Raw genomic sequence first — 72089 nt, 5'->3', positions numbered from 1 at the left:
GATAAAGGCTATGTTAGAGAGAGCACAAGTCCTTGTTGTGTTCTTGTGATTTTGGTACCCAAGACAGATGGCACGTGGAGGATGTGTGTTGATTGTCAAGTCATCAACAAACTAACGGTAAAGTATCGACATCCTATTCATAGATTGGATGACATGTTAGATGAATTATACGGTGCTAATCTGTTTTCAAAAATAGTTCTTAAAAGTGGTTATCATCAAATGCGAATGCATGTGGGAGATGAGTGGAAAACGACTTTAAAAAAAAAAAAATTGGGCTTTATGAGTGACTCGTTATGTCATTTTGAGAGACTATATTCGAAAATTTGTTGTTATATACTTTGATGATATCCTTGTTTACTCAAAAAGCTTAAATGATCATATTTTGCAGGTTAAAGAAAAATTTGCTTAAACTTAGATAAGAGAAGTTTTAGCCAACTTAAAAAAATTGCAGCTTTTGTCTAGACCAAGTCAACTTCCTATGGTTTTTAGTTGGAAAGAATGGACTACAAGTTGATGTAAAAAAGGTAAAGCTATGGCCAACACCCACAAATGCAATCGAGGTAAGATCTTTTCATGGTTTGGCTAGTTTCTATAGGAGATTCATTAAGAATTTCAGTAGTGTAGCATCACACCACTAAATGAACTTGTTAAAAAGCATGTGAAATTTGAATGGAATAAAAAACAAGACAATGCATTCAATGAACTAAAAGATAAATTAACCAATGCAACTTGTCTTGTTTTACCTAACTTTGATAAATCTTTTGAAATTGAATGTGATTCTAGTGGGAGCTGTTTAGGAAAAAAGGTCAATCATGTTCTTTAGTGAAAACCTTAATGGAGCACAACTCAATTATCTAACTTATGACAAAGAGTTACCATCACTTGTGAGGGCTATGCAAGTTTGGCAACATTATTTGTGTCAAAAGAGTTTGTTATCCATACGGATCATGAAAGCTTAAAGCAAACAAAGCTAAATAGAAGAAGAGTTTGTTATCCATACATTTCATGAAAGCTTGAAGCTCCGTAAAATTCAAACAAAGCTAAATTGGAGGCATGCTAAATGGGTCGAATTCATTGAGACATTTCCTTATGTAATCCATTATAGAAAGGGAAAGGATAATGTGGTTGCAGATGCATTATGAAGAAGGTATGCTTTATTTCTTTCCCTTACTGCCAAAATTCTTGATTTTAAATACATGATTGAATTATACAAAGTTGAGAAATCTGAATTTTATGATGTGATATGCAATGTTTAGAAGGGTAACATGTACAAGATCATATTGTGTTCGATGTGCTTGTTAGGAAGAGTAAACTTTGTATTCCTAAGTGTTCTATTTGAGAGTTACTTGTGAAGAGGCTCATGGGGAGGACTTATGGGACATTTTGGAGGGGAGAACTTATGGGACATTTTGGAGAATTTTAAACCTATAGCAGATTGGGGAAACATTTTTATTGGCTTAAATGTAAGGAGACTAAGTCTAGACACAACCACATTGTTTTTACATAACACCACTCATTGTTCACCTTTTGAGGTTGGGTATGGATTTAATCCTTTAACTCCTTTAGATTTATCGCCTTTGCCACCTAATATGTTTGCTAATGATGCAACTTCTTCAAGAGCTGAATACATTAAAAAAAAATCACAAAAACAGAAAAGAAAGAATTGAAAATAAAAATAAAAAACTAGTCACTCGCAAGAACCGAGGAAGAAAGAAATTGATTTTTAAATAAGGTGATTGGGTTTGGGTTCACCTACGAAAGGAATAGAAGTCGTCCAATGTCCTGCCTTATCTCACAAACGCCGCCGCCCAACGTACAGAAGTCGGAGAGGACGTGAACTGGCACACTCTGGTGACAAAAAAGATATATCAGGACGTGTCAGAGGTAAATATTGGAGAGCACCAACGACACTTTGATAGCGAGTAGTATCCTCAGGCGAGAGCTTTTCACCACCATACAATAACAACTTCTCACTAGGAAGTATAGGTGTGAACACCTTTGGAGGTGAACATATTGGTTCTGGACAATAAATCTTGAATGTATTTATGTTGTGTCAGAACAAGTCCATTGGAAGTATGGCAAACCTCAATTCCAAGAAAATAACTCAAAGTGCCAAGATTCTTGACAACAAAATCATCCCGATGCTGTGTAATAAGTTTCTCAGTAGCCATAGAAGATGTCATCAACATAGATGAGGATATACATCTGAATGCCCGTCTTGTTAAAAATGAAAATAGGGACATCAACCTTTGAAGATGTAAAATCCAATTGTAATAGTTTTGAGCTAAAGCGAGAAAACCAGGCACGTGGAGCTTGTTTGAGGCCATAAAACTACTATTCCATCTTGTAGAGATAACCAGGATGTTGTATATCCACAAATCCAGGGGTCGCTTCATATAAACATATTCATTAAGAAAGTTATGAATAAAAGCATTTTGAATATCAATCTGTCGAATAGCCCAACAACGAGAAATAGCAAGAGATAATAAGAGCCGAATGGTAGTGGGCTTAGCAACTGGACTAAAGGTATCATCATAATCAACGTTATACTGTTGTTTAAACCCTTTAGCAACCAGGTGTGCTTTGTAGCGATCAATAGATCCATTGGGCTTTTGGATGAGTTTGAAAACTCATTTGCAATCAATAACGTTAAGGTCAATACGAGAAGAAACTAAATGTCATGTCTTATTTTTTAGAAGGGCCAGAAATTCATCATTCATTGCCTGATGCCAGACGGGATGCTCCATAGCAATAATATGTGAAGTAGGTTTAGAGGCAGAAAATCAAGCCACAAAAATATGTTATTGTTCCATCTATACACCTTGAGTTGCTTGATATTGTGCTTCATTCGAGTACCATATGGATGGGTAGTAGGTGGAGGATCTAAAATTGAGGGGATAGTCGTACCAGCCGTTGCAAGGGGAGCAATCGGTGCTACAACAGTCGGTCTACCAGCAACTGAGGATCCGACCGGGCATTGCGCAATATCATCTATTGGCGGAGGATCCGAGGCCCCAATCATTGGCAGAACAACCGATGTCAATTTGCGCGACAGCGACGTAGAGGATTGCGACGGCAATCCCGGAGCTAATGTAAGCACCAGATTTTCTGCATTCAAAGAGTTAGTAGGCACACATATATGCATATGATCATTCTCCAAATTAGTACTGCTGTTACCCAAATGAAAGGTGCACAAATTAGGGGTATTGTGCGTCGGCGGCAGGGTTGGGGAAGAACTGAGTGAGGCTTTTTTGAATGAAAAAACATTCGCGTCTCTAGAAATATAGACACGACCAGAATTGGTGTCAAGACACTTATACCCTTTATGTAAAGAATTGTAGCCTAGAAAGACACATTCCTTGGATCGAAAAAAGAGCTTTTGTTTGTTATAAGGGTGAAGATGAGGCCAACAAGCACACCCAAAAACTTTGACAAGCAATAATTTGGTGAGGTAAGAAAAAGACGCTCTAAGGGGCATTTGTTATTGATGAAACGAGTAGGGAAACGATTGATGAGATATGTGACTGTAAGAAACGCGTCATCCCAAAATTTAATAGGTACATTAGCATGAGCTAGAATGGCTAGACAAGTTTCAACAGTATGATGGTGCTTGCGTTCAACAGACCCATTTTGTTGATGCGTGTGAGGGCACGAAACACGATGAGAAATTCCAAGGAAACAAAAGAATGTGTTATGAATTTTTTGATATTCCCCACCCCAATCAGACTGGACACACTTGATTTTAGTATCTTGGAGGTGATCAACATGAGCTTGGAACTGCAAAAGTATATGAGGAGCTTTTGTACAATAATGCATCAAATAGATGCACAAAAATTTACTGAAATCATCAATGAAACTGATATAATATTTATAGTCCCCCAACCGATGGAGGTGTTGGACCCCAAACATAAATAAATAAATAAAAAAAAATCAATTTTAAAGGTGACGAAGACCTATGAAAAGAACTAGTGTATGATAACTTATGACTTTTTTGCTAACTGATACACATTACAAATTGGCAAAGGTGACTCACTACCACATGAAATATTATTGAGACGCAAAATTGACTTTACTACTTGAGATGAAAGATGTCCAAGACATGCATTTCATTAGGTGTGAGTAGTAAATTTGCTCACTAAGGCATACTTGAGATCATCGACATCAGATGGCTTAATAGAATAGAAACTAGACTCACACCTCCCGTATAGAAGACTTTTCTTCGATTGTCGATCTTTAATAGAAAAATGCCAAGGATGGTATTCAAAGAATACGTCATTATCACGAGAAAATTTATTGACGGAAAGAAGATGTTTGAAAATTTCAGGCACATGCAAAAGGACGAGCAGTAGTATTAAGTGAAGAATGACCCGTATGCAAAATACGCAAACCTGCTTCATTGCTAACTTCAACTTGTTCACCTCCATGATAGCATTCACTCACAGAGAGACGATCCAGGTCACTAATGATATGATTAGTGGTGTTTGTGTTGTTGTACCAATTTGGATCAATCTTGTAAGAGGAAGTAGCCACTAGTGCCGTAGAAGGAGGTTCATCTTGATAGGACTCATCCATCCTATGCAAGTAGCGAACGACAGTATGTCTCACTTTGCCACAGATCTGGCAGGAAGGACGAGCAGAAGGGTCACGACGATCATCAGCAAAACGAGAGGGCGTGCCACCTCGAGAACGGTCGCGACCACGATCCCTACGCCCACGATTCATCTGCTGACCACCACGATCGGCATAATTGACCGAAGATCAAGAATTTAACTACAGTTCAACCTGGTGTTGTAGCTAGCAAGCTTCGAACGCCATTAGATGTGCAGACACATCATCAAGTGTGAGGGCTTTCACTCTTGGTATTTATCGAGGTGACGAAGGGATTATAGTCAGCGCTAAGACCAACGAGGAGATACGCAATCACGTCATCATCCCGCAAGATAGAGCCGACGGCGGCCAGCTTGGTTGCTAGCCCTTTGATCTTGTGAAAATAATCTGCAGCGAGATCATATTTCTTGGACGTGGCGAGCTCAACACGAATCTGAACTGTGCGAGCACTAGTTGACGACGAAAACATCCGTTGAAGGGTATCCCACGCCTCCTTGGCCGTAGCAGCGACAACCACATGGCGAATAATCTCCTCAGACATGGAGGAAAGAAGGCCCCTATGTGTTGAGAAATAAACTTAAATGTAGGAGAGAGAAAAAAAAAAAGAAATTATGAATTTTGTTTGTTTGTTTTAAATTCAGTAAAAAAGACTACTTAATTTTAGAGAAATGGCTTATAGGAGAGAGAAAAGTGATGGGGAGCCTATAAAAAGGGCTTTACCTATGTTGTAACAGGCATAGACAAAAGAACTTGTTAAGTTAGTGTGTAATACAAAAAAAAAAAAACTTTTGAATACTTCTTTGTCTCCTTGTCTCTCTCCCCTTTCGACACCCTCTTTAAAGTTTCGTGAGAGTTATCTAAACGAGTTAGATTTTAAGCGAGTGTTATTTTCTCTCAAGTTGGTATCAAAGCGGCTTTGTTTTTCTACAAATTGGTATCAAAGCAATCTATTTTCTACAAATTGGTATCAGAGTAATCTATTTTCTACAAATTGGTATCAGAACCGATTGTGAACATGATGGGACAAATGTCGCTTCCACGATTAACGAAGACGAACTACGAGAATTGGAGCATCCAAATGAAAGCTCTTCTCGGTTCGCAAGACGCATGGGAGGTGGTCGAAGACGGTTTCAAAGAACCGATTGATAACATGGGTTATACGGTGGCGCAAAACAAGGCGTTAAAGAAATTATGATCAAAGGATAAAGCAGCATTATACATGCTGTTCCGGGCTGTTGACGAGTCGGGCTTTGAGAAGATTGCAAGGGCAACTACTTCAAAAGAAGCATGAGACACTCTAGAAAAGGTGTTCAAAGAAATCAACCGAGTCAAGCAGGTGCGTCTAGAGACTCTGCGTGGCGAGTTAAAGAGAATGAAGATGAAGGAGTCAGAAAATGTATCTGACTATATTACATGTGTACAGACCATGGTGAATCAACTAAATCGAAACGGAGAAATGTTACCCGAGACGTGGGTTGTGGAGAAAATCTTGAGGTTGTTAACAGACAACTTTGAGAATGTCGTGTGTGCCATAGAAGAGTCGGAAGACCTAGCGAAGTTCACAGTCGATGAGCTTGCCGGTTCTCTTGAGGCACACGAGCAACGTAAGAAAAAGAAGGAGGAGCCACTCGATCAAGCGCTTCAGACGAAGGCATCGATAAAGGATGGAAAAATACTCTACTCACAGAATTTTTGAGGTAGAGATAGTGGAAGTCGCGGGAATGGTCAAGCCTCTCAAGGCAATAGTCACGAAGAAAACTACCAGGAGAAGAGACTATCGAGCCAAGAAATTTGGCGTGGAAGAGGACGTATTCAAGGGTGCGGTCAAGGATACAATTCCAACATCCAGTGCTTTAAATGTCAAAAATATGGTCATTATGCGAATAAATGTAACTTCGAAAAATGTTACAATTGAGGCAGAATCGGGCACGTTGCAAAAGCATGTCGAGCTTGAAAAAGGGTGGAAGGAACAACCAACCTAGCCGTGGAAGACGTAACAGATGAAGGTCTTCTTTTGATGGCTCAAGATTAAGAGAACATCAACAACGACACTCTGTGGTACCTCGACTCAGGGGCAAGCAATCATATGTGCGGTCACGAGCACCTATTCAAAGAAATGCAAAAGATTGAAGATGGTCATGTGTCATTTGGAGATGCATCGAAGGTGGAAGTCAAAGGCCAAGGTACGATACACTTCTTGCAAAAGAATGGTGTGATGGGGTCAATCCAAGATGTCTATTACATACCAGACCTCAAAACCAACATATTGAGTATGGGGCAACTCATAGAGAAAGGTTACTCGATGTTCCTAAAGGACTGCCTGCTACACATGAGGGATAAGAAAGAGCGTTTGGTTGCTCGAGTCGAGATAGGAAGAAATTGAATGTTCAAATTGAACTTAAGAAGCATACGAGAAAAGTGTTTGAGAGTTGATATAGAAGACAAGGCATCACTCTGGCATCTCCGTTTTGGTCACCTACATCATGGCAGCCTAAAAGAGTTAGCAAAGAAGAATATGGTACATGGGCTACCAAACATAGACTTTGAAGGAAAATTTTGTGAAGAATGCATGCTCAACAAGCATGCGAGAATCTCAATTCAAAAGAAGGTTGAATTTTGGGCTAAACAACCCCTCGAGTTGATCCATATAGATATATATGGATCAATTAACCTCGAGTATTTCAGTGGAAAGAGATATTTTATTTCCTTTATCGATGATTACTCATGAAAAACTTGGGCTTATTTTCTGAAAGGATAATCTGAGGCGTTTGAGGTATTTAAAAAGTTCAAGGTAATGGTGGAGAAGGAAACTGGTAGACACATCAAAGTTGTACGATCCGATAGAAGTGGCGAGTATACGTCGACGGCTTTCATGGAGTACTGCGAGGAGCAAGGCATAAGGCGATTTCTAACCGCACCGTACACCCCTCAACAAAATGGTGTGACCGAGAGAAAGAACTGAACCATTCTTGACATGGTCCGCTCAATGCTTATTGCTAAAGGATGCCGAAGGAATTTTGGGTAGAAGCCGTGCAATGCGCCATCTATGTACAGAATCGATGTCCACATGCAAAGTTAGATGATCAAACACCACAAGAGGCTTGGAGCGAACAAAAGCCTACAATTTCTCATCTTAAGGTGTTCGATAGTGTGGTTTATGCTCACATACCGGACCAACAAAGAACGAAGCTCGAAGACAAAAGCAAAAAATATATTTTTATTGGATATGATGAGAAGACAAAAGGATACAAACTACTTGACCCTATCAGCAAGATGGTGATAATGAGTCGTGATGTACGAGTAAATGAAGCAAGCGAATGGGACTGGAACAATTCGATGGAAGTCAATATCGAAGTTGGAGAATCATCAGTCGCTGCACCAACAAGTGCACCAATAGACTCGGAAATTTTCAATGATGAAGATGAACCACGACAACCCAAAATGCGAAGTTTGCGAGATTTATATGACTCAACAGATGAGGTACACCTTGTATATCATCTGGCAGATGCTGAAAATATCTGCTTTGAAGAGGCGGTGCGAGACACGAATTGGTAAACTGCCATCGCAACAACACATGAGAAGTGATAGAATTACCAGAAGAACAAGCTTAGTTTGTCGCTCGAGGAAAAGAAAAGAAAACTGAAGAAACCACGACTGAGAACGAGAAAACAAAAACTGGGCAGGAGGAATCATTGAGCAGGAGCATTTAAGTTTATGGGGAAGTTTTGTTGAGAAATAAATTTAAATGTAGAGACGAAAAAAAAAAAGAAATTATGAATTTTTTTTTTTTGTTTTAAATTCAGAAAAAGAAAAAAAACTATTACATAATTTGAGAGAGAAATGGCTTTATGGGACAAAGAAAAGTGATAGGGGCAGTTATGGCTAAACTTAGCCTTATGAAAATCTATAAAAGGGCTTTACCTATTAAAAGGAAGAGAGAGAAAAGAACTTGTCTTAGTTAGTGTGTAATACAAAAAAAAAAATTCTTTGTCTCGTTGTCTCTCTCTCCTTTCGACTAACACCTCTCTAAAGTTTCATGAGAGTTATTTAAACGAGTTAGATTCAAAGTGAGTGTTTTTTTTTTTCTCTCAAGTTGGTATCGTAGAGGCTTTATTTTTCTACAAATTGGTATCAGAGTAATCTATTTTCTACACTATGGACCTGTTGATCCTAATCATACCCCGGATCATAGGCCGGACTAGAGATCAGGTTAGCACTAGCAATGGTTGAGGAAGGGACCAGCTTAGCAAGTGCGGCAATGGTGTCATCGAGGTAGCCCATAAGCTTCGTACTCCATACGTAGGGGAGGAGCTGGGCGCGCCATATGATGAAGTTTTTTTGGTAAGACGGATTGTGACAGCGTGGTGGAGAGGGATTGGGCCAAAGGTCGACGCCATGGTAGATGAGATCATGCTGGAGATGGTGAATGAGGAAGAGGAAGAAGATATAGTAGACATTGTTAATGAATAAATCTTGACTTTGATACCATGTTAGGTTGAATGACACTGTTGTTGGGTTTTATGTCCTAAAATTTATAGTTTGTAAACAAAAACATATTCTATTTTCAATAAAGTTATTATTGTTGTTTATTCCGTAAAGATTGTTAATGAATAAAGTGAGTTTTATGATCATTAATCTAAATCTAGTAAACTAAGAACACTCTGGCTATAGTATGATTACTTGAACTATATGTAGAGACATAAGAGTTGATCAAGTTCAAGTATATAGTCAAAATGATCTATAGTATAAGGATAAGATTGAGTACCTTATTCTGGGGACACTATGGATGCGGCCCACTTTTGTATATGATATAAATAATGTGATCACTAAAATTGTACATGTGGAGACATATAAGTGGGGGCGTCCTATGCAATGAGTATTGCATCAGATCGAACCATGAAGAAAATCACTCTCACTTTATAATGTCGTTTACTGTTGAGACTGATTTTCTTTTCATTCGATGACCTAGGTAACTCGATCTTAATCCTGAGCTAACAATGAACTCCTGTTTATTCGGAATTATCCTTAGATTTGCATGGGTGAGAGTGGCTCAAGTTCACCGACTCAATAGGCCTCCCATTTCAGGGGTAAGACTAGGTAAATAGCTGGGTACATGGGGTGCAAAATGAAATTCACTCCTACCCACTTTTAGGGATAGAAGAGAGGTAATTCCCTTAAGTACTAACTCCAGGTCTTGAACAAGGGGTCTCTCCCTCTCATTGGCGTGAGAGGGATTCAGTTTACTAGTTGGACCACAAACCAATTGTTCAGTAGAGGATCAGTGAGACATAAGAAACAAGAAGTAACTTCAAGGGTAAAACGGTAAATTTACCCAGCTCTAGTTATGAACAACCTGTGAAGATCGACTTACTAATCATGGTTATATCAAATGGACAGAAATATATCTATAGTGAGGGGAGTGCAACTACTATGCTATAGTGGAATGTTCTAGTAGTTAACGAATGTTGGTTAACAAGGTTAATGAGTTTAACCGGTTAATCTTGGATCGTTGGAGCCCATGATCTATAGGTCCATTAGATCCTTCTGCTATCTCATAACGGACTAAACCATAAAACAGTGTGACGAGTGAGTTCGAAGAGTTCGAATTAAAATTAGGGATAATGCGCTACATATATACGATATATTTAACCGCATTTTTGTTTTATTTACGAATTAAACATAAAGAGAGAATCTGAGATATTTAAATAAGATTTAAATATCTTAATCAAATCTGTGTCGAAATTAATTGAGATTGGCATTTGAATTACTATTAAATATTAATTAAATAGTTTAATTAATCATTTAATATTACTTTACTTTGAAATTAATAATTCAAATTGATTGTTGAATCAAAATGAAGAAAGTCAAAATGTTGACTTTATTTAATGGAAAAATCCATGTTAGTGAAACGTTGAGGTGTCAAAATTTGGTTTAACCAAACTTGCATGTTTGCCAAATAAACCCCACAAATTTGAGTGTAATTTTGTGTGTCAAAATTTGGCTAACTTAAGCATGCATGCTTGCCACATAATCCCAAACATTTGAGTGGAATTTTGAGTGTCAAAATTTGGTGATCTCAAATTTGCATGAACATCCAAATATGACTCTGTAAATAGAATGATCATGGTATGAAAGGTTGACTTTTGGAAAAAACCTTGAGAAAACCCTCTCACAAACTCTCTCTTCATATATACTAAATCCCTCCCAAGTTTACACTCACTGGATTTCACAATCCCGTTTAAGGCTGAAGAATAGTGGAGAAGACACTAGTGGTGGTTCAAAACCGGTTCGTGAGGAAAAAGAAACTTGAGCGACAAAAGGTTAGTATTCAAACTCATTGATGTACTTAGAGTGCCTAAGATCCAAATTGCTTCCGCATGTGTTATATTAACACCATCAAATGTCACCCTTTTAGCGGGACATAGTCCTAGGGGAGGGAGAGATGTCGGTCGAGGGAGAGGAAGAGGCAGAAGGAGTAGAGAAATTTTAGTACCAAAAAGAATTGAGAGAGAGGAGAAGAGAGAGGAGTCAGTGGAGTAAAGCTTAAAATTCCAACCTTCTATGGGAGATCTGATCTAGAGGAGTATTTGCAATATGAAAGCAAAATTGAGCATATTTTCGAGTGCAACAGTTTCACTAAAGAAGGAAAGAAAGTTGAAGCTTGATGTGTCTAAATTTTGTGTTTACACAATTATATGGTGGACATCTTCGAAATCAAAGTGGTGGAGAAATTATAAACAACCAATTGAAACGTGGGAAGAATTGAAGACATTAATGAGAAAAATGTACATTTCTAAGAATTATTCTCGAGTACTCAAGCAAAAACTCTATACTTTGCAACAGAGACCAAAAGTGTTGAAGATTATTATAAAGAAATGGAGGCCCTTATGAATAGAGCATGCATTGAGGAAGACAAAGAAGATACAACGGTTAGATTTCTTGGTGGGTTAAACCTATAACTTGCTCATCAAGTGGATATGCAAGTGTACTTTGATATGCAAGAATTGTTACACCAAGTAGCTAGATTGGGAGAAGGAGAACTCCAAAAGATATGTTGTTTCTAAGTCTACTACTTTCAACCCTTGGAAAAATAATCAAATACTGAAAAGATAATGCAAATACTAAAAAAATAGATTTCAGAGGCAAGTATGAACTTGACAAAAAGAACAAAGCTGAAACCTCCAAGGATAAAGAAAAAGTGGATGAATACAAGGAGGTTCGAGAAAACAATAGAGACATAAAATGTTGAAAATGTCAACGAATTGGTCACATTAGTCACGATTGTCCAAATAAAGAGAGTCATGATCATCAAGAATGGACAAATTGTCATAGATAGTGAGGAAAGTGACCAAGATGAGCTAGTTGAAGAAGAAGTCGAGGAGAATGAGAAATTGGAAGATGGGAGTCATTTAGCACTTATTACGAGAAGACTTCTTAAAACTCAAGTTATAGAAAACGATGTTGATGATAAAAAAGACAACCTATTTCTCGCCGATCATTTAATGAATTGACCTATTTCACACAAACTTAGAGATTCTCTCGTGACATACTATCCTCTCCCTCTTTCCCAATGAATTGATCTTTCAACATCTAATGGTAATGGAACTTCAACCGAGTTATGTTGTCCTCTTCTTTGCTGTCTTGAATATATTACTTAATTTTCTATGATGGTTTGTAAAGCAGCCATGTATTTTAAATACACATATACTAAAAAAACAGTTTATGATCTTTCGTAGATCTCTTAAATGGATTTGAACTCCAAAAACAGCTCAAGACAAGTAAGGATTGACAGCTGATAATTACTCTTAAGTTTTAATTCTACCAGTCTCACTTCTCTCTTGCAAGCATAACTCTCACTCCTTTTTCGGTACGAGAAAACAGTAATTGTACATGAATGTTATGTGGTGAGAATGAAAGTACGTGTATCATGTATACTAGGCAGTGTTTATGAATAAATACATTATATGTTACGTCAAATTAATTAAACTAGTGTTTTGTTCATGTATATGTAAGTTCATAAGAATCACGAACTATTGAAAATATTCACTTCTTTTTACGTAAGATTTGACTGCATCATAGATTAACAAATGTCAAGTCCTTTAATTTAACCAATTTAGGAGTCGAAACCCTATTTTCAATTCGTTGGATTTGAATAAGCAAATGGTAATTCGTCGATTGAATCTAATTTACGAATCGAATCCCTATTTTCAACATTATTTGATTTAAACTTAGATATCACAGATGAATTATTGATAAACCATTTGATGGAGCCAATTTAAGAGCCAAAACCTAGTTGACAATGCTATTAGATTTATATTTAGAGAGGCATCATGAATGACATACCAATAATTTACATTATAAATATTGGAATTTTGTAAGCCCTGTTAGGCAGGAGTATTTGATGTTAGTGTATAAGTCTATAAGCAGGAGTATTTGTTATAGTGTATAAGTCTACAAATATTTGAATTTTATTTTTTTTTTGTTTTGTATAAACCTATAAATATTGGAATATTGAAATATTTGTAACTATTTAAGCAAGTTATTGGAATTTTGTTAGTATATAAGCCTATAAATATTAACGATGCATGGCTGCCGCCGTGTAACGGCACAAGCCCACCGCTAGCAAATATTGTATTCTATGGACTTTTTCTTTTTGCTTCCCCTCAACATTTTTAAAACGAGTCTGCTCAAAAAAAGTTTCAACACCCTTATAAATAAAGGATGTTTCGTTCTCCTCTCCTATCAATATGGAATTGTGGGATCTCACACCCTGTCTCCTTCAGTCTTCCAGGGTTCATCAATTCCACGTTTGTCCATCATTGCAAATTAATTGCTTTGTCAATTTCACTATCCTTTAGAAATTCGGTGGAAATGCGGTAAAAAACAACGCATAGTTTCGAATTTCAATTTGAAATCCATCAATTAGACGTACGTCCGCCCTACATTCCTAATTGCATTCTTAACTCTTCATATGTTCTCATATTTGATACCACTCTCCACGACTGCGAGTAGTCGTGTGCTTCTGTAAGACCGAGTCTCGATCGAAAATTTAAAGTCTAATTCTTTTTTTAAAGTTGAAATTTTGAGATTTTATTATAGTCTTAAAAACCAAATCTAGAGGCACAAGAGAAAAATGATTAGAAATAAAAGAACTAGATAGGTTAGTAGCATATAGTTGAAACGAAACACTTAAAAAAACATAAATAAATAAAAACAAGGAAAAGAGGAGAAAAGAAAAGGGAAGAAAAGGAAATAGAGAGAAAGAAAGTTCTAGCGAGAGATAGAAGTAGGTGATTGTCACTCGGCCACACCTTCTTCATGAAATCTTCACAGAACCTAGAGGAGAAGCATTCTTGACTCTTGAATCATCCAAAACCGTCAAGAAACGAGAAAAATCTAAAGGTAAAGTTCTTGAATCTAGATTCTCGGATTTCCTTTAGATTTGCAAAAAATATTAAGAGTTAGGTTATGAAATTTGAGAATGTTAACTTAGAGATGATTGTGCTCATAATCCATGAAGGAAGTTGTAGTCGATTCAGACCAGAGATAGGAGTCTCGATGTCCGTCATGATTTGTGAGTTTACACTTTTAGCTAACTTTGGACTCCATTACAAGAAAATTGCCTACTTGTAGATGGATATAAACCCTACAAATATTGTGAAGGACTCTATAAGAACCAGGTTGACTCGATGACTGAAGACAGGTAAATTTTTTTCATAAAATGAAACAAACCAAATTTAAATCATAACATACCTTATATCAAAATAAAGTTTATACAAATTATTTTAAAACACAATACGATAGTTAAAACACAAATTAAGGGACGACACAAAAAGGTGAACGACGACGGGTGAGGTTTGTCTATGGCACCAGCTCCAGAGTCTGCTCCCGACCTTGACCAGCTTCTTATTACCTGAAAAAAAATGGAGAATAAGGAATGAGTACAAGATTCAGTAAGTAGGCTCTTAATCGTGTCCTTTTATGTTAGGGTACCACACTTTTTCTTTCCTTGTTCTTGTCGTGAGTTCTTGTTATGTTTCTTAATTGGTTCTCCAAGACACTCCCCTTAGGATTTATTGTACTAGACATAAACTTGTCAATTAGATTCCTTCTCTCATTGAGGACACTCATATCTAAGATATCCTAACTCATGACACTTATAATACTCAACTATACCTTTGTTGAATGAATGTCTACCTCTTCCTCGAAAAAATTCACAAGCTCGATCGCCTTTTATTTCACCGATTCTAGTGCTTGTTCATCACCTCCACGTTCATTCAATCTTTGCTCAGGTACCAGCAAACTGGTTTGCAATTCATCGATAGTTAAGATGTCTAAGTTATTAGACTGTTCAATCGAACATACAATGTAGTCAAACCTTGAGATCATTGATCTCAAGATTTTTTGAATGATCACCACTTGTTTATGTTTTCAACATGAATTTTCATCTTTTTTGCAATGGTGAGTGTTCGAACAAAATATGCATCACCACTCTTCTTTCATCTGTAAGAGCTATTAACTAGTGTACAAGACAAAAAAAAAAAAAAAATGGTTAGGGTTGGGTTTTAAAATATCTATCTATTTATTTTCAAACATTTAATTAAGATTAAAAACTCAATTTCAATATATATTTTGAAAAATTATCTTCCAAATAGTTAAAATTTATTATAGAAAAAAAAATGTAATTAAATAAAAACAATTTAGGTATGGATGAGTCTCTGGCCAATGGATTTGATCTCTAGCAAAGTTGACTCTGTGGCCCAATGAATAAGGCGCTGGTCTATGAAATCAGAGATTGATTATGGGTTTGATCCCCTGTAGACTGGTTTCTTAATAGTAGTTCGCTAAAAAAAAAGAAAAAAGAAAAAAGGTCAAATATATGTATGGATGACTCGGTGGCCCAATGGATAAAGAGATAGTCTACGAAATTAGAGATTTTGAGTTTGATCCTCAACAAGAGTCGTTACATGGCCCATAAAATTGGATTATTAGAGTAGTGTTAGCTCACACGTTTAAAAGTCGAGAGTAAGTAAAAATAATATATTTATTGATGACTTTGTGGCCCAATGGATAAGGCTTTGGTTAACAAAACTAGAGATTTTGGGTTCGATCCCCAGCATAGTCGGTACATGACCCTGACCCCATAAATAGTTTCGATCTTGCTTGTTTTCGTTCGACCGACGTAAGGGTACCATAAAGGTTTTTTCGCTTGCATTTTAGGGCAGATACAAAAACGTGTGCCTTCTCTTTCGAATATCTTAATATTCTCTCCCAGGAAACAAAACAGTATCTTAATAGTCACAGTCGATAATTTTTCAACAATTTGTGAGGAACGTTGAAATTCGACAATATCGACGCTTTAGATTGGCAGCCATAACCTAAAAATGGTTTCGCTCTCGACCTATATTTATTTAGCCAATGTCTGGGTACCATCGTAGTCTCTTCGCTCATCGAGAGCCTATAGCATTGTACGTACGGGGTTATAAGTGAAACCATAATTTGAAAAAATCATGCAGGGGAGTTTGAAAAAAATTGAGGTACAATCGATAATGTTTTGACGCTTACAGTCAGTAATCATAATTCAAAAATTTCGACGTTTACAGTCAGCAACCAGTACTAAAAAATGATTTCTCTCCCAACTTGTTTTCGTTCGACCGACGTCAGAGTATCATCAAAGCTCTTCGCTTGCGTTCTATGAAAGATAAAAAAAGTTGCCTTATCTTTCAAATATCTAGAAAGCATGCTCAAACTTAAATTTCGAAGAAAGAGAGCCTGTAGCATTCTATGTAAGGGATTAAAACTGAAACCATAATTTGGAAACCGTGGTTGGGATGTTTGAAAAAAAAAGTCACTATCGATAATTTTTCGACAACTTTGTAATGAAAGTCGTTTCGCTCACTGACGATTTCAATACTTACAATCAGCAGCCAGCACCCAAAAATGGTTTCACTCACGGCCGGTTTTCGTTTAACCGGCGTAGAGGTACAACCAAGGCTATTCGATCGCGTTCTAGGGCAATTTTGAAAAAATTATTAAGAGAACACAAAGGTTTTTGTTGTATTCCACAATGGTCCTTAAGCATGAATATTAATAAATGGAGTTCATCTGCCAACTACGTATTACAACTACCAATAAAAGCTTATAAATACAAATTGAAGAAAATAAGGCAAACAAATTGTCTTAGTAGTTCAACTACGAAAGCAAAGTCTTCTAATCACTTTCCAATGTGAGCCACTCCATTATTTTCTTAATTTGATATGGTAATGCTATAAAGATTTTTAGGCTAAAAAGTTTTTGTTTCAACTTGTACACTAGCTAGCCTTTGAAGATGCAACGTATAAGCCTCTTGTATCTTCTTAGTCTTGCTTTTTGTAATCAATCCTTCGAGTACATGCAAAGGGTCGATAGTTGAATTCATATCATTTTCTACCCAATACCTTAATATTCCCCTAGGAAGTAGTTCTCAGACTTGAATCTTGAAGAAAGACAGACTATAGCACTCTACTTACGGGGTTTAAGTCACGATCAATAATTTTTTTTTGAAAATTTTGCAAGGTTCATTGAAATTCGACAATTTGACCCAACACTCAAACAAGGTTTCGCTCCAAGCCAGTTTTCATTTGTTTGATGTCAGGAGTACCATTGTCGGCTCTTCGTTCGTGTTCTAGGGCTTTTCGAAAAGCTGCCTTTCCTTTCCAATATCTTAATATTCCTCTTGGAAGTAGGGCTCAGATTTGAATCTCGAGTGCACTTTCCGTACAATGTTAGAACCGAAACATTAATTTGGAAATCCTCGTTGGGCCATTTGAAAAAATTGAGTCACGGCTGATAAGTTTTTGATAATTTTGTGAGGAATGTTGAAATTCAACGATTTTGATGCTTACGATCGACAGCCAGCATCCAAAAATGGTTTCACTCATGGCTAGTGTTCATTCGACTGACGTTGGGGTACCATCAGTGGCTCTTCACTCGCGTTCTAGGGCAATTCCGAAAAGCTACTTTCTCTTCTCAATATCTTAGTATTCCAATAGGAAACAGTTCTTGGACTTGATTCTCTATTAAACAGAGACCTATAGCACTGTACGTACGGGGTTAAAATCGAAACCTTAATTTAGAAGTCCTGGTTGGGCCGTTTGAAAAACTGAGTCACGATCAATTAGCAACCCGCACCAGAAAATTGCTTCGCTTCCAACCAGTATTTTCTCAATCAACGTCGAGGTACCATCAGCAACATATCGCTTGCATTCTAGTGCAGTTCCAAAAAGCTACCTTCTCTTTCCAAGATCTATATTCCCCTATGAAACTGTGTTTGGACTAAAATCTCGATGAAAGAGAGCCTATAACACTATACATATGGGGTTAAAATTGAAACCCTAATTTGGAAGTCCTAGTTAAGGCCACTTAAAAAAAGCAAAGTCATGGTCAATAATTTTTCAACAATTTTGTGAGGAATGATTACATTCGACAATTTCAACACTTACAATCGGCAACTAGCACCCAAAAAAGGCTTTAGTGTAGGCTAGTTTTCATTCAACCGACGTCGGAGTACCATCGGAGGCTCTTCGCTCACGTTCTAGGGAAGTTCTAAAAAGCATCCTTCTGTTTCAATTTTCTTAGTATTCCCAAGGAAGTAGTGCTCGAGCTTGAATCTCAATGAAAGAGTATAACACTATAGATATGGTGTTAAACCCGAAACCCTAATTTGAAAACCCTAGTAGGGTTGTTTGAAAAAAAATTGAGTCACAATCGATAATTTTTCTACAATTTTTTAGGAATGTTTTAATTCGACGCTTTCGACACTTAAATCGGCAGCCAGAACCCAAAAATGGTTTTGCTCCCAACTATTTTTTGTTCGACCAACGTCGGGGTATCATTGCTGACTCTTCCCCTCACGTTCTAAAAAGCTTCCTTTCGTTTCCAAAATATTGCCTAGACTTGAATCTCGAAAAGAGACACCCTATAGCACTATACGTACAAAGTTAAAACAAAACCCTAGTTTGGAAACCCTTTTTATTCCTTTAGAAAGAAATTGAGTCAAAGTTAATAATTTTTTAACAATGTTGGGGGAAAATTTTTCAGTTTGGCATTATTGACGCTTACAATCGGTAGGAATCACCCAAAAATGGTTTCCTTCCCCTAGGAAACAGCGCACGGATTTGAATCTCGAAGAAAGAGAGTCTATAGCACTATACGTACGAAGTTAATATTAGTACCCTAATTTGGAAATTTTGCTTAGGCCATTTAAAAAAAATAGAGTCATGGTCGATAATTTTTCGAAAATTTTGTGGGGAATGTCGAAATTCAATGACTCCGACAATTTAAAAACGGCAGCCAGCATCTAAAAACAGCTTCGCTCTCGACCAATTTTAGTACGATCAACATCAGGGTACTATCAAGGCTCTCCGCTCTTGTTGTAGGCCAGTTACTAAAAACAACCTTCTCTTTCCAATATCCTAATAATTCTCTAGGAAGCAGTAATCGGACTTGAATCTCGATGAAAGAGAACCTATAGCACTATACATACATGGTTAAAACCAAAACCCTAATTTGTAAACCCTCATTGGGTCGTTATAAGAAAATAGAGTCATGATCCATATTTTTTTCGATAATTTTGAAATGAATGTTGAAATTTCACGATTTTGACGCTTACGATCAGTAGCTAGCACTCGAAAATGGTTTTGTTCCAGCTTTCGTTCAACTAACGTTTCAGGTACCATCAATGACTCTTCGCTTGTGTTATATGGTAGTTCCGAAAAACTACCTTCTCTTTCAAATATCTTAATAATCCCCGTAGAAAAAGTGCTTGGACTTGAATCTTAATGAAAGATAGCCTATAGTACTGTACTTATGGGGTTAAAACCGAAACCGTAATATGGTCGGTAGTTTGAAAAAATCTGAGTCACGGTCGATAATTTTACAACAATTTTGTGAGGAACGTTGAAATTTTTTGATTTTGACGCTTACGATTGTTAGCTAGAACCCTAAAATGGTTTTGCTCTCAGCTATTTTTCGTTCGACCAACATCGAGGTACCATCGATGGCTCTTCCCTTGCATCCCGGGGAAGTTCCGAAAAGCTTCCTTGTCTTTCCATTATCTTAATTTTCACTTAGAAAGTAATGCTCAAACTTGAAATTATTGAAAGGGAACCTATAGCACTCTACATAAGGCTTAAAACCGAAACCCTAATTTGGAAACTCTAATTGGGTCGTTTGATTAACACAGAGTCACAATCAATAATCTTACGAAAATTTTGTGAGGAAGGTTGAAATTCGTTGATTTTGACGCTTACGATCACAACTAACACCAAAAATTAGTTTCACTCCTGGCAATTGATCGACTAACATCGGGGGACCATTTGCAACTCTTCGCTTGCATTCTATCGTAGTTCGGAAAAGTTGTCTTCTCTTTCAATTATCTTAATATTCCTCGAGGAAGCAGTTCTCATTACTTGAATCTCGATGAAGGAGAGCATATAGCTAAATATGCACGAGGTTAAAATCAAAGCCTTAATTTGGAAAGATTGATTGGACAGTTTACAGTTTTTTTGACAATTTTCTAGTAACATTGAAATTCAATGATTTTAATGCTTACAATAGACACCTAACATCCAAACAGGGCTTAACACCTAGCAAAATTTCATTCGACCGATGTCTGGGTACCATTAGCGGCCTTTTGCTTGCATTATAGGGCAGTTTCAAGAAGATTTCTTCTCTATCCAATATCTTAACATTCTTCTAGGAAAAAGTGATCTGACTTGAATCTTGACAAAAGAAAGCCTATAACAGGTACGTAAGAGGTTAAAATCGAAACTTTAATTTGGAAACCTTGATTTGGCCATTTGAAAAATTTTGAGTCATGATCTATAATTTCTTGACAATTTTGTGAGGAACATTAAAATTTAACGATTTTGACGCTTATGATCCGCATCCAGCACCCAAAAATTGTTTCGCTCAAGGCTAGTTTTCGTTCGATCAATGTTGAGGTATCATCAAGGCTCTTCACTCCCATTCTTCGGCAGTTCTGAAAAGCTGCCTTCTCTTTCAAATATCTTAATATTCCCTTTGTAACAAAGCTCGGACTTGAATCTCGAAGAAAGAGAGCTTATAGCACTGTACATACGAGATTAAAACTGAAACCCTTATTTGAAAACCCTAGTTCGGCAATTTGAATAAGACCAAGTCATGGTCGATAATTTTTTGACAATTTTGTATGGAACGTCAAAATTCGATAATTTCGACACATGATCGACAGCCAACACCAAAAAATTGTTTCGCTCTCAACCAATATTCGGCTGACCGACATTGAGGTTCCATCAGCGCTTTTTGCTCGTGTTCTAGAGTAGTTTTAAAAAGTTGCCTTCTCTTTCCAATATCTTAATATTTCCGTAGGAAACAGTGCTCGGACTTCAATCTCGATGAAAGAGAGCCTATACCACTGTATGTACAAGGTTTAAATCAAAACCCTAATTTGAAAAGCCTAGCTGGGCCATTTGAAAAAATTTGGGTCACAGTCGACATTTTTTGACAATTTTGTGAGGAAATTTGAAATTCGACGACCAAAATGCTTTAGATCAGCAGCTAGCACCAAAAAATAGTTTATGTCCTGGCCAAGTTTCGTTCGGCTGACATCGAAGTACCATAAAGGCTTTTTGCTCGAGTTCTAGAGCAGTTCCGAACAACTACCTTCTCTTTCCAATATCTTAATATTCCTCTAGGAAGCAATGCTCGGACTTGAATCTTGAAGAAAGAAAGTCTATAGCACTATACATACGGGTTAAAACTAAACCATAATTTGGAAATCTTGATTGGGCGGTTTGAAAAAATTGAATCACTATCAATAAGTTTTTTGACAAGCTTGCGAGGATTGTGGAAATTCAACGATTTTGATGCTTACAATCGGCCGCTTGCACCCAAAAATTATTTTGCTCTCGGAAAGTTTTTGTTCAGCTGACGTCTAGGTACCATTAAGACTCTTTTCTTGCTTTCTAGGCAAGTTCCGAAAAACAGCATTGTCTTTTCAATATCTTAATATTTTCCTAGGAAGAAGTACTCGGACTTTGCCTCTTGAAAAAATAGTCTATAGCATTGTATGTATGAGGTTAAAACTTAAACCCTTATTTAGAAATCCTGGTTGGGCCATTTGAAAAAAATTGAGTCACCCTACATAATTTTTGGACAAGTTTGTGAGGATTCTAGAAATTAAAGGATTTCAACACTTAAGATCGCCAGCTTTGACAATTTTGTCAATTTTGTGAAGAACGTTGAAACAATTTCAACATGTACGATCGGCAGAAAGCACCCAGAAATTATTTTTTTATGTCCAGTTTTCATTCGACAAACGTCGGGGTACCATCAAGGCTCTTCGCTCGCGTTCTAGGGCAGTTCCAAAAAGGTGTCTTCTCTTTCCTATATCTTAATTTTCCATTGGAAAGCAGTGCTCGAACTTTAATCTCGAAAAAAGAGAGACTATAGCACTATACGTATGGGATTAAACTGAAATCCTAATTTGGAAACCTTTGTTGGGTCGTTTGAAAAAAACTGAGTAACGATACATATGTTAGATTTCATGCGGACATCAGAAATTTGCATGAGTAGAGTCCTGAAATATTTATATATCTTCACACACACGCGTACACACACGTATATAATAATAAAAGATCTGATTTTATGTTGTTTAGTGTGTTAGGGATATAAATGTATTTAACAATTTAATACATTCCTGATCTGCCTCAACTTTAAAATTGTTTCTTCTTGTTTCTTTATTCTTTTTGTTTGGCGGAATTTTGATGGTTGTTTGAGAAAAAATTGGTTGAAATATTTCAAAGGAAGGGTGGTGAGAGATGAGTGGAGAGATGGAAACTCAGTTTTACCCTAAATGTAATTTCATCCTAGAAAGTGTCTATTCCCTCCCTCTTCTATCCTCTTGCTTCTTCTGCTCGATGGTTTTTGCCACCGAGGTTATTGCTCCGTTACATAAGCTTTCATTACATGGGCTAAGATTCTTATTAACCTTTCATTTGTATGCACTAAAGTGATTCAATATAGAGTATCGAAAGGTCCGATGAAACATGGATTTAGCTTGCAGCTTCATCCGAACTTTTGTATATCATTTATCAAGGTCACTTTTAAGCATACCTTGATCAGTTCTTTATATTCAATAAATAGTTGCACGCCAGGATCATATCCTCTTATCAAAGCTAATGTGCTCAATTGGAAATGCTAAGGTATCAATAAAGGCTAGAAAACCTCAAATACTTAATTGATCTTTAATTCCTAAATTTCCCACTTCTTAGAAGGCCTCTTTTTGGGACCTAGTTTTGTTGTAAGGACTTTGGTCCAGAGTTTTGAGTTCTTATACCTTTACACTCCCCCGAGAGACTTGTGGGGTCCTATGCTCAGTGATAACTCAATCCTGGTCTATGCCTCATGTTTCATGTGTTTTCCGCTGCATAGTCTGATACTTGCATCCACGGCTTCATGTATTTCATGCAATACAATCTGTGTACCTATTTCCAAAGCTTCATGTGTTCTTTGCAACATTGTCTGAGAGTACTATGCCCAGGGCTTTATGTGTTCCCTGCAACGTAGTCTATGTCATAGGATCATGTTGCACTACACATCGAAAGGTCTTTAGGATATCGCGGGTTCTAGTTCTAAGGGTTTTTTGTTAAGTATTGAAGCATAACTAAGGAAAAATCCTTAACAAGTACACCCTAATTCATATGAGTCATAAACACTTCTTTGCATGTATAAATCTTTCATAAGCCTCTTGCCACCTAGTCTTCATAAAAACCTTGATTTCTTATAAAGTGTCTTGAGGGGCAGTTACGTACTTTGCCTCTTGGTTCATACTCCAAAATTTTCCTAATCCCCTTAAGATCTTACATATTTACCCATAATAACATAAATGAGTCTCATATAAATTTTAGTAGTATTTTGTTTTTTCAGGGTCTTGAAAACATTTCAGAATTCTCATAGGGGCATTTTGATCATTTACCATCCCAAATCTTAGTTTAAATTCTCATCATATTCCACTCGTCTTCTAACTTTGTAAATCCTATTAAATCATGAAATAAGGCTCCTCATCAAATTTCATATAATTTAGAGGTCACTTTGTTCCTAAGCTATTGGTACATAATTATAGGGACATTTTAATCATAAGTCAAGTCAATGATCACTCAATTTCTTACATAATCTTATCATGTCATATTGAGTCTTCTAAAATTTCATAAGCAACAGAATCCATTTAGTAGGTTTATGGCTCGAGCACTTCATTGAAACCAACATTCATGTAGACACTAATGTTGGAAAATCTTAAATACTTAACTCAACCTTAATTTCAACTTTTTCATTTCCTTCGGGATGACTTGCTTCCTCTCATCCTTTGCATTACATTGTCCTCTTGGTAAAATAAATAAATAAATAAACCTTTGCTAAGAGTCCAATAATTCACCTCTTTGCCCATACATCCTCGTGATCTCATTTTAACATTTTTCCTATAACCTTAATAGAAAGGCAACACCACCAAGATGGGCTCTTTTTTTTTTTTTCAACTCCTTTTGTAACACTAGGAAGGAAATGTAACAAAACCCTCTAGAACCGTATCGTATAACCATAATGGATATCCGAGATACTTACAAATCAAGCTTTCAATTATGAATCTTGAAACTTTTAACTATGGTAATACTTTTGAAGTATCTTGACATGGCTAGGAAATCAAATGTTAAATTACTACAACATTTAGTTCATATTACACTACTGAAATATATTCTTACAGGGGTATTCGTAAAATTTTAACCATAATCGTAATGCTTCATCCCAACTATGACTCGATACTTTTAAATCACCTCATAACTTTCATACTTGTGGTTGCTTTAAAACTCAGATTTATAACTTTTCAATTAGTGCTAAGGCAAATGTTTTCTACATCTCACTACTTCTAGAGCTCAACTTCTATTATAGACACTTATGTCATTCACAAATCAGTTTAAGTATACAGCATTTTCAACTTTTATGGTGTTCATTTGGTAAGCCCAAATCAACCTTTTTTTTTTTTTAATTGTGCATACCAATAATTCAATCTCATAATTACATACTTCCTAGTGATAAAATTGCGGACTATAAAATATTGTCATCCACTAAACATCCTTGGTAATTTTCATTTAAAGCTACTTACTCGTCAGGATACATGAGTACATTCATTTCCATTTCTATGGTCATAACATTGTGCTTTTTTAGTAGCTTACTACACTACAACTCCCCATTTACGTTACAAACCTTACTAAATATAAACATCATCGATCTATCAATCAACATTCATATTCCATGCAAAGTAAGTCATATCATAACAAACAAAATCATTTATTATCTTTTGTAAGGCATACCTGAAGAGATAATAGATCTGTTGAAGGGCCCGGGAAGTATGATGTAGGGAGGTCTATTGGATCTAAAAACCTAGGGCCCTCATATACACGGTAACACCCTATTAAAGAAGGTTGACCGTCGGAAATCGGTGTTGAGGACGTTGTGGGATTGTCGGCGCGTCGCCAGAATCAGGGAGGCGGAAACTAGGGTTTCGTCACTTGTCGGGTAAGGAAGGCGAGGTGTTTGGAATCGAGTCGAGCCGCAAACGCATACCCAACAGCTCCGGCTTGGCTCGCATAGGTACGAAATCGGCACGGTTCCGTCAATTCCCGCAGCTTGGCTTGGTAGCTTAGTTGGTCGGCTCGGCAGCTCGGCTTATCGGCTTAGTATCACTATAGTATATCGATTCCAAGGTTTTTGACCCTTCCAAAGCCGTTTCGGCCCTTAGTTTTACCATCTGAGATCAGTATGGTTCCTAACTGTCAAAGACAGATTGGGTTGGGAGTTTATTTTGATAAATAGCCTGAGATTTAGCTAGGGTATGTTATGAAAGGTTCCGAAGTTTTTATGTGGTTATTATAGAACGTATTTAACTGTTGGGATTAGCTTGTTGTGAGTGACTTCGGCCAAGGTCATCGAGGTAAGTGACCTTATTGTTGGAGTTAGTTTACTACGTGTTGTATGATGGTGCGTGCCCTGTGGCCCCTGCATGCACCATGGTTTATTATGTGATATGACTGTATGATGTATGAATTATGTGACTGTTTATGCTATAAAACGTAATGGATTATGTTGACTGTTGACTGTTTATGTTATGTGAAATTATGAATGATATGTTAGTAATATATGCCATGAAAATGTTGATTGATGTCATAGATACACGTAGTATTATCGAGTCATGTCATGAGATGCTTATGCAACTGGAATGTACTTTCATGTTATGTAATATGTCATGTAATGTAAGTCATGTGAGATGCATGTAATATAAGTCGTGAGATGCATGTAATGTAAGAAACGTATATGCGATGTTAGCACTGCTTATGTAATGCCATGTTAGATATGTTAAGAGACCTCATGCATGTATGTATGTCACGTGCATCAGGATTCTTCTCCTTTTGATACGAAAGAAAGAATTACGATATTTATGTTCGCCATGATATCATGCGGGCCCTTTTTTGTTATGTGGTGTTCGGTGACGTGTAACATGTTGTGCCCGACCAAGTCAGGCCTATGGGGTATGTATACGAGCCCGCCTGGTGGGTCCATGTATGCACACATGGGCCATGTGTGAAGGAGTATCACACATCCAACCCTACCCGGAATCGAAAAGCGCCCAAGGTTTGTTTTGGATTTATGAATCTTCATGAAAGACTTTGTTCAATGTTATTTATGATGAGATTCCGCGTAATAGATTATGTATGCATGGGTGATGTTACTAGTTAAGTCTAGAAAACTAGGGGCGTTACAATTACTACCAAGGTAAAGTTCTTGCTCCCTTAATACTTTATTTTAGTTGTTAATAAAATAAAATTAATTCACCCGTACTACTAAATGAATTAAATGCTCGTTCTCAATGAGCCCATCCACCACTTGCCTAAGAGCAACTTAGTTTATGATTGGATCATAAACCAATTATTCATTAGAGAGTTTACTAGTACATAAGGTGAAATGAATTACAACGATAAAATAAAATTTTGAATGTAACGTCCTGTTAGGTTAAAAAAATATTAATAATAACTTGCGTGGTCGGCGAGAAACGTGTGAGTGCTGGAGAAATCGTGCCTCCAATGAACCCACGACCATATCGGAAGTCCTACACTTCAACAAACTCTCATATCTCACTTGTAAGAAAAGGAAACACGAAATGTCAAGAGAAAAGAATGGATGACAAACGATTTTGTCTCGTCGGACATAAACGCCGGCGAAACAAAAACCTTCGATCTAGCAAACGAAAGATGAGCAAACACACAAAGGATTAACACAACCATTGTTCTGGAAAGATGAGGGTGAGCTCAACGAATTTAATATGATTCCAGAATGTGTAATAACAGGTCGACAATTTAAGAAAAATGATGACACCAAGAAATCTCACGTTTTTGTTGCAAGTAGATAAGACATTGCAACGATATGGAAGAGAGGACTAACGAGCCAAGAAACACCTTGATGCACACGGACAATTACCACTAAAACGATGCCGTAGCTTTATAGACCAAAAGGATGAATTGATTGTCAATACAACTCTCTTTGCGCAAGAGGGAAATCCCCTAACCTAACCTAACCTAACCTAACCTAACCAACTTGAAAATATAGAGCTCGGTTGGGATTAGGTCCACTCCACTCAAAAAACATAAAATATAAAAAAAAATATAAAATATAAACAAAACTCCCACGTGCTAATTAATTTTTAATCCCCAATTATGTTAATCAATCACTTTTAATCACGTGATTAAAAGTATGTTGTAGTTTAGAATAATTAAATTACATAAAATAAAAAAAAAAGAAAAAAGAAAAAAGAAAAAGAATGGTAGCCACAGCCAACCCCGGGTGGCCCTCTCCCATTGCCACTCAGATTTTGACGCTCAACCATATCCATATTATTATTATAAAAAAAAATTATAAATTTAAATTAATTGCCACGTCCTCCTCTCGTTTTGTATATAAATCAAACTCCATTTCCGCTTCTTACAACTCGCGCCGTTGCTCCTCTCTCCGCCTCCCCCCCACTCTCTCCGACTTCACGTACCCTACGCTCTCTCTCTCAAGGTTTGCTCTCTTCTTTCCTTCTCAATGCTCTTTCTCATTCCCTATTGCTGGATCTCAAGCTGTGTGTATCTACATTTTCCTTTACCCTGGATTCCGCAATTTCTTCTTTTCTTGCTTTAAGATGATTGCTCATTCCGGAATCTACTTCGCATTCTTCCATTCACTGTCTTCTTCCTTTCTCTTCTGTTTCCGTTTTCACTACTACTCTGCTGCTACAGATCTGCCAAGATTCTTGATCCTTAGGATGTTTTTTTTTTTTTTTTTTTTTTACCTAGATCTGGCTCCTTTGCCACCGGGTGGTTTTTTTTTAGCCTTTTCAAGTACCAGATCTGTCTGCTGCTCAGATGCCTTTTTACTTTTGATGATGCTTTTATTTTTCTCGGGATTTGTAACTTGTTTCCTTTTTTTTTTTTTTTCTACTTTACTCATGGATCTACAGTTTACGGATGCCCGTTAGTATCTCCATTGTGTTTTCTTGTTGTGTTCGCAACCCTATGGATGTTCATTTTCATATCAATCCATGATTTCATCTCATTTCTTATAAAGCAATACCCTAGATTGGACTGCTCTTCCAATAGATCCATGCATCAGCGAACATTCAAATCTATCGATAACTTGAATCCTTGTTTCTGCTTCTGTATAATATTTCTAGTTCTTATTGGATATTTTATAGCCTTCCATCACAGAAGTTGCAGAATGAAAGAAGAAAAAATGCTGTAAAGTGCATAATGGAATTTGTTTGTTTGTACTTATGTCTGTGATCTCTTAATAAGCAGAACAATGGCATCCCACATTGTTGGATACCCCCGTATGGGCCCCAAGAGAGAGCTCAAGTTTGCTCTTGAATCATTCTGGGATGGAAAGAGCTCTGCAGAAGATTTGAAAAAGGTGGCAGCAGATCTGAGGTCATCCATCTGGAAACAGATGGCTGATGCCGGGATCAAGTACATCCCCAGCAATACTTTTTCGTACTATGATCAGGTGCTTGATGCCACTGCAACTCTTGGAGCTGTTCCTCCTAGATATGGTTGGACTGGTGGTGAGATTGGATTCGACACTTACTTCTCCATGGCTAGAGGAAATGCATCTGTTCCAGCGATGGAAATGACCAAGTGGTTTGACACAAACTAGTAAGTAATGATTTGGAGAAACAAGATTTGTTCTTATTATGCAGTGACAATATAATGAAATTGGCATAACTAACCCTGTCAACGCAATAATGTAGTCATTTCATCGTCCCTGAGTTGGGACCAGAGGTGAAGTTCTCATATGCTTCACACAAGGCCGTGGAGGAATACAAAGAAGCCAAGGCTGTACGTGTTGTTATCTATTCATATTTCTTAATTTAGACAGTAGAAGAATCTAGTCTAGTTCGTTGTAACTATACTCGTAATGATAGACTATGTTAACTCGTGCAGCTTGGAGTTGAAACTGTTCCAGTTCTTATTGGTCCCGTGTCATATTTGTTGCTCTCTAAGCCAGCCAAGGGTGTGGACAAGAACTTCGTCCTTCTTTCCCTTCTTAACAAGATCCTTCCCATCTACAAGTAAGAAACCGTTTCTTTACCTCTATACAGCGTGTGTTCCCCATTAACAATTACCTCTACAATGGATCATTTTGCAGGGAGGTTGTGTCAGATCTTAAGGCTGCAGGTGCTTCTTGGATTCAGTTTGATGAGCCTACATTGGTGATGGATCTTGATTCTGACAAATTGAAGGCCTTCTCTGATGCATATTCTGAACTGGAATCAACTCTCTCTGGGTTGAATGTTCTTGTTGAGACATATTTTGCTGATATCCCTGATGAGGCGTACAAGACCTTGACTGCTTTGAAGGGTGTCACTGCCTATGGATTTGATTTGGTTCGTGGAACTAAGACATTTGGTTTAATCAAGGGTGGTTTCCCTAAGGGAAAATTTCTTTTTGCTGGAGTAGTTGATGGAAGGAACATTTGGGCCAACGATCTTGCCACCTCAGTCAATATATTGGAGGAACTAGCTGGCATAGTGGGCAAAGGTATCTTCTGCTTATATTTATGGTACTTAATATGTACATTGCACCTGATGTTATGGTTTCAGAATAGAGACTGGTTTCTTATTGATTCCTTAATTCCTCCTTCCCTGAAAAAAAAAAAAATGCAGACAATCTTGTCGTCTCCACCTCCTGCTCACTTCTGCACACTGCTGTCGACCTTGTCAACGAAACTAAGTTGGACAACGAAATTAAATCATGGCTAGCTTTTGCTGCTCAAAAGCTTGTTGAGGTCAACGCATTGGCGAAGGCTTTGGCTGGCAACAAGGACGCGGTGAGTTTTTGTGCCTCATGAAACTCATCCCGGCTGCCTTTAAGCTATGTTATAGGCTTTGGTTCCTAAACTCTTAAGCTAAGCTCATGGTTTTGTATTCAGCAATTATTTGCTGCTAATGCTGAAGCTCATGCTTCAAGAAAGTCGTCCCCCAGGGTGACCAATGAGGCTGTTCAGAAAGCGGTGAGCACATTCATTCCTTATCCTACCCTCAAGTTTAATTTTTCTGTTTGCAAACACAGCATTTGCTGATGAATCGCTTTGTGCTTGCTTGCACAGGCTGCTGCTTTGAAGGGTTCCGATCATCGCCGCGCTACAAACGTTAGTACAAGACTTGATGCTCAACAGAAGAAGCTTAACCTTCCAATCCTTCCCACCACCACCATTGGATCCTTCCCTCAAACTGTTGAACTCAGGAGGGTTCGCCGGGAATACAAAGCAAACAAGTAAATAGATAACATTACCTTTCCTTAAAACTCAAATATAATTTGAACCTATTTCTAACATAGGAATTTTCCTTGGATTCCTATAGGATTTCTGAGGATGAATACGTTAAGGCTATTAAGGAGGAAATTAACAAGGTTGTCAAGCTCCAGGAAGAGCTTGATATTGATGTCTTGGTTCATGGAGAGCCCGAGGTGAGTTTTTTTAGAGCCTTTTGAGGAGGAAATGAAGGCTATCCCCTATCTTATATTCTAATTTTCACCTTCTAACATGAGTTTTATTTTCACTGCAGAGAAACGACATGGTTGAATACTTTGGTGAGCAGTTGTCAGGTTTTGCCTTCACTGTTAACGGTTGGGTGCAATCATATGGATCACGTTGTGTGAAGCCCCCAATCATCTATGGTGATGTGAGCCGCCCAAAACCCATGACTGTCTTCTGGTCGACCACAGCTCAGAGCATGACATCCCGCCCAATGAAGGGAATGCTCACTGGCCCTGTCACCATTCTCAACTGGTCCTTTGTTAGAGTCGACCAGCCAAGGTAACGGAAAGAAAAGTTTGTTTCTTAATTCCATGAAAGAAAAGTTTGTTTGTTTTTCTTAATTCCATGAAATAAAAGTTTGTTTGTGTATACTTTCTTCCAGGTTTGAAACTTGCTACCAGATCGCGTTGGCCATCAAGGATGAGGTGGAGGATCTGGAGACGGCTGGTATTAATGTTATCCAGATTGATGAGGCTGCTTTGAGAGAAGGGTTGCCTCTGAGGAAATCTGAGCAAGCCTTCTATTTGGATTGGGCTGTTCACTCTTTCCGTATCACAAACGTCGGTGTGCAAGACACGACTCAGGTTACTATTAATTATCAATACCTTTGTTGTACAGTTGTTAAAAACTAGAATGGAACTCTAAGATTTCTTCATGATGTAACAGATCCACACCCACATGTGTTACTCCAACTTCAACGACATAATCCAATCCATCATCGACATGGATGCTGATGTGATCACAATTGAGAACTCTCGCTCAGATGAGAAGCTGTTGTCGGTGTTCCGTGAGGGAGTGAAGTATGGTGCTGGAATTGGGCCTGGTGTGTACGACATTCACTCCCCAAGAATACCATCAACCGAAGAGATTGCAGACCGCATTAACAAGATGCTTGCAGTGCTGGAGAAGAACGTCTTGTGGGTGAATCCCGACTGTGGACTCAAAACTCGCAAGTATACAGAGGTGAACCCGGCCCTCAAAAACATGGTGGCCGCCGCAAAGCTTCTCCGGAAGGAGCTTGCCAGTGCCAAGTGAGTTTGTTGATGATGAGTTTTCTCCGCCGTCTCTTAAAAAAAAAGTCTGTTTTGTTTTGTCCAAATAAGTGTGTAGGTGTGCTCTTGGGAGCAGTTCTTTCTCTCGAGATTGTTTTGAATCGAGGCTATGGCCCTTTCTCCCTTTTTTTTCTCTTCCACCATAGAAATGCCGTGCTAGTATGTGTAGTAGTCTGTTATGTTTTGCTTTCAATATGTTTGGCCATTGATTGCTTATGGCTTTTGTCCCTAAATTCATACGATGAATAGAATGGTCGATTCTATCTTCGCCACTTCTTTTGTATTAATAGTGGAAATAATATTTGAGATCGCTGATTGTGAAGGTGGAATGGAGAAACTGGCGGAGAGGGATAGTATTAGGGTTTAGATAGATTAATACTCCCACGCTATTTGAGATGAAGAAAAGGATGTCATGGGTTTCAGACTATACCCGCTTACAACATAATACACTACTTAGACATAAGAAGCCTCACGGGTAGGTTTCAGATGGTAGATTATATTACAAGGAATGCATAGTCTTGGATATCAGATTAGACTACGTCGCTTGAAACACGTAAGTAGGTTTAGACTGTGTTGTTTAGAGCATGAAGAGACTATGTTGTTTGGATGTGTGAAGCGTTGGACACAAGTGATTATGTTATGTCTTGTACCGCAAATTCTAGGGGGGTTTCTTAGGTAACCATTCGAGAAAAAAACAAGAACTAAGGAAAGAATCAAGAACAAGGCTAAGGTCAAGAAGAAGAACAAGAGTTGGAATATATATCAAGATCCAAGTTTTCGGAACTAAGAACTCAACCTTAGAACGGAACCAAGGTAAATACATAAGAATCCAAGACCAAGATACTTAAAAAAGAACCAAGGTTAAGACCTTAGAACCTAGGACCAAGGTCTTTAGGCTAAATCAGGATGATAATAACTCACGATAATCACTCAAAACTCAAGCATAGAACCCAAGAGCTTAAGATCTCGGGACAAAAACAAGAACAAGTCAAGAAAGAGTGTTGTACCTTAGCATACCAATTATAGTCTTTCACTAGATGTCTTTTGAACACATACCCTAGCATACCAATTATAGTCTTTCACTAGATGTCTTTTGAACAGCGTGTTATACCCTAGCATACCAAGTTATACCCTAGCATACCAATTATACCAATTATAGTCTTTCACTAGATGTCTTTTGAACACGCTTTCAAAAGAGTCGTTCATTTTTGGAAAAAAAGTTACACAACATATTCTTATTATAAACCATAATTAATTTATTAAAAATTAATTTAATATATAAATCTATTAAATAAATTCTAAAAAGAATAAATAATAAATAAATTATAAACAATAATTAATTTATTAAAAATTAATTTAATATATAAATCTATTAAATAGATTCTAAAAAATAAATAGTAAATAAACTTAGAGGCATATAATTGATTTCTATTTCTTACCTATGTCACAAGATTTTTTTTTTTTTTTGTTAAGTATCAATTCCTTTGAACACTAGATATCTTTCACATCCAATTATAGTAATGACTAATTTTTTAATGGCAGTTCCAAAAAACGCACTTCTATGTCAAAAAAGGATTCAAAAAAATATTTGGAAAAGCAAATTTTTCTCAAAAACAAACTTTGTGCCCAAGCAGGAGGGAGAAAAACAAAAATTGTGTTTTTATTATAGTCTTTGTTTTCATTATGGTCTTACGAAACGACAATTACTTAAATACATTCATATTGTCGTAAAAGCCAAAGGATCAACTAGTCAAATTTTACTACATTTACTTGAAATGCATTTGGATTACATCCTTTTTCGATTGGGTATGTCTTTGACTATTTTTCAAGCCTGAGTCTGGGTACTCATTCTAGTTTTCTTAGGTTTTTTAAGAGACAAGGAGCTGATTGAGGACATATGCGAATTTGGAGCAGGTGGCATAGACAATGATAAGAATTACGGTGTTCCAAATGTTCTAACTTGACTTATTACACGATCCAAGGCCAAAAAGATTTAACAAGCATTCATTTTTCACCTACAAAATTGGATAAGCTCGGTTCAACCATCATTTCATGTGTTACAAGCTGATTCGATTGATGAATGATCATTTGGAGCTTCAAAAGTTAATATTTGCACGGTTGAAGTTGCAAGCATCATTTCATAAGTTGTTAGAAAACTTTATTTATTATTATTTTTTAAAATTTTATAAAGTTTGTAATGACAACTTCTCCTCACCTGATAGTTATATGCAGTAAGCTGATGGTTGTCTTTTTGCTTACTTTCTCATATAACACCCATTTCAATTTCTCAAATCTTGCTTTCAAAACTCTCTTTCGAAATTTCTATGCCCTCGTTTTCTAAAAACTTTATTCTTGAACCGGGGCTAGAACGAATAGGTTTAACTCACTTGTTGAGAAATGAGTGCCGCACAATCGAAAGTCCGTTGCCATCAAAATGCAATTGTGACAAGTACTTTGTCTTTTGTTGAGATTTAAGGGTTCGGGATTAAATAACGACCACTAACTTCTTTGTGAGGAGACTATAAATACCACAAATTATTATGTAAAAATTAGATTTGTGATGAATGAAATTGATCTCTCAAATTGATTTGAGACTAAGTTTCAAGCAATTCTTATGGTAAATTTCATCGGAGCAATTCAATCAAGCCTTCATGATGGTAGAGTGACTCAATTTAGAACATTCATCCCAGCCATTCAATCAAGCCTTGATCAGGTTTGATGGTGGAGTGACTCAATTTAGAACAAGGTTCCAAATCTTGCTACGTCATCGATCTTAATCTAATTTTAGTCTTATCTCTTGGTTGATTCGAATTTTGTATAGAAAAGTGTTAATTTTTTTACCAGGATCTAGGTCGAGATTAAAGTTGATGTCAAAATTTGGTATAAGAGCCTATTGTATCTTTGTCGTACTCTAGAACTTTCTTTCTCTCTCTAGAACTTCCTTTCTCTCTCATTTTTTTTAATTCTTTTCTTTTCCCTCTTTTCCTTCTTTTTCTTTTCTAAATTCCAGGGTTTGATAAAATGGAGGGCAGAATGACCAAATTACCCCCTAGGGTTGGCTTGGATCATATTTCTAATTTTCCTATCATTTTTTTTAATATATTTTTTTTAATTTCTCTTTTATTTCTGATCATTTTTCTCTTCGGCTTCCTTTTAAAATTTGGTCTAAAGCTCTCAATAAAATCTCGGAACTTCGATTTAAAAGAAAAATTAAACTTTTCATTGAGCCTCGGGTCTTATGGAAATAGTGCTAAATATTTTTAATTATCAAAAAAAGTAACTATCCTAATCATTTTTAGCCTTAATTATGTCGGAAACAGTTTTGGGACGATCCAAAATGGTCAAAACAAGCCAACTAAAGTTAAACCGAGTTGAGGAAGCTTACTAGAGGTCGATTGAAGCAGACCAAACCCAACCTAACCACTCTTGAGCTATAACATGCTACCTAAGTTGATGAGTCATACAAGAGCTGATAGAGTTGAGTGAGCTAGATTGTGTCGATGATTGTTAGGCTGACTTGTTAGCTTATACTTCCAAGCTTATGTCTAGCATTGTGAGGCTTGTCTCACTGGGTCGTGCATGCGCGTGATGCTAGACTTGGAAGCCATGCTATTTGCACGTTTGGGCTACCTGAAATAGTTGTCTGTGCACAATTTTTAATGATTATTTAAAAGGAAAATATTTAGAAAGTGCAAAATATAATTAAAGTGATTAAATAATAAAAAAAAATTCGAAATTTCATTCCCATTATCAAATAAGAACCTTACAATACAATTGAAAAATGGTATTTAAGATATTTTACTTAAAAGAAAAAAAAAATGAAAAATGAAAAAGAAAAAAAGGATAATTTACAATGTATTATTACTACACGATGCATTCCTGGATTTGGGGGAAATTAAGTGCGAAGTGTGAAGTCTCTCCTCGAGCTAGCGCTCCACTGTCACCATCATCTTCTCAATTTCTTGGTTTCCTCTCCATCTCTACCTGAATCCATTTCTTGATCGAACGCCCTTCCAAAATCATGTTCAAAACAAAGCTTCAAGAGCTCTGTCATCGCAAATCCTACGAATTACCCGTGTATTCCGTTGTCAAGCAAGGTCAAGATCACGACCCGCGCTTTGAGGCCACAGTCACCGTCGCCGGCAACAAATTCTGTTCCCAGACTCCTTGTAAGTCTTCCAAGCAAGCACAGAACGATGCTGCTAAACTTGCTTTTGACTTCTTTTCTCTTCCTTCTTCACCCAAGCTTGAGCCATACCATCCCCAGCCATCTTTTCCGGAATCATCTCCTCCGCTGGAACAACTTCGTTACAGTCCTCAATTTTCTCACCCCTCTCTGCATATTTCTTCTTTTCCACAGCCGTCCTTGCCTTCGCAATCGGGTATGACTTTAGACTCTTCTTTCCACTTTCCATTTACTTGTCGATATGCATTTGTTCATAGTTTCTACGTGTCAGTTAATTAAATGTTTGAGATGCAAATATTTCATCTCTATGGCAAGAAGAGTATAAGTGGTAGAGGGAAATTCTAGAACGAATTGAAAGATTGTGTCTGTTTGTTTTGTTAAGTGATTTTGGAGGTTCCCTATCAGAATGAGGCTCTCTCTAGGGCAAGATTGTAGTTAGTAAATTTTGCATTACTCCATGTGAATGGCTTATGTTGTCTTGCAATCAGCCTCCTAGAAGTGACAATAAATGTTCATTCGCCTCATGAACCTATTTTGGGACAGAATTGCTATTTTGTTTCCTATTGCTGGTCTGTCGATTCTTTGATTTTTTGAGTCAAAATGTAACAGCCCAAGCACACCGCTACCGGCTACCGCTAGTAGATATTGTCCTCTGGTTTTTAAAATGCGTCTGTTACTTTATAAAGGGTATTTCGTTCTCCTCCCCATCCGAAGTGGGATCTCACACAAAAGAAATCCCAAAGATGAAGAAGCGGAAGATTATATTTCCCTTGTGAGGAACTTTGGACCTTTATTCTCTACATGGAGACAAAGACATTAACTTGGAAGCTTGATGGGGATTAGGTTCTTTCTCTTGCGAATTTCGTGTTTGGGGATTTATATACAGCAATCATTTTATCCTCAGTCAGGATTTTACTGAAGTAATTTGGAGCCATCCCTTTTGTTTTTTGGAACACCATTTCATTGATAAAGTGAAATTACAAAAAGGTGAATCCTATCCATTATGTTACAAAAAACTATTCCAATGGGTTATGAGAGAAGATAAACTATAATTACAAAATGGAGGAGTCAATTTACAAATTTTCCCACAAAAGAGCTAGGTAAAGAATTGAAGTGATGTAAGACTCTAAAACTTGCTCTTTGTATGAGAAAGTATGAGAACTTCTCTCCAGCCAAATAGACCAAAAGAAAGCCTAGATAAAGTTCAGCCCTCGTTTTTTTTTCCCTTCAGTGATCCGTGATAGAAAGAAGAGTGCATATATTATTTGGAATTGCTACTCTCTGGCAAAGGAGTAGCAATATGAAATCCCAAAAAGAAGAGTGCATATTTTTTTTCCCTTCAGGGAAGAGTGCATCATCCAAAAGCAGCCAATATGAAATCCCAATAAGATCTGTCAAAGGAGCATTAGCTGAAAAGGTGGCTGTAAGCTTCAGGATCCCTTTTGCACAAAATACAACAATTAGGAGAGATATTAAGCCAAGGGGATCACTGTTGTAACTTGTCTTGGGAGTGTAAACAAGAATGGCTAAGCTCTCATATAAAAACTTCATTTTTTTTTATAAATATTTTCCTTCCCAGATGGTGCGATATAATTCATCATTGCCTTGGATTCCAGCTGGTGTTAGGGATTTTGACTGAGATTTGGATGTGAAAACACCATCCTTATCGAAATTCCAGACCCATATGCCTCCTTGTTTATTGATAATGATTGATGAAAGGGCATTTGAGAGCCTAGCCCATTATTTAATTTCAACATCTTCAAGACTTCTTTTTGGCTGAATGTTCCATGAACTAGAAGCAATATTCCATAAAGTCTGAAATCGGTACTTCTTTCTTGAGGGTAGGAGCATTTAAGGATGGGAACACATCTTTGCGAGCAGTATTTCCCATCCAAACGTCATTCTGCAATTGATTGCCATCACCCTACAGACTTTACAATAGACATGTTTCTAGAGAGTAGCTTTGAGCGTTTCAGTGTAATTTCTTGGGTCATTAGCTGTACATAACAATGTGTGACCTGACTGTAGGTTCACATGTAAAGAACCATTTTATAGATCCCCTTTCTCCATAAAGCAGATTTTTTCTATATGAAATTGCGAGATGAAAGAAAGAAGAAGCAAAGACACCAATTAATTTTTCTCTTTTTTTATGGTGTGTTACTAACTACACCATTTTTCTTATATAATAAAAGAAAAAAAAAAAAAAAACACATTTCTTGCTACAAATCAGCTACCACTACTTCCATTAATTCCACTTCCTAAAAATTAGTTCTACTCTCACACGGCTTCCACTCTTCCTGTCATCGATATCTCCGGCCTTTTTTCATGGACAAATAAACAACAAAATAAAATAAATACTAACAGCTATTTTTAGCAAAAAAAAAAAAAAAAAAAAAAAAACTTACGAAGCAAAATAAATAAACAAAACAAGTTTATAACTAACTATCACTCCCCTAAACTTGATTAACTATGGTGAATCGGCTTTCTTCAAGCCAATCTTCTCTCTTAACTCTAGGAACCGTTGTCTTGCTAACAACTTTGTTAGAATATTCGTCAACTATTCATTTGTGTTCACATATTCCAATTCAATAGCTTCAGTTTGCATACATTGGTGAATAAAATGAAACTTGGTATTGTCAATCATGGTAAACAGGATTTTTCGCCAACGCTATAGTTGACTTGTTGTCAACATTAAGCTTGGGTTTTACTTGTAGTTGACTGATGTTACTCAAAATCCTGCCCAACCATACTCCTTGACACGTTCCAGCCATTGCGGCTATATACTTAGCCTCGCATGACGATAAAGCCACCACCTTCTGCTTCTGCGATACCCAGGTTATTGGATTTACTCCCAAATAGTACAACACTTTGGTTGTACTCTTCCTATCATCAATATCCCCAACCATATCACTGTTGCTAAATCCTACCAGCTCCATATTCGACAGCTTCTTATAAACACAACCAACACTTAGAGTACCTTTCACATACCTCAATATTTGTTTCATTGCTGTGAGATGTGAAGTTGTTGGTGCCTCCATGCATCTACTCATCACACCAACTGAGTAGGCTATGTCGGGTTGGGTATTAACCAGATAGCGTAAGCTTCCAATAACACTTTTGTAAAGTGTTTTGTCAACTGCAGGTTCTCCATTCCCATGTTTGCTCATCTTCATACTTGGTTCCATGGGAATTGAACAAGGATTGCACTCCCCCATTCCTAGCTTCTCTAGGATTTGCCTTGCATATCCGGCCTGACATAAAGTGATTGATTCACTACTTTGTCGTACCTCGATACCCAAGTAATAGCTCAAAACTCCAAGATCGCTCATATCAAATTTCTGCTACATCTCTTCCTTGAACTAAGCTATAACTTGTTTGTTTGAGCCAGCTATGATTAAGTCATCCACATATGTGCCGATTATCATTGCTTCAACTCCATTAATTTTCTTGTAGAGAGCATATTCCTGTGGACATCTAACAAAACCAAGCGATTACAAACATTGATCAAGTTTAAGATTCCAAGCCCTCGGAGCCTGTTTTAATCCATACAAGGCTTTACATAGTTTTAATTCCATGTTTGGATTTTCCTTGTTAATGAACCCTTCTGGTTGAACAACATACACCTCCTCTTCTAACTCGCCATTCAGAAAAGTTGTCTTCACATCCATGTGATGTACTTCCCAATTCTTAATTGCTGTAGAGGCAAGAATTAATCTCACTGTTTCTAACCTGGCCACTGGTGCGAATACTTCACTGTAATCTACATCAAACTACTGTGCATATCCCTTTGCCACGAGTCTCGCCTTATGTTTCATGATCTCTTCATCTGGATTTTTCTTTAATTTGAAAATCCATTTCATGCCGATTGCTTTATGATTCTTCAACAAATCTGTGAATTCCCACGTTATGTTCTATTCTTTTCAATGGAGAGAACTTCAGATTTCATGGCATTCCTCCAGTTTTCATTCTTAGTAGCTTCCTCATATGAGGTTGGCTCTTCTATAGAAAGAAAACAAAGGCCCACTGCTTCCTCCTTTGCTTCGTTCAATTCTCTATAAATATCTTCTAGAGACCTAGACTTTTTCGGCGTCGACGAGCTTGATGATGATGCATTTGAGGTACTGTCTGGTGTTGATAAAGTTGAGGACAAATTTTCCCTTTACCTTTCATCTGGATCAACTTCGATTTGTTCAATATTCCTCCCCTCTGTTCTACTCTGTTTTTCTGAAATTTGAACAGTGAAAGAAAGTTCCTCTTTGTAAATCATCACCGTTTATGATTTCTTCCCAACACCACTTTTTCACCTCTTCGAACAACACATCCTTGCTCACCATAATTATGTTCTTTTGTGGATCCAATAGTTTGTAAGTTTTGGTTTCATCTTCATATCCCAACATAATTGTCTTCACACTCCTATCAACAAGTTTGGGAAGGTGTGAATATATATTCTTGGCATGAGCAAGACACCCGAAAATTTTAAAGTGATGAACCTTCGGTATCTTGTCAAACCAAGCTTGATACGGTGTACCATCTGCAACTCCTTTTTGTTGGCGATCTATTCAGAATATACACGACAGTTTTGACAGCTTCTCCCCAAAATTTTGCAAGCATCTCTTTGCACTTTAACATACATCTGGTCATCTTTACAACCGTTCGATTACGCCTTTCTACTACGCCATTTTGCTGTGGTGAAAATTTAGTAAGAAATCTCTTCATGCCTTCATTCTCGCAATAGTCTTTTAAAGCAGTAGATACGAACTCTCCTCCACGGTCCGTTCTAAAGCTCTTAATCTTCTTGCCTTTCTCTACCTCCACACTCATCTTGAACTTTTTAGATACCACCAGTGTTTCATTTTTGTTTTTCAACAAAAACACTCGCATAAATCGTGAAAAATCATCCACCAGTAACATGAAATATCAGTTACCTTCATAAGTCATTAGCGAAATAGGTTCACATAGATCTCCATGGACGAGATCCAATGACTCCTTCATATGATATGTTGTTGTTTGTGGAAAAGGAGTCCTATGCTGCTTTCCAATTAAACACCCATCACAAAATTGATTAACCTAGGTGATTTTCGGCAACCCTCCTATGCTGCTTTCCAATTAAACACCCTTCACAGAATTGATTGACCTAGGTGATTTTCGGCAACCCTTCAACCATTCTTTTGTCATTTCATTGCTTTAAAGAGTGAAAAGTCAGGTGTCCATACCTCGCGTGCCAGAGCCAACCATCGTTATTGATATTTGCCATTAAACACACTTGATTCGCAAGCCTCAACTTTGCTACATACAGTCAGTTGGATTGTTTGGTCACCATAATAATCAAGCTCCTGGCCCTGTCATATATCTTCATCACATTGTTCTCTATGACAATTTTATTTCCACTCTCGTCTAGTTGCCCAAACTTATAATATTGCTTTTGAGTTTGGGTATGTAATAGATTTGCGATAAGATCAAGTGCTCATCGGTTTTGCATTTGAAGAGCACTATTCCTCGACTACAAATGTCTATTACAGAGTTATCACCGAAACGTACCTTTCCAACAACAGATGTGTCGAGCTCACGAAACACCCTCCTTTTTTCTGACATGTGGTTGCTTGCTCCAGTATCTAGGTACCAGGAATTTTTAGCTTCAATATTGGTTGGTGGCGGCTCTATAGTTTCATTCAGCATCACAAAATCAGGCTCTTTGTCACGTGTAGTTTTAATTTCACACGCCTCTATCATCAGCCATGAAGACTCCTTATCCTTCTGCATCTTTATCAAGTTGAGTTGTTCGTCTTTTGTGGAACATTCTGATGCGAAGTGTCCCATCTGCTGACACCGGTAACATTTAATTTTACTTTTGTCTAATTTCTTCTTCTGAGTTTGTGACTCTCCTTCCTCTCCTCGATGCCAGTCACTTCTCCCACGGCCTCTCCATTTTCCACGACCCTGTCCCCTACCTCCTCTGGACCTGCCTTGATCCTTCCCTTCTTTCTTTGAGGATTTTGCATTCTCTCGTCCCTTCCATTCTGCACGAGTGAGGAGAACGGTTTCATCTTTTTCTCCAAACCCTTGCAATCGTTCTTTATGTGTCTTGAGTAATCCAATAATCTCATCAACAGATTTCGTTTTGAGATCACTGAACTCCTCAATCGTTGAAGTGATTTGAAGAAACTTTGCAGAGGTGGATCGTAGAAGCTTCTTAACTACTTGGATATCATCCACAGTATTGCCAAGGCCTCTCAATTTGTTGACAATAATGATGAGTTTTCCAAATACTCATCAATACTTTTTGAATCACCCATCCTCAACCTTCAAAGTGCCACTAGAGCCATATCTTCTCCAATACTTTGATAAATAGCTGCTAAAGCCATTTTATCTTTGCGGTTATCTACTGTTTCGGGTGATTCAATTGCCTCCCAAACACCTTGTGTCATCATAAATACCTCCATCTTAATCGCCCAAGCTGCATAGTTGCATTTTGTCAACATCGAGTATTTGAGTGTGACAGATCCCTCCTTTTCTTGAATCCGTATACTCACTTTGTTTGAGGCATCATCTTCTATCGCACCGGTGCTTTGGCTCTTGTCACTCGATTTCTGTTTCATTTTTTGATCTCTCTCTTCTTGACCGCTCAATCTCTAAGTGAGACATGATTGAATAGCTCTGATACCAAATGACGGAGAATAACAGAAGGGGAGAAGGAGCAAAGACACAAATTAATTTCTCTTTTTTTTGTGGTGTGTTACTAACTTGACACCATTTTTCTTACATAATAAAAAATTAACACATTTCTTGCTACAAATTAGCTGCCACTACTTCCACTAATTCCACTTCTTAAAGATTAGTTCCACTCTTCCACTCTTCCTGTCATCAACATAGCTAGCCTTTTTTCATGGTGAAATAAACATAAAATAAAATAAGTACTAACAGCTATTTTTAGCAAAAACTTATGAGAAAAAGAAATAAATAAAACAAGTTTATAACCAACGCCCATCCCACTTAGCCAATATTCCCTAAACTCCCTTCATCAATTAGGATCTTGACTTGACCCATTTTAGGAGGTGAGAAGCCTTTGTTCTCTTTGCTGCTCTTCCAAATAAAATTGCAGGACAAACACTCACTAGCAAACAAGGCCATGGGAGGGATGGGGTAAAGGGCCAAATAATAACTAGTGAGATTAGTCAAAGTAGCTTGGATAAGAGGACGACCCTCTTTCGATATGTGAAAATATCCCCATGGGTTAAGCCTATTCTCCACTTTTTCCAGAGTAGAAGCCAAAAAGAGTAAGATTGAGGCTTGCCATTGAGAAGCAATTTCAAATAAGAAGTTGGCCAATTTCCTTCATTGCACCTGAAATTAACGGTAAGAGAAAACACCACTTGTAGGTCAAACATCGAAAGAAGGAATTGTAGGAAAATTTTTGACCAGACTAGAACTCCAAAGGCGAACATCCCCCTCCCTGGACTAATGCAAAACTCTTCCAACAAAGATTAAAGAGTTAGAACGTCTGTCATTTTCCTATCGATCAACGGACTACGAAAACCAAAGAAGGAGATAGAGAGTTCTCAAACTGAGAAAGGATTGTAGCTTCAAAATGATTCTCGAAGAGAATAGCTGATATAAGGAGGAAACATGGAGTAGAGGGGTTTATCCCCGCCCATTTATCCTCTCAAAAGTAAGTATCCCCCCACCTCCTTTAACACAATAAAGAAATTGTTAAAGAAATGGTAGCTAAATAGAAATATCTTTTCATGGGTTTCTAGAAATGCATTTAATCCCACTAACAAGGAAGCTCAATAGAAACATCTTTTCATGGGTTTCTGGAAATGCATTTAACCCCACTAACAAGGAAGCTCAATAGAAATAACCATTTAGCTAATAGGGCTTTGTTCCTGGCTCTTACGTTATCTATGCCTAACCCTCCAAGGTTTAGCAGCCTGCACCACCTTCCATCTCACATGATGAGAACCTTTCTCCTCATCAGCTCCCTCCCATAAGAATCCTTTTCAACTTCTCAAAAACTACTTAGTTAACCACACTAGGGAAACTGAAGAGGGACATAAAAATAGATCGGGATGTCGTTCAAGACTGATTGGGTTGGATTGAAAGTCCCAACATGGGAAGAAAGGATGGGTGCAACATTAAATACAAGCTAAGGGAGAATTCAAGATCTTCTCTCTCCAAATGGCCAACATAATTCTAATAAAAAAATACTCCTGCACCTTCCTATTTCCTTATATGCTTATATATCCCATAACGACAACATTTCTCAATCCATGTCTTAACCAATTCCTGGGCCCCACTCATATATTACTCACTCCTTGCATAATTTATCTTTCCCCCTAGTGTTGTCCTATGACAAACCTTCGTTATTGGGGCCGATGCCTATCACGTGTGGACTTGGGACCATTGGAGAAATTTGTAGGTGATGGAGAAAGAGCTGTCTATGGACACTATATACATGGAGATGTCAACGACACAAGAGGAAGGTGCGTGATGTGAGGTAGAAGAAGAGTCTACTTTCCAGGTCATGTTTGTCCATTCTATGAGCACGAGTTGGATGTTACTTTAGGTATATCCCAACTAAAGCCAATATTATTACACTACCTAGTGTGAAAAGTTTGAACCCTTAAAATCCACAAAATTATGTCATATTCATAGATCTAAAGACTGACGGTAGGTATATTATTGTGGAGATAGAAGTGCGGTGATCAAGTATACAAATGACTTGGCTGTTGAGGATTATTGGGAGTGAGTGTCCCACATTGGTTAATTTAGTGGAAGATCATGATTTTATAAGTGAGGAATACTAACTCCATTGGTATGAGGCCTTTTGGGGAAGCCCAAAGCAAAGTCAAGAGAGCTTATGCTCAAAGTTGACAATATCATACCATTGTGGAGAGTCGTGATTTCTAACATTGGCCATAGAGAGTAATGGACATAGTTTAGATTTTTGAAGATTAATCATGACTAGAAATCGTGAGTGAAAGAGTGCACCACATGCATGAAAGAGATAATGAACCTTGGGTTTGAGCATGTTCGTTGCAAGATGATGGCATGAGTTTTTACAAAATGTTTTCATGAAATGGGCCCTATTAGTAACTGTTTCTGAAAACCATTTCAGGATTTGTGCCCACAAAATACTTACCTGTCGTTCTTGATATGCCTCGCATTTTTAAAAACATAAAATTAAATATGATTCAATTAATTACCCATCGTACAGTTTTCCCTTCTATTCTAATCTTAATGACATTGTCATGGACAACTAATTACTTGAAAACTTTGGCCTTCTGTAATTAGTTGTTATCCTGGACAACACAATGTGAAGAAGATTTAGTTAGGTTGGGATTCAGACAATATTTATTTTTCCAATATGCTAGAATACTTAAAATATTGTTGTCACTTTCCTTTTCTTGCAGACACTTTTGGTGCAACAACTAACCTGGACAACACAGTTTCTTACCCACAAAGACCAGTAAAGCTTGAGGTGGCAAATGAATCTTCTGGACTTGTGGAATCCACTAAAGGTTTTAAAAGCAGCATTCAATGTTTATAAAGCTTTCCAGCAACTTTTCACATCCTTAAAAAATAATAATTATTGTTTCATCAAATTATTTTCTGAGTATGTGCGCTAGGATACTTACATTTGTTAATGTGGTTTGATTCTTCCTGTAGATTCGTCTATCACGAGTAATATGGGTGTCAAATTTTCAGCACAGTCAGTTGAACCGAAAATTCAAAACACTGACAAGTCTCCCGTGGTTGATTACTTTGACAAAGAATGCAGTAAATTGACTGGTTAGAAAGGATTATCACCATATTCATGTACATTAAAAAAAATATATTGCTTCAATATTATGGTAGCATTGTGGCACATATTGGTTTATTTTGACTATGTTCTGGCATGCATCTGGTATGATTTACTCGTATCCCTTACAAAGTCAAGATGGTTGAACACTTTAAATGCTCATATGATCAGCAACTTTATGTCGGGTTGGCACAAATATTAGATTGCAATATGGAGGTAGATGCTAGCTTTTTATCTAAAAACATATGGAGGTAAAATATCATGTTTACATTTCTTTCTTTTTATTTTTTGGAAACACATGCTGACATTTGTTATTGTATCCTTTGTTGTAATGTATGTTGGATTCTGGAGAATGGAGTAGGATGACTTTTTTTTATGAGATTTGTAGGGTTTAATTAGCTTTTAAGAATCCAACATAGGTAGGAAAAATAAAATATGTATTCTATCCTTGGGAGTTCTCAAGTAAGTCGAAGATATACATCCAATTAAAAAAAGAAAAAAGAGGAAAAAAAAAAAATAAAGAAAGAAAGAAAGAAAAAAGGAAGAAAGAATAGGTGACCAGTGGGTTTCACATATGCAAGGAGAGGGAAGAACTAGTAAGGTTGGGGGTCATTTAGCCTCTAACAATGTCGAGGTTATTCGGCAGGGTAAGCTAGTCGGGTTTTTGTGGGTTAAGACTGAGCAACTGCTACTAATATAGGGAGAGGACTATTGACAGGAGGCTAGAATGTGAAAGTCCCACCTCTCAAGTGCTTGGAAGGTGAAGTACCTAATATTTATTAACAATGTCTTCTAAATTTGTTTTGAACAATGCATTATCATTTTTTCTATAATGAAATCTTGTCAAACAATTTTCTTTTTAACGTTTAAAGTTTGATGTATATATTATCTCGAGTTTTTTAGCTAACTTTTATGCACCTCAATTACATTTGATTGATACTATTACATTTGGACATTTGGTTGCCAATAAATTTGTAGGGTATTAAATCCTAAGTCGGTAGTCATTCCATTTCATTCAAAGCTCTTTACCTTCTTTATTGATCCCAATGGCTATCAGGCCGGTTGTAAACACATAAATTAAAGCTCTAAAATCAATTACATTAACAAACCAATCAACTTGTTTGGCTTTTATAGCCTTGCAAACTAACAAATTTAGAAATGATAAAATTAGCCAAATCTAAAAAATAGGAAAAACAACTACCCACTAATTAATTTAGTGGTTCTAACATTACTAGAGAAGTGGACATCCTAAAGAAATGGTAGCCATTTCATCCTAGAGAACAGGTCATGACCATCTTTAACAATTTTTCCTCTAAACTGATTGTAGGGATGCTTTCAGTTTACTCGTGGTATTACACACATACCCATTGACTCACATAGTTTTCTGAATGCATCCAGCTTCAGTGGTTTTGTCATAATATTTGCAACTTGTTCTTGTGTGACACAATGCTTCAGCTCAATAACTCCATCTCGGGTCAAATCACGCAAGAAATGAAACCTCACATCAATGTGTCTGTTACGTCCCTCTGCATGATTGAATTCTTGGATAGCTTAACAGTGGAACTGTTATCACATAACATAGTGATACACTTGTCTTGAAAATGACCAAGTTTTTCCAAAACTCTCCTCATCCACACCCCTTGACAAGCACAAGATGCGGCTGCCACAAATTCTGCTTCAGTAGTGGATAACGTAACTACAGGTTGTTTTTTTGAGGACCAAGACACAGCTCCATCACTGAGTAAGAACACATAGCCAGAAGTGCTTTTCCTGTCATCTATATCTCCTACATAATCACTGTCAGTATATGCTATCAACTCTCCATTACCCCTTTTTTGATAAAGGATTCCCAAATCTATAGTACCTTTTAAGTATCTCAACACTCTTTTTGCAGCTTGCAAATGCAACTCGGTTGGACTTGCCATAAATCTGCTCATTAGAGACACTTCATATGTGAAAACCCTAACCCGAGGAAAAATAGGGTTTTTTCACACTATTACTTTTTTCCATCCTAAACTTCTCCAAAACTTCTTTTGCATCTCTACACCGAGAAAATATTTCATTTTTACCAAATCAATCGTTTCAAATTCAAGTTTCATAAAATTCTTGAACTTAACAAACATGCTCTCATCGTTACCAGTAAAAATTAGATCGTCAACATATAGACTAACAATCAAAATTTTATCTCCATCTCCTGTTTGTATGAATAAATTAGGGTCACAATTGCACCTCTCAAATCCTTCTTTGACAAAATGTGCTTCAATTCGACTGACTTACCATGCACGTGGGGCTTGATTAAGGCCATATAATGCCTTCTTCAATTTGTATACCTTGTATTCTTGACCTTTTTTTCTCATAAACTTGTGGTTGCTCAACAAAGATGGTTTCTTTTAATTCTCCATATAATAAAGCACTTTTCACGTCAAGCTGATACACGTTCCAACTATTCCGAGCTGCTAAAGCAATTATCATTCGAATAGTATCCCACCTAGTCGCAGGTGCAAACGCCTCGGTATAGTCTATACCATGTTGTTATGCCTAACCTTTTGCTACCAACCTAGCCTTATACTTGTCAACTTCACCATTTTCGTTGAGTTCGGTTTTGAAAACACACTTTACTCCAATCTTCTTCATTTCTTTAGGCAAATTTGTCAACTTCCAAGTCTCATTTCGTCCGATGGCTCCTATCTCCAAGTCCATTGCAGCTCTCCATTTTGAACTTTGAACAGCTTCTTCAAAGGTGGTTGGATCTGTAGTTGAGGTTAATAGAACTAAATTGTTGTTCTCAGCTTCTTCAGAAAATTCTCCCCCACTCACATAATCTTCCATCCATAATGGTGCTCTTCTGTTCCTCATTTCGGGAGTGCTTTCTTCAGATGTTGAGGAATTTGCTTCAGATGACTCGCTGAAAGATATACTAACTTCCCCTTCTTCTTCTGCTATCGTCTCCTCTTCAGATTCTTCCTCACTTTGGTCATGTTCGCCTCCTTCTATAATACTATCTTCCCATTCAAGGGTATCAAGTCTAGCTTCTTCATTAGTTTTCCTCCAATTCCAACATTTGTTTTCTTCAAAAATAACATCTCTGCTTACAACTATCTTCTTGGACATTGGATCATAGAGTCTATATACTTTAGACTCTTCACTCATCCGTAGCAGCACACAGTGAAAACTTTTATCATCTAATTTCTTTACGTAGCAGAACACAGTGAAAACTTTTATCATCTAACTTCTTTCTCTTACCGTCTAATACATGAACATGCCCAATGCATCCAAAAACTCGAAAATTAGGTTTTACGCCACAATGAACATTAGGTTTTCCGTAGCAGCACACAATGAACATTAGGTTTTACGCCACTCCAAGCCTCCTCAAGAGTCATATCTTCCATAAGCATAGACCAATGATCGTCATGGCCATCAAACTTAGGAATTGCCGGTTGAACGAAATTGATTTCAGGTGCCATATTTTGAATATCTTTCAGCTCACTCATTAAGAAAAAAAACTAGTTTCTTCTTCTCACAATCAGGCCGTGCAATGTGGCTCTGATACCAAATGTTGTAAACACACAAACTAAAGTTCTAAAATCAATTATATTATCAAACAAATCAAGACTTTTATATCAGTACAAAACTAACAAATTTAGAAAAGATAAAATTAGCTAACTCTAAAAATTGAAAAAACAAGGTTTTAAGATTACTAGGGAAGTGGACATCCTAAAGAAATGGGAGCAATTTCATCCCAGTAGTATGACCATCTTTAACAAGGCCAACCCATGATCATCATCATACGTTGTTTTTGGGATGCCAATTGTTGATATTCTCAATTGCATTATCTTTAGCACCGGAGCAAATTGTTTTTTTGGAATGCTGGAAGGGAAAAGCATGGAATGTGAATTGGTTCTGTTGAGGAGAGAGAAATTGAAAGACACGAGGAAGTGGTGTAGGAGGTGATACTGCACAAAATTGGATGATGGTAAAGAACGTAGAAATGTTGCTTGAACGCAGATTGTGAAATGGAAACAGTCAATAATAACTAATCTTAAAGGGGAATGGCTATAAGCTTTTCTTCTATAGGCATAAAGATCCACACACTTCTCGTAGAGGTCAATCGAAGTGAGAAGAGGAAAGTTGCGAGTCCCTACATTTCTTCCCGTAATGGCTTTGATGGTTTGATTTTTTGAGTCTTTCTGGTAAACTTAAGCTAAACATACATGTTGAGGTGAAGATGTTATTAATGAGTCTGTGTGAGGAAGAGGGAATTAAAGTTATGGGAAAAAGGCTGTGTGTCAACTATGGTAGTGAACCTATACTTTGTTAGGAAGGATGCAAATGCGGCAATAGCTAGGCCTCCAAATTTTCAATCCAACTAAAAAAAGAAAGAAAAAGAAGGCTATTGCAAAAGTGATTAATTGACATTTAAGGGACTTACAAATGCATATCTGCAAATAGGAGAGAACATGGTTTATGTGTCTTCTATGTGATTAGAATTCGTGGATGTGAGAAGTAGGACTTGCATATATTGGTTCTAAAGGAGTGTATTGGACTTCTTTTTTTTTTTTTTTTAAATCTCGGGAGGACAAAAATACCATTTTCAATAATAAAAATGAAAAATTAGCCGGTGGGATCCAAATAAGAAACAAGGCCTTGTCAACAAGAATTGAAGCACCAAGTAACAAATAAAAGTTCTACAATCATCTCCTATCTGTCTTTCTTCATTTCATAATCTCATGTTTCTATCTTGTCGTAATCTTGTTTGTAGAGGGTGCACAGATGTTTGGTGTTTTGGGAAAAAAGCTTTTTTATTTTTTTTGAAGATCGAAGCAAGTTGACTCTTATTTAGTTCATATTGGGTGGTATCTTGTTATATTTTATGTCTTATCTTTAAGTTTTCGCGTTTTATTTTAGTTAGGTTGGAGAAGGTAACAGAAACTTTTAGTGGATAGGTAAGGGTGAAGGGCATGGGTTGCATCCAATTAAGTGAGAGGGTTAGCTTATGATAAAGGTAGGTTGGGAGTTGTGAATTTAACCTTGAAAATGAAGCTCCCTTGGTTAGATGACATTCTGTTTAGGAGCATACCTTGCTTATAATCTATCTTTGTTCGAATAAGAGGTGCTCATTCATTGGCATGGTCATTCAAGTAATGCTTGGGTTATTCTTTCTACCAGCTACACTTGATACGCTTAGCTCGAGTTGTTGGTATTGATGTGGATATACATCCGATTAATTGGAATGATACAGAAATGATTAGTACGACCTTATAAAAAACAGTGCAACTCATACATGAAGAAGATAGAAAGCTAGTAAGACTGTGTGACCAGTTACCCTTAACTATAGATGATGTTCATAAGGGAGTTAGGTTGGTTAGGTGGTTGAGTTGTATTGCATCAGGTAGTTACAGCTCGAAATCGGGACTCATAAGAGGAAGAACTCCAATTCTTTTTGGTTCTCTCATGTTATTCTTTCCAAAGCATCTCACATTGCTCAAAATTTGGAGTTCATACTGCCCCTCCAATTATGAATGATTACATATAACAACTTGGGAACTTTTTGATGCACATAGGTATGGAACATTTATACAAGAATAAGTTGCAAAATTTCGCTCAGAAGAAAAACCTCACTTTACCTGTATATACATGTGAGCGTGATGGCCCACCCCATGCTAGTCGTTTTCGATGTAAAGTGGAAATCGATGGAAAAACTTATGAAAGTCCAGAATTTCATGCCACATTAAAAGATGCTGAGAATGCAGTTGCAAAAGTTGCTTTACTGTCATCATGTCAAGATGGAGTTCAAGAGGCTAGTATTCCAATTCAAACCAACTTTCTGGATGTGGTTTTGTGCTTAAATGAAGTACCCATATCTGTTACTTCTACTAATTTCTGGATGTTTATTTCGTTTATAAATTATAGGACTCTGGCCTTTACAAAAATCTGTTGCAAGAGATGGCCCAAAAAAAAGGTCTAGGTTTACCGGTTTATTCAACATCACAATCTGGTGAAATTCATGTTCCAGTTTTTGTTTCAACGGTGAAAATAGGAGAAGCAAATTTTGAAGGGGAACAATCGAGGACCAAGAAACAAGCTGAGATGAGTGCAGCCAAAGCTGCTTATATGAGCATAAAAGAGGGTAAGTGTTTTTGGCAATAGTATACTTTTTTTTAGTCTGTTTCGGTTCCAAGCATGGCTTTCAATTGCACGTTTTTTATTTTATGAGATTTCGGTAGGCAATGTGTATTAGTTTATGCCATGATGGGACATGGGAGTCGATGGACTAAAGCAGAAAATATCTATTATCGTGTTTAACTACTGATGACTAGTTATTGCTTAGCTTTATAGCATTTACTATCTTTTGTGCAATTGTAATCCAGGGAAGTCGAGTTCTACGAACCCTTCAATTGCATCTCCTAGAGGACGAGCTTCTCCTCAAGGCATCCCATGTAGCTTGCAATCCAGTGTCAGCACTGACCTGGAACTGCAAGTGAGATCCAGTCCTGTAATTTCACATCCGGCATTTGAGAAACAACCCAATGATGGAGGTGGTTTTGCCCTTTAAGACTATTATTATATTTGGTGTTCTTTACCTTGGCTATTACACTATATGAACTGATGGCATGCAATCAAAACTATGCATAAATCCGCACCCAAATATGACATAGAAAAGTTATTCAAAAATTGAAACATGTTAGATACATCATCCTTTTAGTCCACCAGGTTTCTGATTATTGTCATTTGATATTATTTGTGCTATATTTATTTGTCACAGTCTTATATTCCATGTTTAGGATCTCAAAGCATTTCAACAAGAAAGAGAGCTCCATCTTCTTGTGACATTGATCATGAAGTTTCTCGTGATATTGCTATATCATCCCGTAATGTTGCTCAACCTGGTAACACCAATGATTACGTTTTGAATTTAGTCTCAAAGCTAGAAGCTGGAAAGAGTTCATCTTCCAAACGGGTCATTGTTTGCCCCCGTCAGCCGAATATGACATTTCCGAAGGATATTACTGTGTTACCAGTAAGCGATGATCAATGGGTTGCATTCTCACTCTCGACCAAAGCGAATCAATAAGCTTTGGTATGGTTTAACTCACTTTGAAATTGTAGCCTAACCACAGTCAGGACTGTGAAGTATAATACTTCTAAAGCATAGGTAGATATATACATGTGTGTATTAACTCTTTAACTCGGAATTGTTGACGATACTTGGAACAATGTTGTTGATGTCTGATCGCTTTTGTCTTTGGGGGATTATTCGTAGTGATAAAAATGTTGGGGGGCAAGGAACTGTTTGAGTACTTAGATGTTTAACGGGGTTAAAAACGAAAATTGGAAAGCTTTCAATATTTGAACTTTTGATGGAAATCTATTCTAACTATGTGATAAGGCCATCCTAATTCTTTGTCAAATTTTTGTTGGAGCAAGAACCATTTGAATCAAAGTAATTAATACCTTCTTATGCAAAATTTGTGTCAATCAAGTTAGAATTAGATTACGGATCGATTTGGAACTTTGTTCTACATTGAGTCATTCCACAATCGAACTTGATCAAGGCTTATTTGAATGGCTCGAATGCAATTTTACGGAAAGAATTGCTCGAACCTTAGAAATGATAAAATTGATGCTCGGATTTTTTAGGAAAATGTCTCAATTTGAGATCTCGATTTCATTCATCCACGAATCTGATTTTTACATGACATATTTAAGGTATTTATAGTTTTACGACAAAAGACGTTTGTGACCGAGATTTAATTCCGATCCTATCTCAACAAAAGACGAATTCAAATTGAGGCTTTGACCATTACATAATTTATAAAACAATGTAAAGTACAATAAGAATAAAATATAAGTTATATAATAAAGTGTGGAAAAGAAAAATAAAATGAGAATTAAGAACAAGGGAATTCAAAATAAAAAAATAAAAAAATTGGAGAGACAATGTTTAAATGCAAGTACACGTTGTCATTAAATGATACTTTGAGTATTCAAAGATGTCAAACTCACCCACTAGACCTAACGAAGTGTTATTAGTAAAAGTTTTTTTAATTTGGATGAGTAGCACTTTTGTAAACACGACTCATATGTGCAAGTGTGAACCTCCCGGCGGTTCGCACCCCACTTGAACTCATCATCCTTGAGCTAATTGTCCATTGCGACATCTGAAAGTCAGTAGATCCCTGAGTGTCATGCTCAACATGATCACCATCACTCTACTAGTGTATGCGTCTGTACTCATCATCTTAAAAAGGAGAAGTGTCGTGATGCTCGTGTACATAGAGAAATGCATAAAGTCCCTCTAATTTTTCTCTTTTTTGAAATGTCTTTATGACACAGACCTAGTTTCATCTTGTGTTACTATTAGCAATACATGCGCGTTAGCTTCTCTTCTTAACGTCATATTAATATTTTGTAGGGTTATGTCCTAGGTTGAATTAACTACATAATGCAATATGGCTGCATACTTAAAGTCGCTACTAATATCTCATGCTCATCTTTAGTGCGAAAATATAATTCTTAAAATGAACCTCATTTGTAATATAAACTTCGAAAATATTTAAAACATACTCTTCTCTAGAAAACACAGTCATAGTCTTACGTGTTTAAATACGAAACACTGAACTTAGAGAAAATAAAAACAAATACAAAATAATTTAAAACGATTAAATGCAAAACAACCTATTCTAACCTAAGACTAGGAATTTAAATAACCTATGCACATGTCATAGTCTCAAATTGCGATGTCGTCGTCCTCCGTACAAGTGCGCCTTGTCTTTACCTGAAAAATGATGTGGCACACGGCGTGACTATTTTGAAAAATATTCAATAAGTGGCCCCACTATATGGGTTATGCAAATGCAAACACATGCAATCATGCTCTTGGGATCTATCTCTAGCTCATCTAGGGGTGGCCTCCAGTCTCGGACCACTATTAATTCGTCACAGGGAACTTCTGTGTTATTTATGAAGAAGAATGATGGATCCTGGTAACTATGCATATATTATAGAAAGTTGAACAAGAAAGTTGAACAAGGTTACTATCAGGAATAAATATCTTCTCCTAAGGATAGATGACTAGTTCGATTAGTTGTAGGGTGCAACGGTGTTCTCTATGATCGATTTGAGGTCAGATTACTATCAAATGAGGATCGGAGAGGTGGACAACAGTGTTCTTCATAGTCATGTCCTATGACCCTACTAATACTTTACCATACTTATGTAGCTAATGAACAAAGTTTTCCAGAAGTTTTCTTTTATACTTTTGTTATCGTGTTTATCAATGACATTCTAGTGTACTCCAAGATAGAGGTCGAGCTTGAGGAACACTTAGGGAAAGTCCGGATGGGGTTGAGAGCACAACAATTGTATGTCAAGTTCTCGAAATGCGAATTCTGGCTGCATGAGGTGGTTTCTTTTTGCATCACGTGGTATCTATTAAGAGAATTATTGTGAATCCAATTAAGATTGAGACAGTTATGAGATAGCCTAGGCCAACCTGTAACACCCGAGCGCTACAAGAAACCAAATACCCGATTTTTCCTTTTAGAGATAAACTTTAGAAATTTTATCGAGGGTCTTATAGACTAAATTTGAAGACCGTAGAACGAAAAATGCTTAGAAAAATTCTAGAAACTCAAACAAAATATAAAAGAAAACTTTAAAATTGGTCAAAATTAACCGGAGGGTAAATTGATCATTTTTATATGCATTTCTTATTAGGTTTATGCATAATCCTTAAATATAATGTTAAAGAAGAAGAAAGAGTAAGAAAGAAGGAAAAGAAAAAGAGATAAAAAAAGAAAATGAGGGATTAGGGTTCTTGAGAGAGAGTTAGAGAGAAAGTTGAAATTCGCTCCAAATGACGATTTGAAGTCAGAATTCGCTCGGTAGGTTAAGAACATCTATTCTGGACTTTTGAATCACTCAATTCCATCAAGAATCAAAGAAGAAATGTAGATATGGATTTAAGATTTTTTAACTCAAGTTGATTTGGATCGAAAAACTGTGTTTTGGTGAACATCAAGAGTCTACAAGATTATAATTTTTAAAGTTTTGGGCGATATTTGGACATGTTTATTTTCTCTCATGATTGTTCTAAAATTACGAGAATATCTTTGTAAAGTTGGATTAAAAACTTTACAATTTTTATGAAGATAAAATAGGAAGGAATTGTTGAGATTAATGGAATTCTCCAAAGCGTTTGAACATAGGTGAAGGAAACGAACCAGGCAATGACATGTGTCATGCAAAGAGGAGGAGAGCAGTCGGCTAATGGCAAGGACACAAGGTCGTATTGTGAGACTCGCAACGCATTACAATGCTAGCCACATACCCAAACTGCTGAACCGATCCAACCTGCTAGGTTGAGATTATGACATGCTTACTACTTTCAAGTTTTAAGCTATGCTAGAAAGGAGGATGATAATTTTTTGATCTTCGATTTGGGGGATTGATGGACATTATCTCTCCATTGAGCATGCTTGTTTGTATGATTCCCCATAAGATAAATCCAGGTGATTGATTGTATGTTTCACTATAGAGTGTAAGTAGTAGCAATGAGATAAGACAAGGGCATTAGACGTAGGTTGGCTAGACGATAACCTAGGTTCGGACCCATACAATAGACTGAGCACCTTAAGATTGTGAACGACGATAAGAGGGTCAGACCATAGTGCTCCTAGATTAAGGTAGACTTAAGGAGTTAATTACAAAGAACCCTAGAGTCTGTGTCTAAGCCGCCTAGCCACCCTAGTAACCTAGTAGACCTCTACAACATCCAAGCAAATCTACCTAAGTCAATAAAGACTATGATTATAGAATATATACATGCCCTTAAAAGTAAGATTCAGATGAGAGAGGTTCAAATCTTTAAGGCCTCTCAAAATGCTCAGACAACATCAAAGATTAGGCTCTATCTTCCTAGAGTGTAAAGAAAAATTTGTGGATTCCTACTAAGTTAAAGATGCGAAGAGAGTCTACAAGTATGTTACTTATGAAGTATTCTTATACTCACCTCTTTCTACATGTTCCTTTCGAAGTGAATGATGTCACATATCGAGGTGAGGGTGTGCTTTGAAGCTTTGCAGCCATAGCAAGGTGTCGATCTAGGGTGTCTATGTTGTCTACATATATTTTTTATCCTAATCTCGTTCCCTCTTTCATAAACAACACTGAACATCTCATGCTTTGTAAGTTTTTGAACTGGATTTTTATACGTTGATTTCTGTTTATACGTATTTTCATTTGCATGATCTATTAGTTTCTGTTCGTATTTTCAACGTTTCAAAAATTGATTCATGACAATTTACTTTTCAATTTCTAATCATTAATTCTTATAGTTTCAAAGGTTGGAATAAAGTTTAACTCTAACCATAAAAACATGACTAAAATATGTGGAATAAACTTGTTACATGGCCTCTTCAGCCCATGTCATCATGGTGGATCTTTGGAATTTACCTAGAAAATAATGAATAGTAATACGATGAGTATTTAAAAATATTTAGTAGGTGATTCCACGGTTGAGGATGGAAAATGTATTCATATACAATATGTATGGTAACGGGTGGGTTCTAATTTTTTCATGATTGTTCCTTAGTCTCTGTTTTCTCTTTTCATGATTGTTCCTTGGTCACGGTTGACGCATGCTCATTTACTGAAAACTAACCGAAAAGAAACAAATAATATCATGGTGTACGTTATGTAAGAAAAGTAATTCATGATCGTAGGACACACAACATGCATGGGATCCATACTATGTTGAGTAGATAACTCAGTGGGAAACCCTAGTGGCTTTACTTACAGTGGAGAGTATTTAGACGACAGACTACAATTTATTCCTAAAATATCTAAATCATTTTCCTTAAATACTTACATATCTTTATTCATAAAATACCTAAATCATTTTTCTAAAATATATATAGAGAATAGACTCATACAATTATTGAGCTTGACCTATTGGGATAGTGATGGTATTGTAACATACTAATCATGACGTAAATTCCTCATGAGACATATATAGGTATTTCATTCATATTTATCATATATACATCAAGGTGTCTCGCAAGATATAAACATGGTCAGATCAACAAAGCAACCACAATCAAATATAATACAAAGTTACATAGTTCATTCAGATATTACAACATAAATAATAACATATAAATATGGTCTCATTGGACACCTCATTCATGCATTAAACAATTTCATCCAACTTAATTCATAGTCGTTTTAACAATAAGTTAACTTAAATAGTAGCTATATCAACGCTCGAATTAACCGACTAAGTTTTAACACCATATTAATATTTCTAAAATGTTATTACAAAATTAAAATGTGGTTATAAGTGAAACATCAAGGCATGTAAAGGATGAAAGAGAAAAGAAAAAGGTGGAAAAGCTTCACAGGATGGGCTGCTTATTATTAAAATATCTTAATATTTAATTAATGAAATGTAAACTTTAAATAATTAGTATAAATGTAAAATAAAGCAACCCTGAGTTCGAGGCCAACTCTATGTTAAATTAATGATATTAAAAGAAATTATAAATTAATTTTTATCCATTTTATTGGTTTTTTTTTAATATTTTTTGCTAAATTATTTCAAAAGTTGAATTACGAAAATATCCTCTTAGTTGTTTATAGAGTTTTTTTTCGTTTAGATGAAATATATAAATTATTATTTGAATTATCCATTTAACTATATAGAAGATTAAAATAGTTATTAATGACATAATTTACCATATAACTCTTTACAAAAGAAATATGTCACGCCAACCATCTTGGTTTGCTCGAACACATCAGTTGAGAACTGACTCATGTGTCGATAGTCTCATCGAAACATCCCAAACGTCCATCCATTTGGGTTCTCTTGAGCATTGGACTCTCATGTCCATGCTAAACCATTTACGATGTAACGACCCTAGATTTCTACTAACTTAAAGTTGCTACCGTCATCATAATCTATGCTCTTATACGGAATTAAATATTTAAAACTCCTTGTTGATCACCTAGAGCACAGGAAATATATTCTAATCGTTCTACTCACCTAAGGTGTTAGGTCTATTGAAAACGTATTGTCCTTGGTCTATTGAGACTAGTGCCCTAGTCATAACATAATTTATTCATGTATGTTTTGTAAGGGAGATATTCTTATTGATCACCTAAAACATAGAAAATGTATTCTAATCGTTCATGCATACTTATTAGGGAGATATTTCTATCAATCACCTAAAGCCGAATATCATACTCTAGACATTCAAGTAAACTTGACGTTGGATATGAGACAAGACATATTAAATGTCAGACAAGAAATCAATAAGATACGAGACTTTGTTGTTGGATATGTATGCACAAATATGACTTTGTAGTTTGTATAATTGATATGTATCATTAAACAAGATCATTGAACCAAGTAATTAGTCGTGATGGACCTCATAGCGTTATTTTTGTCGAGATTTCTTAGAATCGATCAATTATGCACGCGTAGGATGGTCAGTGTCTCTATATATTGATCAGACACTAAATAGAGTGAGCTTATTTTAAAAATAAAATTGGTCCCTCTAACTTTTTTTTGTTGGGTCTGAGATTGGTGTAGCTTTATGTAAAGAAAGTGGAGCATCAAAACCGACAACAACCACGACAAGTTCACAATTGATTGAGCTCCTAAAATAATTCAAAATAGGACTCTTTTTCTTCTTTTTCAGACCCACTAACTCTATAACCTAATTACAAGAACACAATTTCAACCCACCAGCTTTTTCAGTCTTCTTCTTCTTCTTTATTCTTCTCTCTCCTACCCATCATCTTCCCTCATTATATCACTCCCTCATCTTCTTTGATTGCTCAAATCATGAGAAAAGAAAGAAAAGATGGTGTTTGGAATGAAGTTTGATCTAAGATCCTTCTCGACTCTGATCTGTCGAACGATCCTCTGAATTTTCTTTTATGTTTCGTTCTTAGCTTCGTTCGTAGTTGAATCGAAAAAGAGAGAAAGAGAGTGAAGAAGTTTTGTTTTTAGGGGGAAGGAAGAGAGATAGGGAAATCAAAACATGCGTGGGATCTCGTAATCTTAAGCCTGCTCTAAGGCTTCTCGATCGGAAATTTTGATTCATGCTTTATATTTGTAGCTACTGTGTTTTTTGTTATTGGGCATATACAGAAAGTTATCAAAGGTGGGATAGAACAACAATTTCTTAGAATTCTTGTCGAGTTCATTTAGGGTTTCGGTTTTGGATCTCGGACCAGGCTTCATTCCTCACACCAAACTTTTCATTTACAAGCGCCATTTCATAGAACAAGCCTTCGTAAAGGTAACTTACTAACCCTAATCTTTGATCATACTATTATTATTATTATTTTTATACTTTGTGCTAGATCGATCTGAACTCTAAGAAATACTTGATCTTATATAACGATCTGAGTTACTTAATTAATTTATTTAGGTTCTTCTCGTTTAATTGAGTTCATTTTTTGTATTTTTTTTAATGAGTTAGATAAGTTGGAAGGGTTTATAAACTCATGGTGATAGACACAAATACCCTTCCCAACCTCAAGAATCTCTTGATGCATTTGAATTACATTAAATCAAACAATCTCAATCCTTTATAATATATAAGCAAAGCATATCTTAATGAGTTTTAACCAACATGATTAAGGATTATTTCCAGTCTTGTATGTTTAAAATATTTCTAACTTTTAATCAAATTTCAAAAAATTAAAAATAAAAAAACATATTAGGGAAGTACGCGCGCGTGAACTCACTAAGCGAGGCTCACATACATACTCCTAAGCCAGACTACGAACTAGCACACACTTACATTGTCAGAAACCAACAAAAAGAAATGAGCTTCTATCATACTATGATGTATACGTATGTACAAAAACATAGTAGGGAAGTATCTCATACTCGTGACATACAATATGCATGAGGTCTCATAATTTAAAATTATAACACATGGCTATGATGCACATCATATTTTCAGCATTTTCACGATATAATCCACCTCAAACATACATGTATATACATGGCATTTCTTTTACTATCATCATACCTGGCTTAGTGATGCCTCGTAGACATAACAACATACATGTTATTCTATGAAAATGATACATAATTAGGCCACATAATACATTTATTCATACGTGTCATTAATAACATTTTTATTTAAGTGGAGTCTTTAATTTTATTCCAAAATTACATCCTTTTTTATTATTGGGGTGGAAGTTTTGACTTCTATCTTCTCCTTTTTCTAAAATTTAAAAATATATATATATATATATATATATATATAACTATATGTTAGTGGAGAAGATTATCCTTGGACAACTTTATGAGAATGACTTCTTTATAACTTTTGACTTCTAGCATTCTCTGGTGCTTTTGTTGGACAACCGGTAGGAATAGGGACGGTCGTAATATTATGATAAACATAACAATCATTTTCCTTTTCGTAATGTACGCATTCATACTCATCGTAAATAGAAAAATTTCCCGATGCATGAGATCCCAACATTTTTCATATCATTTTATAACATAGCATTTAAAACATGTTTAGGAGTTGAATACTGTATCAAAACATATTTACTGTGTCTCATTCATCTTACATCATATTATGTCATATCATGCACATAATATGTTTTTCAACATATCATAAAGCATATTACCACATGTATTATATCGTCAAACGTATCACACTGTAACATGTAGCATATCATCAGCACATCATATCATAACGTGGGTCATATTATTAACATATCATATCATAGTCATACCATTTAATAAACATTTCACACATCAAGTATATGACATGTGCAAAACCACGAGACACGTATCATCATACAAACATAAACTTCTAATTTTGTCGATAGTATGGCCACCTACTTGGTTGGCCTAGGCTGAAGCTACTACGAACCCCTTTATACTAGTTTAAAGTTGCTCTATAATTTAATGGAGTTCCAAAATTTACTCACCTAATTTGGCATAAAATACTTTAATTTGACTCTGGAACTAATTAAACCTAATTTTTCATAAAATAATTTAAATTAACTAAAAATAATTAAAAATAATTTAAACTATGACACCTAAAAAGTTTATACTAGAGCCGACAATGTATTGTACTGTACGTGTAACGGTTACAAAAGAAAAATTACAATCACCAATAGAAGCAAGAATTCGAGCGAGGTGTCAGAAATTTGCATCTTCAACCGAACCAGGAAGGTATGCTCCCTCGATGCTCCCACCAACTCAATCCTACCATTTGAGAACAATAGATCACAGGGATATCCAACGGAAGAACCCTCTCCTCTGCGCGATGCCAACGAGATAACAAGATTGGACACAACGTTGCAACGGGCAAACCACATGGCAGAAACGACATCCAAGGACTCGAGGCTCACCACGGTAAACCAAACGACACATTTCCTTGTGATATCTAGTGTAACCTTATCGCCGATGAAGAGGAATTATTTTTGTTTCAAAGCATAGGAATACCTTCGTTGCCTGGGGTGTGAAAGAGAAGTAGACAGAGACGTAAAGTTACGAAATCTTGGAAAAAGAACAATAAGAAAACTAAAATAGTACTATCGTTTCGGTTAAAAGTTGATGTTTTATGATGACACGTGCCTCGTGGGTCTGCACGTGTCGTATGCTAGATGTGTATAAAATATGTTATGAAGCCTTGAGCGTAGTAATTCAGACTATGTCGCTTGGAACGTATAAAGTCTTCGACATAGGTATTAAGGTCGTATGGCAAGGAACGCATAAAATTTTGGATGCAAGATCAAACTACATCACTTGATACGTAAGAAGCCTTTGATGTAGGTTTTCAGACTACGCTACTTAGAATGTAAGAAGCCTTAAGAGTTGGTATTCAGACTATGCCACTTGGAACGCATGAAGATATAGGCATAGGTTTTCAGATCATATAGCAAGGAACACATATGAAGCCTTGGATGCGGGTTTAGATTATGTCGTTTGGAACGCATGAAGACCTAGGCATAGGTTTTTAGATCATATAGCAAGGAACGCATATGAAGCCTTGGATGCGGGTTTAGATTATGTTGCTTGGAACACATGAAGCATTGGATGTGGGTTAGTATATGTCGCTTGGAACCTATGGAGTCTTGGACACAGGTTATCAAGTTCATGACTAGTACTGTAAAATCCTAAGGGGAGTATCTTGGAGAAAAAAATAAGAATAGAATAAGAACAAAGAAAGTAACCAAGACCAAGACAACATTCAAGAAATAGAATGGATCAAGATCCAAGTTATGAAGACAAGAACCCAAAACAACGTTACTAAGGCCCTTAGATCAGAACCAAAGCTTAGACCTCAGAATCCAAGGGCAAATTTTCTCATGGTAGATCATGATAAGAATTCACGCTAACAAGTAAGTAACCATATGGATCAAGTATTAAAGTAGTATTTGTATGAGTCGATTAAGATTATTGAAATATGATTAGAAATCATGCTAAAAAAGCCTAATTAATCAATAATCATGATAGCTAAACTTAGTAATGAATACCGACCAAGACAAAGTAATCAAGATATAGAACATGGATCAAGATTCAAGTTGTGAAAACAAGAGTTATGGAGACAAGAACCTAGAACAACGGGTACTAAAAAAAAAATCGAGAACCACTACAAGTACTCTACAAAGTAGAACCAAGTTATGAAGACATAAGTATGAAGTATCACCACACCCAAAAACCACAAGTACTATACTAAGACTTATGTCATTTTAATTTATTAAGACAAGAATAAATAAATTGAATACAGATACAAGCTTTTATAGGGGCATTTCGAGAATTGAACTCGAGACCTCTCGCACCCGAAGCGAGAATCATACCACTAGACCAAATGCCCTTGAAATGGATCTATCATTTTTAGCTACTAGTCCATGTATTTTCTGCAACTCAAGATTTGAAATTTATCCACGTGTTCTATACTTTAGAACCTAGCTACATTAATTTCACATTGTCCATTAGTATTTATAAACTTAGTTTTCAAATAAATAATTATTATTGAGACCTTATCACTACATTAATATGAGTGAAGTGTTATTTGAGTTCTAACATTTTCGCTTATATAATAGAATTTGGGATCTCTTACACCCTAAACGAGAATCATATTGCTACCAAAATACCCTATGAACGTGTCTTATATTTAGCTTCCACTTATATGATTTTTTAGGGGCTAAAAATATTTTATCCTACTTTTAGATGATGAACTACTTTGAAAGACAATGATATTAAAAAAAAAAATTCATTCAAAGTTTGCATGCATAGCAAGGCATGTAATATTTAATTGTTGTAAATACAAATAAAAACAAACCGCCTAACAAAGATTAAAAAAACAAGTAAAAATTTTGGGTGGATTGATTCAATTTTAATTATTTGGACATTTTATAATAAGGAATATTTTAAGAATTGAACTCAAAACCTCTCCAATCCAAAGCAAAGCGAAAATCATACTATCAGACTAAATGCCCTTGTTATAGATTATATATTCAATGGTGTATTCAACATATCATCATTATTTCATTTATTTTATTTGATTTTCATAGAAATTATTAATAAAATTAATTGTACTTATTTATCATTAATCATTATAATTAAAGAAATAAGACGTTAATGAAATCTTTATGCAAATATTATTATTATATCTTTTATATTTAGACCGAGGAAAAAACAGATGAAATTATTTTCTATAGTAAATTTTAATTTGATAGTTTCACTTGAGCCATACATCCCGTGTACACAAGTAAAGAAGATATCAAAAGTTAAAAGCATTACATCTAAAAAAAAAAAAAAACATTATTACTCAAATTATTTGTATTTTCTCCACTTCTATATAAAATTCATATTAAAGAAACCGATTTCTACAAGGAGTAATTCCATAGAAGACCACAAAGGCTAACAAGTCCCGAAGCGTGTCCAATTCAATAATGTCGTTTTCAGATTCAAATTGGGGGAAAAGATTGAATTCCCATATATGCTCCATTTTTCTTAAAATTAAGCATTCTTTTAGCTTGAGAGGATTGAGATGAGTAACTTTGATGAAAAAATCGAGAGCTAAACGTCCTAGATCAAGCTGCCTAAGAAGTCGATCCTATGCATTTTCGATGAGTTGCAGACTTAGAAGGAATTTCCAAAATTAAGGGCACACACTAAAAGACCTTCCTCCAACAAAATTTCTTTAGCTAGAGGGAAGGATAAGGAAGAGGTTTAATGATGAAATCCGGCCTTGAAAATATCTATAAACAACTGCCCAATAAGATTTGTCTGGGTTGAGCTTCGGTGAGGAAAACAATTTCCAATAAACTTTGGAGCTAACTAACTTAGGCTACAATCCATGATAAGGTATGAAAACAATCCCTAGCTCTTCCTCTTAACACCGTCTTTAAGTTTCATGAAAAACTAGAGGGGACAAATGTCGTGAATGGAGATGGAGGATCAAGTTTTTAGACGGTGGCGCTAATGATCGCGCACGTCTTCTTCCTTCCAATGGAAGAAAATGATGAAGTGGCCGGTTCTACTAAACCGCCATGTCCAATTGAACCTCAACCCTTCCTTAATTTTTCTGAATTTTAACTCATTTCTAGACCTGTTCTCATGAAAAACTTTATGGTTTTGAAAACTAGACACTCTAATATTCGGTCAAAGAAAATTTTAAGTAATTTGATTAATGGAAGCTCGAAAACGAAGGTCCCAAACATCGACTACGAGGTAAGTAGTCATCTTAGACTTTTCTTAAGAAATACTTGTAGGAATTACCTGGAACCTTTAACTAAGTATGAATGAAGGAAATATGAAACAAAAGTACAAAGAACCATGAGTTTAGACCTTGAACCGATCTGCTCGAGATTTAAGTAATGTTAAAATGTCCAACTAAATAATGAACTCCTAGACCTCTCACGGTACAGTATGTTCATGACTCAAACTACATCACTTGGAATGTAAGAAGCCTTAGATGTAGGTTTTCAGACTACGCTTCTTGGAACATATAAAGCCCAGTTGGAATGTACGAATCCTTGGACATAGGTATTAAGGTCGTATCGTTGGAAATGTATGAAGTCCTGGATTCGGGACTAGACTACGTCGCTTGGAACGTAAGAAGCCTTGGATGTAGGTTTTCAGACTACGTTGCTTTGAATGTAAGAAGCCTTGAGTGTAAGTATTCAGACTATGCCACTTGGAACGCATGAAGCCATAAGCATAGGTTTTTGAACCATATGGCAAGGAACACATGGAGCCCTGGATGCGGGTTCAGATTACGTCACTTGGAAGACATGAAGCCTTGGACGTGGGTTAATCTATGTCGCTTGGAATGTATGAAACCTTGGACATAAGTTCTCAAGTTCATGACTAATATTGTAAAATCCCGAGGGGAGTATCTTTGAGAACAAAACAAAAATAGAACAAGAACAAAGAAAGTAACCAAGACAAAGACAACAATAAAAAAAATCGAACATGGTTCAAGATCAAAGTTATGAAGACAAGAACCCAAAACCACAGTACTAAGGCCTGTGAATCAAGTATTAAAGTATTATTTGTAAGAATCGATCAAGATAATGGAAAATGATTAGAAATCACATATAAAATCCTAATTGACCAATAATCCTAGCTAATCTTAGAAATGAGTACGAACCAAGACAACAATCAAAAAATAGAACATGGATCAAGATCAAGTTACGAAGACAAAAACCCAAAACCACCCTACTAAGGCCCTTAGATCAGAACCATGGCTTAGACCTCAGAATCCAAGGACAAAGGTCTTGACGATAAATCATAATAAGAATTCACGCTAATAAGTAAGTTGATGGATCAAGTATTAAAGTATTATTTGTATGAGTCGATTAAGATGAATAGAATATGATTAGAAGTCATACTTAAAAGCCTAATTGACCAATAATCATGATAGCTAAACTTAGAAATGAGTACCGACCAAGACAACAATCAAGAAATAGAACATGGATCAAGATTCAAGTGATGAAAATAAAAGTTACGAAGACAAGAACCTCAGTACTAAGGCCCTTAGATCAGAGCAAAAGCTTAGACCTCAGAATTCGAGGACCAAGGCCCTCAGGGTAGATCATGATAAGAATTCACACTAACAAGTAACACATGGATCATGTATTAAAGTATTATTGTAGGAGTCAATTAAGAGGTATGAAATATGATTAGGAATCATATTTAAAAGATTAATTGACCAATAATCATGATAGTGAAACTTAGAAAGGAGTATGGACCAACACTATTATCAAGAAATAAAACAGGATCAAGAACCAAGTTATGAAGACAATAATCCAGAACCACGGTACTATGGCCCAATTATGAAGTTATGAAACCCATAACCTATATGATGTATCTTACTGGTCGGGATAGTAAGCTTCAAATTACTAACGTGGAAAATAGGGCTAGCCTACATCTATGAGAGGAATTGGATCCTATATGATGCATTCCCGACCTTCTAATTTACTTTAACTAGTTAGTTTTATGTCATTGACCGGTCCGTAATATCAAAGTTGTTGAGTTATGTGCGAAAATGTTCATTTAAAATACTTCATAAATGGGGTTATGGAACTAAATGTTTGTACTAAAATCTTTTTTAAAAAACAATAAAGTGAACTTTTAAATAAATAAGAAAAATAAAACAATCTCTTGATCTAATCTAAGGTCTACAAAATAAAAATAATTGCGACTACATAGAAAAATCCTTCTACCTAACACTCGCACTTGTGAGCAATTTTAGGATAATTGTCACTAGTTATTAACTTGAATAAGTTTAGAAAAATTATTAGTTATTTAGGAGAATTTTTAGTAGCAGCTCACTAGGGGAGAAAGTTTAACAAATTTGTAACACCAAAAAATGAAGGAAAGCTACCTATGCAAGACCTAAAGGATCCAAAGAAGGAAATTATGAGGATTAAGCAAGGACGACCCCAATAGGTTTCTGCACCAATAGAGAATGTTTCCACAGCAGATCACGAAGAGAAATAACCTCAAGAACGTTCCCAATTGAAGAACATTTGTTTTGGGTTCATATTGGGGGTAAGTGTCGAATTCCTATCTACGGCCTCTTTTCCTTCAAATTAAGGATTCCTTTAGCTTCATAGGAAGAAGTCGAGTAGCTTTGCTGAAGGAATCAAGAATTTAAACATCGTAGAACAAGATACCAAAGAGATCGAAAATCGAAGGTGTTGGGTAACTTGCAAACCGAGAGTGATTCCTTGAAATTAAGGTCCCATACTCAAAGCCATTCCTCCAAACTAATTTCTTTAGCTTGAGGAAACAATAAGGAAAAGGTTTCATGAGAAATCGAGCCTCGAAAACCCCTAGAATCAGCTACCCAATAAGAAATCCTCTGTTTTTACTCCGGCGAGAAATCATATTTTGGACGAATTTTGGAAGCAAATATCTTAGGCTACGATCCATAAAAAGGTATGAAATCAATCCCTAGCTCTTCCTTGTAACATCCTCATTAAGTTTTATGAAGGAATTGAGGGAAGAAACGACGTGATAGGAGCTGGGGAAGACGAGTTTCAGACGGCGGCGCGAACGGTCACACGTGTCTTCTTCCTATCTGGAGGAAGAAGACGATGACGTGGCCGGTTGAACCGGCCATGTCAACCCAAAACTCGACCTTCCCTCGGGTTTTCTCAATTTTAACCCTCTTCCAGACCAGATCTCATGAAAAACCTTATGGTTCCAGAGACTAGACACGATAAGGAGTCTGTTAAAGAAAAGTTGAGGTAATTCGACAACGGGAAGCTCAAGAACGGAGGTCCCGAACGTCAACAATGAGGTAAGTAGCCACCTTGGACTTTTTATTAATAAATACTTGTAAGAATTGCTTGGATTTTCATATGAACCCTAAACCAAGTATGAACTCGGGTTAGATGAAATAAAAACTCAAATAACCGCGAGTTAAGACCCTAAAACGATCAAATTGCTTGATAATTAGGTAACGTTAGAATAACTCACTAGATGAACTTTGCTGCCTATAAAATTTTAATGCTGAGCATACTATAACATGTTGAGGTTATATATGAAGTTTGGTAGTCATTGGATAAGGATAAATAGGCAAACCAAGAAATGGTGCAGAATGACCATAATGCCCCCTAAGGATATCTACCTACCGTTCATGAACTAGATGACCTCAAAATGCTATGAAACCCCAAATTAGATCGTATTTTATGATGTTTGATGATTTGGCGAAGTTTAAAAGCCATTGGAACACGTTAAGTAGTAAAACCAAGAATTATGAGTAAAATGACCAAAATGTCCCTAAGACTAATGGAAATTCAAGGTCTGTACGTGCTCCGAAGGATTTGCTACTTCTTATAAGGTCAATATGAAGGAAATGACGATAATTTTGAGGTTTCAACTTGATTGAAGTAAGTACCACTCAAGGACAAAAGACCAAGGTTCCCAAACCAAGAAACTCAAGAATGCTAGGTAATACTCTAGTCATGTCCAAAGTGACCCATGACCTCCCACCAAGCGGTGCTCAAGAATTCCTCTTCTAGGTGGGATGCCCTACACTATGTTTCCTTTGCAAGATGTCATGCCTCAAGTTTTCCTCATCTAGAAGAGATGCCTTGCAGACTTGCAGGATGCCATGTTCAAGTATGCACCGAGAAAGTGGTCTTTATGGTCTATCAAGGGGAGTAGTCTAAGGTCATGGAGAAACAAGAACAAAGTATGTTACCTTAGCCACAAATCAAGAACCTTCTAAGACCTCCTACGGTACAGCATACTCATGACTTAGACTACGCTACTTGGAACGTATGAAGCCTTGGGCATAGGTTAAGCAGACTGTATTATAGGGCAAGTCTTTGATGCAGTATTAAGACTACATCGCTTGGAACATAAGAAGCCTTGGATGTAGATTTTCAGACTATACCGCTTGGAACGCATGAAGCCTTGGGCATAGGTTAAACAGACCGTATCGAAGGGCAAGCCCTAAGATGCGGTAAGACTACGTCGCTTGGAACGCATGAAGCCTTGGACGTAGGTTAAGGCTGTGTCACTTGGAATGCATGAAGCCTTGGACGTAGATTAAGGCTGTGTCGCTTGGAACGCATGAAGCCTTGGACACAAGATTTTCAGGTGCATGCCTAGTGTCGTAAATCCTAGGGGGAGTGTCTTGGAGAACGAATCAAGAACAGAACAAGAACCAAGAAAGTACTAAGAATAAGAGAAAGATCAAGGACTAGAATAAAGATCAAGATCCAAGTTCTAAGGACAAGAACCAGGAGCAAAGGACCAAGAACCAAAAACCATAGTATTAAGGCCCTTAAAGGAAAACCAAGGTTTTAGGATTCAAGGACCAAGGTCCTCAAGAAAGATCAAGATAAGAACTCTAAGTCAAGAACAAGAATTAGAGGGGCCTAAGTACTTACAACAAGAACAAGATCAAGAACAAGCAAGAACAAAGAATGTGGTACCCTAGCATATCAAGGATATGATTAAGAGATTACAAGTAGGCTACTTACTGAGTTTTGTACATTCATTATTCTCCATTTTTTCCCAGGTAATAAGGAGCTGGTCGAGGTCAGGAGCGGACTCTGGAGCAAGTGCCATAGACTAACCTCACCCGTCATCCTCAACCCTTTTGTTTTAAAATGTTTTGCGTATGTTCCTTATTCTGTCTTTTAACTATTATGTTGTATTTTAAATTATTAATGTGCGCACACTATTTTGGTATAATGTAAATTATGTTTTAAATTTTAATGGTTTTATCAAGAAGGAAAAATGTACCCGCCTTTTAGAGTCATCGCGTCAGCCCGGTCGTTACATAAATTGTTAATGCTCTCTCTAAGTTTAGAAAAATTATTAGTTATTTAGGAGAATTTTTAGTAGTAGCTCACTAAGGGAGAAAGTTTAAGGAATTTGTTAATGCTTTCTCTTGGAAGAGTATAAATGTTCAAGTTCATTTATTCAAAAGCCCTCTCCCGTCATCCTTGGAACGTGTCAATGAAGCAAATGAAGCAATGATTTCTAAAAAATAATTTCCATCAATTTCTTAGTTGTGGGGCCTTTTAGGAATTGAACTCAAGAGCTTTTGCACCCAAAGCGAGAATCATAACACTAGAACAAATGTCCTCGTATTTTTTGCACCTCAAGATTTGAAATTGGTCCTATGGATGCAGACTAACTCAATTGTCCACGTTTGTAACTTGAAAGGTTACTCTCTCGACCAACTAGACATCAAAAAGAAGTTGGTGGTGCGACGTCATTCAAAGAAAAATTTTCAAGTGAAGAAAGTGAGAAAGACACCAACAAAGATGACATGAAGAGTCAACGAACCGAGAGGTGGTTTTCAATAGTTCCTAGTAGAATGGAAAAAACTCATCATTACAGAGATCGGCAGAAAGCGCGTCGAGAGACCTGAAGTCAGCCTCATCCTACAACGTTGAGTTTGTGAAGAATCGTTTGATAGAGATGTCAACCAATTGAGTGGGAGTGGATGTCACGATAATGATTGCACAAGGCGTGTTTCCTGTAGCCGCATCTCGCTTGTCTCAGCCATGCTTGTCAACGATTTGTAGTCGTTGATCACAAGTCCGTTTCAAATTCCTTTTATTTGCTTTCATGTTATATAGCCTTTACTATTATTGTTGTGTCAATACGGTGTGTATGGACCGATCACCCCACCAGGGTTAAAATGCCCCAAAATGTACTATAGGGGAATGTGACTAGTTGTCAATTCTTCATATCTTGGTTATATGCTATCAAAGTCGTTGTTGTTGCTCATTCACTTTTAGCTTATAACATTGCTTTCTTTAAAGTTCTTTTCAATGTATTTCCTCGCTCACATTTTCCAAAATATTTATCTCAAACGTGACCTAAGGCTCAAGCATACGCGATTATTGTCTGTGCAGTCCAAATTTCCCTTAGTTGACTTGTTTTCTGGGTTAGAAAAAATGTCGCGCATTCGCTATCTCATTGCTGCAAAAGTGAAAATGTGAGCTGCACATAAGGGTGGTGTGGCTAGGAATTTGGGGTCGAAGTTCATGTCACGAATTAATGCACGAGTCATGGCTTCTGTTAGGTTGTGGGCCAAATCTTCTGACAATTTACATGATTTGTGCAAGGAGCGTGCGTGTAGGTTGAAAAGGCACTAGCGAGATGCGGGTTGCGAATGAGGGTTAGGCCACTGAAGGTTTTTTTACCACATTTGGAATTTGGGCTAGTAAGTCACAAATTTGAGTGTAAACCTCCCAAAATTGATCCTACTGATTCCTTCTTCATTACTCAACTCGCTTAAAATTTATGTCCTTCTCACTCATATTCTCTCTGACG

General features: G+C 36.6%; 2 protein-coding genes, 1 long non-coding RNA gene and 2 other non-coding genes across 8 annotated transcripts; 3 read left to right on the top strand and 2 right to left on the bottom strand.

Moving 5' to 3' along the window:
- Positions 1–4801: 4801 nt before the first annotated feature.
- Positions 4802–4942, bottom strand: LOC111480146. The gene has a single exon (XR_002717762.1). It is a non-coding gene; the product is annotated as a small nucleolar RNA Z247 (small nucleolar RNA).
- A 22699-nt stretch (positions 4943–27641) lies between these two features.
- LOC111479880 (5-methyltetrahydropteroyltriglutamate--homocysteine methyltransferase-like) lies at positions 27642–32108 on the top strand. 2 transcript variants are annotated; one of them, XR_002717717.1, is made up of 13 exons: positions 27642–27735; positions 28512–28865; positions 28961–29048; positions 29154–29281; positions 29359–29750; positions 29876–30039; positions 30142–30222; positions 30319–30485; positions 30572–30677; positions 30776–31026; positions 31130–31331; positions 31414–31905; positions 31955–32108. XR_002717717.1 is itself a non-coding variant. In XM_023124751.1 (12 exons), the coding sequence occupies exons 2-12, from the start codon at positions 28516–28518 to the stop codon at positions 31780–31782; spliced, it is 2298 nt and encodes a 765-aa protein (XP_022980519.1). In that variant the 5' UTR covers positions 27642–27735; positions 28512–28515; the 3' UTR covers positions 31783–31921. The 2 variants fall into 2 exon arrangements, 1 of the variants encoding a protein (XP_022980519.1); XM_023124751.1 differs by lacking the exon at positions 31955–32108 and having other exon boundaries at positions 31414–31921.
- A 678-nt stretch (positions 32109–32786) lies between these two features.
- LOC111479924 (double-stranded RNA-binding protein 4-like) lies at positions 32787–53140 on the top strand. Of its 3 annotated transcripts, XM_023124834.1 has the most exons (9): positions 32787–32797; positions 35707–36181; positions 45396–45503; positions 45652–45774; positions 51346–51581; positions 51695–51911; positions 52153–52320; positions 52567–52878; positions 52910–53138. In XM_023124834.1, exons 2-8 carry the CDS (start codon positions 35821–35823, stop codon positions 52854–52856), a joined length of 1503 nt encoding a protein of 500 aa, XP_022980602.1. In that variant the 5' UTR covers positions 32787–32797; positions 35707–35820; the 3' UTR covers positions 52857–52878; positions 52910–53138. The 3 variants fall into 3 exon arrangements, with proteins under 3 accessions (XP_022980602.1, XP_022980601.1, XP_022980603.1); XM_023124833.1 differs by having other exon boundaries at positions 52567–53138; XM_023124835.1 differs by lacking the exon at positions 52153–52320 and having other exon boundaries at positions 52567–53140.
- On the top strand, positions 45781–50358 carry LOC111480042. The gene is made up of 3 exons (XR_002717731.1): positions 45781–47068; positions 47935–47937; positions 49528–50358. It is a non-coding gene; the product is annotated as an uncharacterized LOC111480042 (long non-coding RNA).
- Positions 53141–63573: 10433 nt separating the features above from the next.
- TRNAP-CGG lies at positions 63574–63645 on the bottom strand. The gene has a single exon. It is a non-coding gene; the product is annotated as a tRNA-Pro (tRNA).
- Positions 63646–72089: the final 8444 nt, after the last annotated feature.

The sequence above is a fragment of the Cucurbita maxima genome, unplaced genomic scaffold (assembly GCF_002738345.1).
Source record: "Cucurbita maxima cultivar Rimu unplaced genomic scaffold, Cmax_1.0 Cma_Scf00005, whole genome shotgun sequence".
In the NCBI taxonomy this organism is placed as follows: domain Eukaryota; kingdom Viridiplantae; phylum Streptophyta; class Magnoliopsida; order Cucurbitales; family Cucurbitaceae; genus Cucurbita; species Cucurbita maxima.
The sequence above is the reverse complement of the archived record's forward strand: the minus strand, read 5'-3'. Positions and strand labels throughout refer to the sequence as shown.

Excerpts from the sequence above, each read along its gene's own strand:
- LOC111479880 (XM_023124751.1), top strand. The coding sequence starts at position 28,516 with ATGGCATCCCACATTGTTGGATACCCCCGTATGGGCCCCAAGAGAGAG. Across the intron at positions 29,049-29,153 it reads AATACAAAGAAGCCAAGGCT|CTTGGAGTTGAAACTGTTCC; the intron begins GTACGTGTTGTT and ends TAACTCGTGCAG. Across the intron at positions 30,486-30,571 it reads CGGGAATACAAAGCAAACAA|GATTTCTGAGGATGAATACG; the intron begins GTAAATAGATAA and ends GGATTCCTATAG.
- LOC111479924 (XM_023124834.1), top strand. The coding sequence starts at position 35,821 with ATGTTCAAAACAAAGCTTCAAGAGCTCTGTCATCGCAAATCCTACGAA. Across the intron at positions 36,182-45,395 it reads GTCCTTGCCTTCGCAATCGG|ACACTTTTGGTGCAACAACT; the intron begins GTATGACTTTAG and ends CTTTTCTTGCAG. Across the intron at positions 51,582-51,694 it reads GTCAAGATGGAGTTCAAGAG|GACTCTGGCCTTTACAAAAA; the intron begins GCTAGTATTCCA and ends TATAAATTATAG.